General features: G+C 41.5%; 1 protein-coding gene across 2 annotated transcripts; it reads right to left on the reverse strand.

Moving 5' to 3' along the window:
* Positions 1–2,218: 2,218 nt before the first annotated feature.
* LOC148037101 (protein TOPLESS-RELATED PROTEIN 2-like) lies at positions 2,219–57,650 on the reverse strand. Of its 2 annotated transcripts, none has more exons than XM_087676039.1 (26): positions 57,044–57,650; positions 56,332–56,445; positions 56,062–56,241; positions 55,851–55,964; positions 55,602–55,760; positions 55,315–55,492; positions 55,049–55,181; positions 54,804–54,922; positions 40,024–40,162; positions 39,588–39,697; positions 39,317–39,386; positions 39,146–39,219; positions 38,973–39,068; positions 38,767–38,862; positions 38,335–38,462; positions 37,911–38,145; positions 37,634–37,801; positions 37,456–37,554; positions 37,182–37,331; positions 5,308–5,418; positions 5,018–5,197; positions 4,702–4,830; positions 4,435–4,530; positions 4,134–4,322; positions 3,836–4,008; positions 2,219–3,752 (listed from the first exon to the last, which is right to left on the reverse strand). In XM_087676039.1, exons 2-26 carry the CDS (start codon positions 56,409–56,411, stop codon positions 3,542–3,544), a joined length of 3,417 nt encoding a protein of 1,138 aa, XP_087532165.1. In that variant the 5' UTR covers positions 56,412–56,445; positions 57,044–57,650; the 3' UTR covers positions 2,219–3,541. The 2 variants fall into 2 exon arrangements, with proteins under 2 accessions (XP_087532165.1, XP_087532163.1); XM_087676037.1 differs by having other exon boundaries at positions 37,182–37,346; positions 57,044–57,647.
* Positions 57,651–72,089: the final 14,439 nt, after the last annotated feature.

Below are 72,089 nucleotides of genomic sequence, written 5' to 3' on the forward strand. Positions count from 1 at the left end.
ATCAGCAAATATATTGGATTTACCTAGACAAACAAACAAAAAGGAAGTGCAACAAGAAAGACAAAGGCTAGATAGGACATACATCTCAATAGGTCTTCTCTCAACTTTCTCCAATGTTGCTTGCAAATTGCATAAAGATTTGGTAATGTTTGATCATTTTCGAGTTATGACTATGTTGTCCAATAATACCTCTATTATAAGAGTAGGATGGTTTCACATTGATCCCTCTTTATTCAAGGCACTACTAAAGGTGAGAGGAAAGATCAAGAATTTGTGGGAAGTTGCCTTTAAGCACACTATGCATACTGCCCAAGCCGAGGCTGCCACAATTAGGACTACCCAAGTGTTTTTGAAATAAACAAAGAAAGAGAAAAATAAGAAAATGAATGAAAATATATAATAAAAGTATATCAATATGATAGATGATTAGAGGCAAGGAGTCAATGCAAGCAAGCTAGACCTCCATGATAAATTGTTTTATGTCAAGCAAGGCCTAAGAGGTCTAGAAGAGGAGAAACGTGAGAGTATCAAGCTCTATTTGAGGTCATGATGGGCTAGGAAAATAGATAGGCCTAGATTAAAGATGTTCGATACAATTTAAAAAAAGAAAGATAAGGAACTAGTACCAATGTTGATTAGGAAGGGTGGTTCTATAACCATCTCTAAGGTAGAGAATTTAGAGACTTCCAAGCTCTTTTTTAAAGAAATCTTCTCCCCTCTCAAATAACAATCCCAAGAAGTCATGCTTGCTAGAGCCAAAGTGGCTAGAGTCAAACCAAAAGTAGTTCATTTGTCCTTTGCCAAGATACTTGATTGTTTAACATTTTAGAAATTGAATTGGAGGACACAATAAAAACACTCTAGCAAATGGAAAGATCCTAGGCTTAGATCATCCTCCCCAATGAGTTTTATAAACAATTTCAAGAGTTTCTCATCAAACCTTTGCTATGAGTATGGAGGGAATAAGTCAAATATGGAGCCTTACCTAAAGTTATCAATCAAGGTCTCATCAAACTAATTCACAAAAGAGATGACAAAAATTGCCTCTGAAATTGAAGACCAACTACTTGTCTCTCTTCTACATACACACTATTTGCCAAGACACTAGCTAAGCGGCTCAGCCCCTACCTAGATGGCTAGCTCAAGAAAGAACAGAAAGGTTTCATCAATGGAAGATATATTCTCGATAGTATAAATAGTTTATGGGAACGTTTTGAATATGCTTTGAAGAAAAACCAAGACTTTCTCTTCTTTATAATAGACTTTGATCAAGCTCGTGACTAACTTGACTAGTGCTTTATTCTTCAATCACTACAAGATATAGGGGTAGGTAAAAGGTTTATCAAGTATTTGGAAATGCTAGTGCCAAAGTTGTTGTATATGGGGAGTTATCTGCTTCCTTACCTATAGATCCATTAGATAAGGATGCCCACTAGTCCCCTTACTATTTTCCATATCTAGTGATGCCGTTGGCTGGCTAGGAAAAGAAGAAATTAGCAGGAAAAATGGCTGCCAAATGGACTGTCAAAGCCTTCCAGGATGAATAAGATGACTGAGCCATTCTAATCCTCATATAGATGTGTGACAATTTTCTTTTAGAAGGATACCCAAGATGGAAAGGGCACAAAGCAATCACAGTAGCTTTCAGCACAACTAAATCTGTAGTCAAAGGATGCTCAGAACTCATGAAGAGTATCTGGAGTGCATGGAGAGAACAATCCTATCACTAGTAATAAATTTGAGAAGCTATGTTTCACCCAACTTTTTGAGCACCCACGAGAAGAAGGTGTTCAGCACTCTACGAGCAAGCCCTCAATGTTATCAGGAAATGGGCACTTTACGACTACTATTATCAAAGACCTACTACTACTATTAGAGAATCCAGCATGCTGATATTGTTCATGATGTACATGGTTCTTAACTACAGTAGATAAAGCAATAAGCCCAAGGATAGCCTACCTGAAAAATAGTCCTTTTTTGTAACTTTTCCCTCTCTTTTTTAATACAATTTCACATTTACCTCAAAAAGAAATTGCCAAAATGACACACACACACTCTCTCTCTCTCTCTCTCTCTCTCTCTCTCTCTCTCTCTCATATTTAAGTCTTGTTCAATATAAACACCATTTTTTTGTTCTTCCCCACTGGGTACAATTAAAGATCTATTGAGCTTACCCATAGATTAATAAGACAAAACAGTATTTAACATGAATTGACAGACCTTGGTATGATCTTTTATTATGTATAACGTGTAGATTTCCAAATGGGGTGGTGCCATATCCAAGCACATTATTGGACTTTTAGAAGCCTAGCAAGTAAGATACCCACATTTTTTGTGAGGAAGGAAAGCACAAGAGCATGCCTCACTATGATTACTTTACGTTCCAGGCTTCCAGACGGTCAATACAATGTTGGGGATCGCACCACCCTAACCTTTTTGGGCACAAAATAATCACTACTAATAATCCTTAATACACCTTTCTTAAGATTGCAAATCATTGTCCTGCAGCAGCAGCTGCCTGATACGGAATCCAATCATCGCTTCCTTTGACAAATTACAATTGTCGATGCCAAGAAGAAGCAACCGAGCAACTGGCTACACGCACTCCCAGAGCACTCCAAGAACCATTTGGTTGTGTTGGAAAATCCAAAGAGAACCTGTATCATCGATTCTTGAGCTTTCACTTCTTGTACATCTCAAAGATTTCCCGTCCCAAAATGCTCTATTACGTCAAACCACATTAGGCTATCGATTGTCTACATGCCATGGAGCAGCCTCTTCCCAGCTTAGCTTCCAAGGACCTCCATGCCGGTCTCACAGAACCTTATTCCCAGTTTAGAAGAGCACCACAAGGGCGAAAACCTGAATTCCAACAAGAGGATTGCAGGAAACCAAATATGAAGAGTTCCAAGAAAATATGTGGCAAAGACGGTATCAATGATCCATTTTCACAGCTGGTCCATGCTGTATTCCTAAATATAAATATGTGCACCCACAGAATATATAAGTCAGGAAACTTTGGCATCATCCAGGATATGTATCTGGAACTCTCTCCAATCTGAAATCCTTGCCTTGGAGATCAAACTTAATTGTATATTTTTGAAGTGGAACAATTTAAGAGTTCTAATTACTCTCCTCAAAAGCTAATCTTTACAGATCTTTGCTTTTAGTTCTACAATAAATGTTGTACATTGATCTACTACTGTAAAAGTTTATTGTGCAGTCTTTTAGACTTGTGTACAAAAGTCACTGACCCCCTACAGTGATTTGAATGGTAGCAGACCCCAAAGCATTCCCATGCTCATTCTGTCTCATTACCATCTCCTTAACAACTTGAAAGGTTGATGGAAGGAACCACCTGTACGACAGTATTGGTCTGCAACCTAGTACCATGACATTTCAATTGGCGAAACCATTCCTGATCATCATCATGTGATGATGCAATGAACTCATAAGGTAGGCACGCAGATAGAGGGGGCCATTGCCAAGCTTGTTTGAAAAAAATGGTGCTACCTATCTTTCAGCTGCCGTCTTGTTGCTGTTATCTAGAAGCTTGTTCAGAAGTTTGATTTGCAACTACAGGTGTGGAGTTGGTGCTGCTTACAGGTCCGTTCTCTGCAGGTGGCTCAACTCCCCACCTCCCTTCAGAATCCAAAGGCTCTAGCACCTCCACACAACCATCACTCAATCCTAGGGAAAATTGATTCGGTTCGGATGGATGTGCAGCAACCACTGAGGGATATACATTTGAGCTGTCAAGATGCAACACAATTTCACAAAGTCAGGGTGCCCTGGAAGAAGCCATAGATTAACTGGTAGCAGTCATAATTCTTACCTGTTAACCCCTGGCCCCAAATAAACAGATGATGCCAATCGACACCTTGGCCATAAGGTCTCAGCTTCAAAGACTCCCACTGATCCGTCAATGAAGCTAGCAAAAACAAGTTGGCTGTCACAGGAGTATGTTGCACTGGCAATTAGTGAAGGCATAGAATCATGTGGTGTCCACTGCAAATCAAGCATTGACAGGTAAAACTCAGCTTGTTGTACTACCTGGGCTAAACCGATAAAACAAAGTCCAGTAGTAGTCAAAGCATCAAAACTCCTACTGCATTTTAGAAGGACACACTGACCTGTCTGATCCCCTCCATCTTTGAAGCATCGTAAATAGCCAACTGGCTCTCATGGACAACCAAAAGCCGGATCTGATCCTGGTGGAATTGTAGACAGGTATCACCTGTAGCAGTTGGAGGATGGCCAGTAGGGAACTGAACAGATTTGCTTTTCCTCTTCTCCCATCCATCCGTGCTCCATACACACAACTGCATGTTTACCCAAAATAATAATAATAATAATGAACAAATCAATCAATGCCAAAGATTACCACTCCTAAGAAATCAAGACAGATGGTGAAAGTGACATAAAGGCCCTCACCTGTGCATCAGCTCCAGCTGACACTAGCACATTCAAATTATTGGAAAATGCTAAACCTGTAATCCTTGTCTGGTGCCCTTTTAATGTACTTTTCACCTACACGTTCCAGAATAACACATGGCATTTACAGACAGTAAGGTCAGCAAAACTGGAGAAATGACAAATGACTGATAACAAATTAACTTATTCTCCTCATCAGCTCACAAATTAACGAAGTAAATGGCATTTTAAAGAGACAGAATAAGATGAAGAGACTAAATGGTTCACCTCGTCAAATTGAACATTATAAATCTGAATAGAAGAGTCTTCCATACCAACAGCAATGATGTTATTATCCTCTGGATGAAATGCAAGAAATGTCGCCGCCGGAGGCGGCTGCATAAAAGTTGTCATCACCTGATAGTTATAATTACAAACATGGATATCATTATCAAGGATTTGCCCATACTAGAAAATGCAGTTCAGCTTCAGCACTAAAAAGAGAAAAGAAAATAGTCGTGCCACTCAAAAGTCACATGGCTGGTATTTTTGCCTTATTTCAAACCAGTAATTTTGTCTAGTAGCACATGAAATTTATAACCACCTTGAATGTCATCATGTTGAACAAAGATACTTTGCCACCTGATGCTGACATAACATATGAATCATTGTTTGATAGTGCTATGCAAGCAACTGCTTCCTCAGAATTTGCTTCAGTAACATCATTTTTCATGATGATTCCACTTGCAGGTTGCCAGAGCTGTGGTGCCACACTAGCAGTAGCCTAACACACAGCATTTTTAGTGTCAATTTAACTGACTTCCTGAATAAGTTTGTTGCAGAATCTGTAAAAATGAAAACCATAAGGCATTTCAAGAAATTCATTAGATGAACCTTGATTGTGACATTGCGTTCATTGCGTTGCCATTTCCATAATTTGTGTACTGCATTGGCACAAAGAGCCAGCACAGCTGCTCCTGAATTTGTATAAATGAGCCTAATGACCTGCCAACAAAACTTCAGTCACACACACACGCACACTCACACACACACACACACTCTCTCTCTCTCTCACACGATGGGTCATATTAATTATGAAGAATGTACGAGAGTCACAAGTATCGCGCACACACTGGCTGAAAAGATGGCAAAATGAAAGGAAGCTAGATCACCCCTGGTAAGAAATAAATCTCTCTCTCTCTCTCTCTCTCTCTCTCTCTCTCTCTCTCTCTCCCCGTAAAAGTTAATTGTATTAATTACGAAAAAAGGTACAAGTTTACATGATTACAAGATACACGACGGCTCTAAGCCAACGTGTGTAAACTGTCAATACAAAACCAGGAAAGAGTTACACAAGTCATGGAAAAGATGCAGAGGAAATTGGCACATGCCAGGGAAGTAAGTCTTCCCGAGGGAGCAAGTCAGAGTGCCGAATGAGATCTATCTGCCAAAGCAAGAGGCCTTTAAGCCTGGCAATGTATCCCGGAACATTAGAGGCCGAATCAAAAAGAAAGGCATTCCGAGTGGTCCAATTGTGCCAACATCCCCAGTATCTAAGAAAGTGGAACAAGATCTTCATATGCAACTAAGCTGGTGTGGGGTATTTTGGGCGCACAAAAACCCAATCGAAAGGGCTTAGTGAGAAACCAACCACAGCTCGCCAAACCGCTGACAAAAGCAACCAGATATTCTTTGCGAGAGGGCAAGAAATAAATCGATGACGGGCCGATTCCACAATAGTGGTGCAGAAGAAACAATTTCCGTTAGAGGACGCTTGGAAAGGGCCGAGGCAAGAGGAAGACCACCAATCATTACCCTCCAAAGAAAGAACTTGCATTTGAAAGGTGTCTTGTTCAACCAGCCCTCCATCATAGTTGCCTTCCACCATGACTAAGATTTCCGCAACCCCCATGCACTATTAGTTTTAGTAACCAGCCATTGATGATCTTTAATCAGAAGATGGTACACCTGGTTAGCTAAGGCCTTTTCCAACTTCAACCAACCTGCAAGGACCCAATCCTGCCAAGGACGATCCACAGCAAGGGCAGGAAAGGATTGCCTGCTCTGGAGCACTAAAAAAAGCTGTTCCCATAAATCACAGTATCCACGAAGGATTCTAAAAAGCCTCCTGGCAGTACGAAACGATATGAAGACATTAGGACTGGCAAGGGTGGCGTCTGCAAACTGAAGTCAAGCCCAAACGGACCATGCAGTTAAATTTTGGTCTGAGCTCATGTTTGCCTTCCCATGAAAGTAATCTCGAGGCTGCCAACAATTCCAGTTGAAAAGAGTTAGTATGTAAGCGGTCCTCCGCTGGATGCCAACGCGCCTTCTGGAGAACCAATTGCCAAGAGCTGACCAAATGAACAAGCAGGGATGAGGAAGGACTTGAAAACCGAGAGTCTGCATTAAGAACATGCCACCAGGAGCTTCGAATTTGTGTATTACCATGCAGAAGCCCGCAGTCCTCAAGAAAATAACGGGCTATAACGGCCCACGGGTGATGCTCCACACACATGGCACGAAAAAGAGACCAACGAAGTGCCAGCATTGGCATCCAAAATAGCCCCACCACCCAGGCGTTTGGGGGTACATGTATGCGACCACGAAATCCACGAAATACCTGCATGCAATGAATCCTTCTTCCATAACATGAAACGAATGGGCCGAGTGAGAGCATTCAAAGTAGTACGAGTCCAAGGCAGCAATGGCAAGTAGTATGTGAGCATTGGCAACATAATTGTCTAAGCCACTTTGAGGCGAACATGGAAGGGCCAAGCTTGCGACTTCCAATACAGAAACTTAGCTGCTAGTTTCTGTGAAATCCACTGTAGTAGTTGTTTTGGCCGAACATCGGGTACCCAAGATGCCTGACAATGGAACCACGGGGAACAACCTGTCCCTGCCAACCCAATGACTGTAAATTGGACTCCGTGCAACTGAGAATGGCTGATTTGAAAGCATTGATACGAAGACCAGAAGCATGACCAAAGAGCGTCCAAACATCTAATGCCTTGCGAATATTGTCCTTGTCCACATGCAAAATCATAAAGCTATTATTAGCCAAAGATTGACTAATGAAGTGCTGACCAAAAGGAAGAGACAATCCGGCCAACTGAGTAGAAGCTGCTATGGAAGATAACATCGAAAGAACCAGATGAGTCGCCAGGGCAAAGAAGAGAGGACTCAAAGGGCAACCCTGTCTCACAGAACGTGCAAGGACAAAGGGATCTGTAAGACCACCATTTAGCATAACTCGCGAAGAAGCCGCAACACTAATGGTGTAGATCAAGCGGAACATCCGAGTACCAAAGCCCATAGTAGACATAAGTTCTGCAATGAAAGATCAGTCTAAATAGTCAAAAGCCTTTTCCAAATCCAATTGAATCAATACCACTTCCTAACTAGAGTGCCTTGCATAGTCAATAGCCATTTGCACATTTAAGATATTATGCAGAATGTTGTGGCCCTTAATGAAACCATATTGAAGAGGATGCACAATGGCCGGAAGATGCTTGTGGAGCCGATTCGCCAGCACTTTGGAAAAGATTTTATACATGGAACCCATCAAAGAAATTGGTCTCCAATGTTGCAACATCGACGGCAAAGGAATCTTTGGAAGCAGTTTGATAAGACCTTCTTTCCATGAGAAAGGCATGAATCCTGTTTCCCAAACCTGCTGGAACATAGCCGTCAATGGCTTCACCAGTTCGGTAGCAAAACTCTCAAAGAATTCATTGGTGAGACCATCCCAACCAGGACTTTTATCCTTAGGCAGGCGTAACAAAACATCCATAACCTCCTCCTCACAAATATCTGTCTCCAAAGTAGTTTGCATATCAAGTGGAACCTGATGTTAAACCAGATCATAGAAGACTGAACGTGCATGCGTAACCTGGTCAGAAGGTGACTGAGAAGAACCAAGAAGATCTAGAAAATAATTCCTGCGCATATTGACAATAGTCTGAGGGTCAATGACAATTCGACCTTCTAAATTCTGGAGTCTAGCCATATTTTCTCGAGCAAGAGAGGCATGCACTATCTTGCAAATTCTCAGTCAAAGTTTGCAATTTGGCCTGCTGATAAGATTTCAACTGAAACTCTTTAATAAGATCAGCCAAACGCATCGCCAGTGACAGCAGAAAGTCATCATCTGAAGTGTCCACCAGCAGAGAACGAACCAAAGCCAGTAAGTCCTCTGCTACGTGTCGACGCCACAGACAAAGAGAGGCATGGCGGATCCCATACTGCCAAGCAACCCGCTGCACATTAGAGAGCAATCGTTCAAAGGAAGCAGTGCCCTCAGCGGCGGCGAAGTCCAATAAAAATCTATCAATCAATTACTGCATATAGCCTCGAAAGATTGAATGCTTCAAATAAGACAAGTTGAAACGTAAAGGGAGTCTATCCAGCAATTGCATAAAAGGTGCAATGGGTTGTGCAAGTATCTCAAGCTGGAGAGGGAAATGGTCCGACAAGGCATATTGCTGCAAGACTGTCATTTCCAGCATCTTAGGAAGAAAATCATCATCCTACATGATGTACATTCGGTCCAACTGCGACCATGTAGTTGCATACTGCGCCGAATGGAAAGTAAACCCTGTAGAAGAAGGGTGTAGCCAAGACCATAGATCTTGCTTAAGTACAGCAAAGCCCAAACGCATTCCACACCCGACTTTCCGGAGTGTCCATCACTGAATGCCCCGAAGTGGACTGTGAAGAATCAACACACATTAAAATCCCCCATCAAAAAACCCCGTCTGCCAAGTGACAAGGAGGTCTTCAAAGTATTCCAAAGATCCCGGCGGGATAAAGGGTCATTCGGAGCATAGAGGCACAGCAACCATAAGATCTCTCCTTCAAATAAAACTTCAACTACCACAAAGCGGCCATGTACATCATTTTTAATAAGAACAGGCTGATATTTCTCATGTACAATCATAAGAACACCAGAATAATGCCCGGCGTGTGTCCTTGCATAAAACAAGCGAAACCCATGGCAATCCACAACTTTTCCTCCTTCACCATGACTCTTGTGCTCAACCGCACACAAGACATCCCACTGATTCTCATGCAGTACAGTCCATATGGCATGTTGCTTATGGCGAGAACAAATGCCACGCACATTCCACGTGGCTATCTTCATGTGTATTCAAAAAGAAAATCAGGAACGAGGCACCGCTTGCCTCAATTTAACCTTTTCTACTAGAATGTCAAGGACACCCTCATCCAAAAAATCAGCTAACACGGCAAAAGAGTTCTGATGGCCAGCTTTAGAGGTAGACGGAATATCCACTGTCTTGGGGATGGAACCGGCATAACGACGATCCCATGGTGTAATCACATTCCCTCTAGTATCAAAAGCCAGCTTAGCGGGTGGGCCCTTTGGACCGTCTATATATACTTTCCTAGTAGACTGATTACGGGGAGCAGAAGGAACCATAGTACGCACAGTGTGCTCCGAAGACAACATTTCTTTCCTACGCATATACGTGCGCATGGAATCTTGTGAAACATTAGGCCCAGGCCAGCATCAAACTTTTTACCTTTTTTGGGACGTGCCTCTACCCAATCATTGCCACGGGAATCCAAACCCGAAACAGGTTGTTTACCTTTATCCAAAACTTTAGGTGGCTGGGTTGCATCCTGTGATGGAGCATCAAGCACCATGTCTTCCATAGGTAGCACAACATGCTCATTATCTGAAGACGGTTGCTTCTCTGGGCATTCGGCCATAAAATGCTCAAATTTTCCACACGAAAAGCAATGTCGTGCAAAGTTGCCCCATTTCAAACGAAAGTGCAAAGGATACATGCCAGAGCAATTAATACGAAGCCATGCAGGCCTTCTCCTAGTAATGTCCCATAACATACGCAAACGGTTACGATTCATGGCTCTTAGGCTCGGGGGGACCAGAACAGTTCCCACAACGGCCATGGCATCCTTTAACAAAGGCCAATAGACAGCTGGGCAATTTTCCACTTCAACCCACATCGGGCATTCACGTTGAAGCAGGGCGCTGAAAGTCTGCCATAGGGCGCCATGGCACAACATGGACCAAACGGCGATCAAAGAACAATGGCAATTTAGACAGGAGATCAGCGCGATGCTTCTCCGATGTCAACAGCACCTCATAGAAGCCGCGGGGCCCAACAAAAATCTCCTCAACACACTCCCCTTGTAGTAAATGGTGCAACCACTTGCGAATATGGGAAAGCACTGGGATCCTGCCAGTGAAGAAGAGTATAACAGTACGGTCATAAAACACCGAAAAAAAGCGCAAGACATTTTTCGAGTCCACCGTGGCTTCCAGAACATCTTCAGATCCAGAGTCAAAAAAAGCTTCATGATTATGTTGAACATAATCGCCAAGCAATGTTGGCAAACTCCAGCAAATGCTCCCAGTCAATATCCTAAGAATCCACTGAATCAAAGGCAACCTGAGCATAAGAACGTTCCTGATGACCCATTGTCTCTTCTGAAGTATACTTGGAATGTTTACCCGCAGGCTGAAAGTCAGGACCAGGAGGCATCTCCTCTGTGCAAGGAACCATATCCTCTGGTTCCTCTGTATCAGAATCCGGACCAAGGGCTGCCACCGTTTGGTCGATGAAAGCCATATCTAGACCAGCCATGCTTCCCTCCTCTGTGTGTGTGTGTGTGTGTGTGTGTGTGTGTACAGATCTGTGGGCACGCAAGTCAAGACACTACCTCTCTGACAACTGTCGGACTTAGGGTTTACAACAACTGTCTCTCTCTCTCTCTCTCTCTCTCTCTCTCTCTCTCTCTCTCTCTCTCTCTCTCTCTCTCTCTCTCTCTCTCTCTCTTTTTCGTAAAAGGTAATTGTATTAATTACGAAAAAAGTACAAGATTACTTGATTACAAGATACATGACGACAATCTAAGTCATCATGTGAAGAGATTCTAAGAACTACAAGTTACAACGTCATGGCAAAGATGCAGAGGAAATTGCCCTATGCCAGGGACGTAAGTCCTCCCTAGAGAGCAAATCAGAATGCCGGAGAAGATCCAATTGCCAATACAAGAGGCCCTTAAGCCTCGCAATATGCCGCTGAATATTATAGGCGGAGTCAAAAAGAAAAGCATTCCGAATGGTCCAGTTATGCCAGCAGCCCCAATATCGAAGAAAATGATACACAAGCTTCATATGTGGCTGTGCAGGAGCGGGGTATTTGGGCTGTCCGAAAACCCAATCAAAGGGGCGCAGGGTGAAACCAACCACTCCTTGCCAAACAACCGACAAAAATAACCAGACTTTCTTTGCGATGGGGCAAGAAATAAATCGGTGGCGGGCGGATTCCACAGCAGTGGTACAAAAGAAACAGTGGCCATTGGAGATTCGTCCCTTGGAGAGAGCCGAAGCAAGCGAAAGACCACCAATCATCATTCTCCAAAGAAAAACTTTACATTTGAAAGGTGTCTTGTTCAACCAGCCCGCCATCACAGTTTCCCTCCGCCATGACCGGGATTTACGTAATCCCCATAAAGCATTCACTTTGGTGACGAGCCATTGATGATCTTTAATCAGAATATGATACACTTGGTTAGCAGAAGCTTTGCTTAAAGTCAGCCGGCCTTGTAGGTCCCAATCCTGCCAGGGATGATCCGAAGCAAGGGCAGGAAAGGGTTGTCTGCTCTGGAGCACCCTCAAAAGCTATTCCCATAAAGGCCTGTATCCACGAGGGATCCTGAAAAGCCTCCTGGCTGTACGAAAAGATATAACCACATTGCGACTGGCAAGGGTGGCATCCGCCACTGAAGACAAACCCAAACGGGCCATCCGGTTGAATTGTAGTCTGAGGTCCTGTTTACCTTCCCAAGCAAGTAAGCGCGAGACTGCCAGCAACTCCAATTGAAAAGAGTTAGTAGCTAAGCGATCCTCCGCTGGGTGCCACTGAGCCTTCTGGAGGACGTGTTTCCAGGAGCACACCAAATGCGTAAGCAGCGACGAATAAGAACTGGAGAACCGCGAATCAGAATTAAGAACATGCCACCAAGAACTCCGGATCTGGGTATTGCCATGTTGAAGCCCCTGGCCCTCAAGGAAATAACGAGCTATATCGACCCATGGATGATGATCCGAGCACATGGCGCGGAAAAGCGACCAACGGAGTGCCTGCATGTGAGTTTGGGCATCTAAAATAGCTCCGCCACCCATGCATTTGGGGGTGCACGCATGCGACCACGAGATCCAGGAAATACCTGCATGCAATGAGTCTTTCTCTCTCTCTCTCTCTCTCTCTCTCTCTCTCTCTCTCTCTCTCTCTCTCTCTCTCTCTCTCTCTCTCTCTCTCTCACACACACACACACACACAGAGCAGGGCGATGCAGGAAGGAAGGTTGCACGCCAGTAAGCTTGGCAGGTCGGGAGGGTATTCACAGGTAAGAAAGGGCAGGGTTCGATGTTACGGGCAGGGCAGAGCGGACTCTGCGTAAATGACGTATAGGGCAGGGCGCAACCCTAACGAGGTAGGTTAGGTCTGGGTTCGAAGCAGAACGGCAGTCTCTCTCTCTCTCTCTCTCTCTCTCTCTCTCTCTCTCTCTCAGTGCGGAGGAAGAAGAGGGTATACTTGGCCAAGTTAGAGCATAGTTTTTACCAACTATACTTGGGGTAGGACAACAAGGTGGCATGGAAGGCATTTGCACTACATTAATTCCCACTCTCATTTCCATTTACAGCCCCAAAAATGCCTTATTTGAATTATTCCTTAGTACGTGGGCACTGCCCATGCCAAGACAAGCAGAGTGCCACCCTAGACTTCATTAGGAATAGTGCAGAAGATGGCACCCTTAGAAACAATGTGGGGGAGCTTCGACTACTTTGGGAGGTCCTGTCAAGGATGAAGGATGCTCTCTCGAGGATGAAAGAAAGCACCGAATATTCTAGCAAGGCTCTCTGAAGGATAAGGGAGAACCTCCGAAGGCTCTCGCAAGGAAAGTGCGAGGTTCAATGTAATTCATTTTATGAGAAATGCCAAGTTTCCTCCTGTGCAAGTAGGAAAGTCTACATAGGCATAGGTGAAGGGGTAAGGCAATGTTCCTTCATGGACTTCCACAAAGAATCGATAAAGTGCCACAAGCAACGCTCATGCACTAACTACAAGAGTTGGGGGTCCCTATAGAGGTGCAATCCTGGCATTGTTCAACAAGTGTGAACTCCAAGAGGGATGTGAAAGGAGATTGTCAACGGTGTTGGATGGAAGCAAGCTTTCCCCCTTTCACCCACTCTCTTTGGGCTATACATTGATGAGATATCAAACTATATTGACATATTGGGAGGAGATAGACTTAGCCTTGGGGGAGTATTGAGACCTCTACTACTATATGCAAATGATATTGTTCCTATTTCAAACACCCAAGAGGGGTCGTAGTTGCACCTAGATGCACTACATGTCTTGTGCCAACAGAGCAACCTCATAGTGAACCTTGGGAAAACCAAGGTTATGGTGTTTACCACCTCCACCCAGTGGATTAAGTGATCAATACTCCATTTACATATGGCGTGGAGATAGTGGATCAAATCGAGAGATACATCTATCTAGGGACTACTTTTGGGAATAGTGTCCATTAAAGAGTTCCTCTTTCAAGAAGTGTTAACTAACCATCTACTCGTGTAAAGCATGGAAGTGTCAACTAACCAACAACAAGTGTAAAGCATGGAGGCTCAACCATTGATGCTAGTAGAAACTATTGAATCATTTTGATTTGACAAGGAAAAAGGTAACAAACTTAAACCAAAAAGGACTATTGTAAGTATTGCTTTTGTATATAATTTGAGTTCCACTGACAAATTTGGGGTGGAGATTTCATGTTTCAACCCACCCTCATGCCTTGAAATTAGGACAGAGACCTAAAACATAACTGAATACCATCCGTGAAGCTTTCTTGGAATTTGTCCACCTAGACCACATGGTACACTAACGGAGTTTGCCATTTGCTCTCAGGGCAATGCTTGGTTTAGGTCCTCACTTGCAGGTGATTCATATATATCATACCAAGAAAATTGAAATAAACATGTAAATAGCCTATCTACAATATGGACTGAGTCAAGTTGCAACATCATGATTCTCAGTTCAAAACAAACCAACAAAATGTCAAAATTGAGAATGAATCATAATATATCAAATAACTCCTAAATGAGACTACAGTCGTATAATAATCAACTCTCACCTCACGAGTCATTACACATCATCATCATCATGTTTAACATTGCCCAATAATTTTTGTCAAAAAAACCATGTTTTGGATTCCAACTTTTTTTTTTTAAAACCACGTTTTTTACTCTCAAAAACGTTTCATACTTTAAGAAACGTTTCGTAAGTTTCAAATTGAAAGAAACACATTTCTTAGCTGCTATGAAAAAAACCATGCAACAACAATATCAACTTCCTCTTTTTTTTGTGCCTCCCAAACAACATCAAGAGCGCACTGTCACCTAGGAGGATCAACCGATGCTTGCCCACCTAATGTTCCTATCCTAGATGTACCTTGAATAGATTAAGTAACATTAGCACTAGATGGTGTACGAGATACCTAAGAGGTTGATGCCGTCGCAAATGTAGAAGGGTTGACGCCTAGTGCATGTGGTGCTCTTCTCGCAGAAGACGAGGCTTGTAGCCGGCATCCTTCTATGTGAGCTCTCTTCTCTTCTCAGGAGTCACGTTAGGGCAGTATTGCACCTCATATCCTTTAATGTGTAGGAAGTGAGCTCGAACTTTGCTTGTTCCACTCGTGCGCCGATATGGGCATAATTTACATGTCCATGCGCGAGATTCTCCCCACTTCTGAGATGCTCAGCATGTACTTCATCCCTCCAAGACCATGTGTCAGCTCTCCTACTTCTTCTGTCATGATGACCACCTCAACGAGAGTGGTTATCCTTTGCTCGGGATGTTGATGCCACGAGAATCTGAGATGATGAGAAATATAAAAGATTAAAACAGGTTACGAGAGAGAGAGAGAGAGAGAGAGAGAGAGAGAGAGAGAGAGAGAGAGAGATTGATACTTGGGATAGGTTACCACTACAGCCTGTGACACAGACACAGAGAGAGAGAGAGAGAGAGAGAGAGCGCAAAGGGAATCGACTGAACTTTGAATCCCTCATTTTTTAATCACACGTGTCATCTTGCATCATAAAGGTCCGTCATGTTTCTAAACTTTCGCAAGCCGGTTGCAATCCGTCCAGTGTGACATTTCACCTTCCACTCTGTCACATTGTGACAAACAAAAAGTGGTGCACATCTAAAAGTGACGTGTCCTGTCACGGATCCGTCTTAGAGACGATGTCACGGCATCCCAAGGGTCTGTCCCGCCCATTCCCTGTGACTACGGCCTTAAGTCCTCACGAGAAAACGGAGGCTCTAAGCCGTCACGAGGCAATAAGTCCTCTTGGAGACCATTGCACTACGCGGAGGTTTTCCCCACCCATTTTTGGGTCCAATGGTTACCACGGCCCCAATCTCCTCCACTGTCCACTCCATTGAGAACCCACAACTATTCCCCACCCTTGGCTCACCTTGAGCCTCCTTCTATCCCCCTCTTCTACTTGTTGGGGGTAAAGGGGCCTGTGCCTAGCCACCCGTGTATTACTACACTGACAATACTTGTACACTTGCACACTATAAGCAGTGGGCGCCCATCACTGTCACTTTATTCTTTATTCTTTATTCTTTCAATAACATTCGAATAAGGGAAGGCTAGTCATACATTGTGACTATTGGAGTTCCCACATCTTGTGTGTCTCTCTCTCTTGCTCTTGCTCCTTCCACCATAGCTCTGATGGACCTTCACATGAAGGAAGGGACTTCTACGTCTGCACATTTGTATGAGTTTCACTCCATCATCAGCCATCTAGCTTCGCAAGAGATTGACTTCAAGGATCCTTTGCATCTTTTATTTCTATTTGGCACTCTACCTAAGTCATGAGACACTTTCGGTACGTCTCGATGTGCTAACACCTCAAAGGATGGGCTGAAATTGCAGGATGTTGAGAGTGCCCTCTTGATCAAAGAGGTTAACAGAAAGAATGTAGATGCTTCCCATACCACATGCATTGACTGTAAGAGACCAGCAAGATGGAAACGGCCACGGTAGAGACTCTCGAAGGTCTCAATCTAGCACACATGGACAATCTCGCAATAAGTCTCATGGCCCTAAGTCCAGTCTTACTTGTCATTATTGTGGAAAAGCATGAGTAATCATCAATGAAGGTGGCAAAGTACTTCATACCACCTCGTGACTGTCAGGGCATGGGAGCACATACATCCGAATGGACAATGGGCAAGAGCCAAAGGTTCACCCATGTGCTTCATGCACCAGACTTTTTATCCATACTACAGGTGTGTGTACCATGTAAACAATGATCGCAAAACACAAAATACTCTTAGTCTAGGGATAGAAGATATTGCAAACTGGTAAGCATTTTTTAGCTAAGCAGGTTTACTGTAACACTTTTGGGCTAAGATAGTTACTACTACCATATACTTGATTAACAAGTCCCCTTGCACTACTATTGATTGCCAAGATGCAGAGGAGCTCTGAACTAGGAAACCTCCATCATATGCTCATTTGCGAGTCTTTGGTTATGAGGCATTCTACCATGTTCATAAGGACAAGCGCAATAAGATGGATCCTAAGTTTGTGAAATGCATCTTTGATTATAGGGATGCAAGTGAGATGAACTATTGCCTATTGGGTCCGCAAGCTCGTCGGGTTATCCACAACCATGATGTAGTTTTCCATGAGAAATAGATGCATAAGCAACCTAGGCAGTTGAGGCACACCAGGGGATCTTTTAGAAGAATCCTCTTGCTCCTATATAGCCAACTAGACAGCCTGTAACAATTGATGCTCTAATGCCCAAGATCCACCTATTGTGCAGAATCAGCCTATTTTGAGATGCTCTACTAGAGCTTGCTGTCAGCTTGACCGCTCTACGCCCTCAATGGATTATATTATGGTGACAGATACAAGTGAGCCTCCTCTCTTATGTTGAGGCCATGCACAGAGATAATAATCACTCATGGGATAGGGCTATGCAATTAGAGTTTAACTCCTTACAAACAAACCATACGTGGGATTTGGTTCCTTTGCCTAGTGGCAAGAAAGCATTGCTATGCGAGTGGGTATACAAGTTGAAAAATATCCTTGGATGCCCCATGCCAGCTTATAAGGCCAGATTGGTAGCTAAGGGTTTCAAGCAGAAACATGGTGTTGACTTCGATAAAGTATTTTCTCTTATGGTCAAAATGACGGCCCGACGCTTGGTACTAACATTGGTTACTCAACTAGATCTCGACAGTTTATCAAATGGATATAAAGACGGTTTTTCTACATGGGGACTTGCATGATGAGACTTGTATGTAGCAACCTAAGGACTTTGAGGAATAAGACAGGGAACACCTAGTGTGCAAGTTGAGAAAGAGCCTTTATGGCCTTAAGTAGACACCTAAGGAATGGCATCACAAATTTTATGCTTTTATGCATTCACAAGGATATAGCCATAGTGCTATGGATCTGTATATACGTGAAGAAGACTCGTGATAGTAGCCTTATGATTTTAGTACTCTATGTGGATGATATCCTTATTGCTGGGAGAGCTCATGATAAGATGGATGCCTTAAAAACTCAGCTCAAGAAGAGCTTTGAGATGAAGGACATGGGACAAGCCTCGCATATTCTTGGGATGTGCATCATGTGCAATCGCTCTAAGGGGCTCCTTTATCTATCACAGAAGTATATCCAAAAAGTCCTTGAAAGGTTTCGTAAGTAGGATGGTAAGCCCATTGGCTATCCTCTTTCTTCTCATGTGAAGGTTAGTCAAGCCGATTGTCCACATTTTGATGGGAACAGAAAGCCAAGATGGCCAAGATCCCTTATGCATCTACAATGGGCAGTTTGATGTATGCCATGATAGCCACTCATCCTAACATCGCATTTGTAGTGGGAGTTGTGGCACGCTATATGGCTACACCTAGTAGACGGCATTGAGATGTCGTAAAGGGTATCATGAGGTACTTGAAGGGTACAACAACTATGTGCATATGTTATGGTAGCCAGGATACAGAATTCATGGCATACACTGACTCTGATTATACAGGACATATAGATAGTCGGAAGTCCATCTCTGGCTATGTCTTCACCTTTGCTAGAGGTGTTGTTTCTTGGATGTCTAGGGTGCAATAATCCACGGCTCTCTCTACTACCAAGGCCAAGTATGTTGCAGCTACTAAGGCTTGTAAGGAGGCTCTCTAGTTAGGCCATCCAAACCTTGGTATTACTAATGTGGTTCTGACACTACATTCCAATTCTATAAGTGCTATTCAATTGGCTAAAAATCTAGTCTTCCATGCGAAGAGAAAGCACATTGACGTACATTACCACTTTATCCGAGAGGTTGTTGAGAAAAAGTCCATTGAGCTTGTCAAGATCTCAACTGACCAAAATCTTGCAAATCTACTCACCAAAAGTCTCTCAGCGGAGCATTTTGCCTTCCTTAGAAAGTTAATGGGCGTTGGATGAGATGACATCTTTCCTCATCCTGTTGTACTTATGTACATTTGTACTTTGTCACTTTTTCCTTGTTCTCTCCTCACTAGGGGCACATTTGCCTTTAAGTGGGAGGCTGTTGGGGGTAAAGCACCTATGCCTAGCCCCCCCTATATTACTACACTGACAGTACCCGTACATTTGCACATTGCACGCGGTAGGCGCCCATCATTGTCACTTTATTCTCTATTCTTTCAATGACATTTGAATAAGGGAAGGCCGGTTACACATTGTGATTATTAGAGTTTCCACTCTCTCTCTCTCTCTCTCTCTCTCTCTCTCTCTCTCTCTCCAACATAGCTCTTGCTTCCACTCAAGGCTCACTCCCTTCACTACTTAGTTTAAGAAGCCACCTCTGGGCACTCTTTGACTTTTGCTCCTTTGGAGTCCCAAATATCCTCTTCGGCATGACTGGTGATACTTCCTTCGTCATTGGATATTTCATAATCTCTGTGATCCACCCTATCTCTCCCAGAGGGGGTACAAAAGGGGATCCTTTTCCTTCCCCCTCAAAGGGGCATCTCTCTTTTCTTAATCTTTAGAGGGGGCTTCTTCATCTTAAGTTTTAGAGGGGAATCCTACTACTCTCGAAGTTCTTCACCCACCATCTTTTACTTCCAAGGTTTGGTTCTCTTTCGAGCAGTTTTACCTCCACTGAAACCCAACATCTAGAGGATCTATCTTGGATTGAGACCCTCGGATTTTCGGCAATAACTTTATGGCTAGGCGTTTGTATTTCTTACAACATGGTGTAGCAAAGCTAGTGGCCTCTCACTTGAGGTGGTGTTTCAGATTTTCCCACTCAACCGGTCTCCTAACTATCTTCACACGTCTCCTTTCAGGTGGCATTCTTGGATTAGAGGGCGGATCTTCTTCTCTTCACCTCACTCCTCTTTTTGCACTCCTTTTTGGGCCTAAAAGGGGTTGTTGAGAAACCACATCATTCAATACTATTTCCCTTCTTTATCCTCATTTTTGGTTTCCGATTCCAGCCCCAAAAAAGCTTTCTAATGTCTTCCGAGAGAGTCGGAGTGCCGCTCGAAAGACTTCAACGGTTGAGATACAAGACTATTCGTGCCTATATATTCAGCACCTCCCATTCATTCTTCAACACTTCTTCATCACACTCACTCACTTCATGAGATCACTCTCTCTCTGTTCTCTCCTTCCACCATCATCTCCTCTTGCTACCAAGCACCAGCCTCCACCACCATCTAGGCTGTGTTTTGGTAGTAGTCGCCCTTCTCTTTTGCTTGCACTCATCCTCCACAATAGGTGATAGCTTCCTTGAGCCCTACACCTTGCGTTTGGTGCTCACCCTCACCTAGCTTCCACTTTCACCAACCTGGTGACAACTCTTATCACTCAAGTGTCATCTCAGAGTCTGCATTTTGCACTACGGCACTTCCTCCAGCATCTAGCATAAGGCATTATCAATTGGCATCATCATTTCCAAGCCTTGGATCCTTGCATTTAAAATCTTGGTGCTTCCTCCATAGTTGGCAACCTTCTCCTCTAGTTGGCGTCAAACTCAGAAGCATTGTTGCTTGCCTTTGGGAAACCTAGCACCTTCCTCCCTCTCTTGGCGACTTCCCTTCATCAATCGTCATCTTCAAAGATTGCCTTGATTTGCATTTTGCAATCCCTGGCCTCCAAACTCCTCCTCCTCCATCGCGTCACTCCCCAAAAGCTTGCATCCGCTCTTCAAGGCTGTATCTGCACGTTCAGAGGCTCCTCACCTTTTGACAGCAACCTTCTTGCTCTAGACATCACCAGTCATCATTCTTGCATTGCAGATTTAGAGGCTCCTCTTCGACGAGAGTCTCCTTACTGTTGAGCTAAGAATGCATTAGCTTCACTTAAGCAGCCCCAAAACATGCTTAATTAAGGAAGAAATCTTGTTTATATAAAAAAGAAATGCATTCCTAGAGAGTCTTTCTATCCCATAAGCACAAATCCACTTGGGAGGGCCCAAACTTTCTATAAATAGGTATGCTGTCCTCCATTCAGTCCTAATCTCGTTTTTGCAGGTTTCAAGTGTTTTCAACTTGCTACGCATACCCCGTTCGCAGAGGACATCACAGTCCAAGCTGTCTATTGCAGTCTTCACTCATATGGCACCTATTTCCAGCCCTCCATCATCAATTTGCTGCCGTTTTCGCCCAGGCAACTGCTGCTGTCTACCCATCCAGCTCTCGTACAGCCTGCCACATCAGCATACTACTACATTTGCAAGCCCTAGCTGCTGCTCTGAATATTTTCTCTCTCCTCCAGCTGTTGCCATCATCTCCTCAACCTATCACTGTTATTTTCTCTCTCCTACAGCCTATGTTTGCTATTTTCCCTCCTATAGCCTACGTTGTTGTTTTCTCTCCTACCAGCTACGTTCACTGTTTTCTCTCTCCTCACCTACGTTTTTAGTCTTTCTCTCTCCTCACTTGGGTTTTTAGTATTTCTCTCTCCTCACCTGCGTTTTTAGTGTTTCTCTCTCCTGCACTACCGTCTACATCAAATCTAGCATTCCTTGCCGGTGTTCGACATGTGGAGGCTGCCTTGTTGCGATTTGAGATCGGTTTAGAGTACGACACTCTCCAACTCATTACCCCTGCCCTAATCCTTGAGATATAGGAGTCCGAGTTTGTGCTTTGTCGTACCATGTTATTTGTGTTTGTGTTAGGGTATTTTCTTCACGTGGTATCAAAGCCGAGTTCTCTGAGAGAAACCTAGGCCTTGATCTGAAAGCTCTACACAAGAAGCAAGAGCAACAAAAGGGAAAATGACTTTGAACACTACTTCCACACCACTTCTCACATCCAAGCTAAATCCATCGAGGAACAAGTCGTAGTGAGTGTCACAGCTTACTTCACAAGCTCCTGACATGGTTGTACAGACATTGGACTACCATGGAGTTCCACGACCTTACAAGATTACTACAACTGAGTACAATCTCATTTTGATGCATAGAGCCCAGCAACAGATAAAAGATAAGTCTAAATTTCACCCATTAGATTTGGTGCACCGAACTACTAACCATGCAAGAAGGGCGGAATCTCCACTTAGGACTAGCCATCCACAAGTGCAAACTGGCATAGAGTACACTCCATTGTCTTCATACTTATTCTCTCTAGTGCTAGGTATGTCTACCATTTCAGATTATATTGATGATGATTCCCCTTCTCCTATTGGTATGGATGATTTTCATGATAAAGAACGAATGCAAAACAACTTTTGGCTTGTGAGTAATCAAGAAAACAAATATTTCTTTATGAACTCAAGCCTAGGTAAGCAATTGAAACAAGAAACTGTGAGTACTTCTTTCACTTCTTTTCCTTCAAACAATTTTGTTTTCAAAGGTCAAAATGAAGTAGGTCCATCTTCGTCATCATCATTTCAATTTAATGCATTTAATGGACAAAAGAAACCCACATTGTTTTCACAAATCCATTTAATCTCCCTCCCATCCCACCCTCTTATTCCACTACCACATCCTTTCATTCTTCAAACTTAGACACAGCTGTTAGGACCTCATCTCTTCCTTAGCCAGGTGGTGTTTCCCCTTTTCCTCACACACTTTCAGGATCATTACAACCTGGGTTTGCCTCATGGCATTACCTAGTGGACTCTCTGGTCATTATGCTATGTCCTAGCCGCTATTTGGACAAGGCTTACATATCCCAATGCCTCCACCTCCACTAGCACCTGATGGAAACATTCATGTTTTAGTGCCTCCACATCAGTCGGTACTCATTGGACACTCACAACCTATTTCTACCTACCAACCTCTTCCCCCTCCTCGTTATTAGACACCTCCACTACCACCACCACCACCATCTTATCCTCCACATCCATGTTTAACTCTAGAAGGCTTGTCTAACTGGTCTGCAGAGGCCCACATCGTCTCCGTAGAGACGTCCGATGTGAGTCTTATCCACATCTGTGAGTTGCCTCCCAATGAGGTTACCACAAAGGCCCACTCGTTACACACGAGCACATCAACACCTATTTGGATTGTGGACAGTGGAGCTACACATTGCATGACTCCTATAGAGGACATCTTCCGTACCCGAGCCCTTGCAGCCAAGCAAGTCCATGTAGGAAACAACTCCCCGGTCATGATCGAGACTCAAGGTTGCATCAGTTTTCCCACTAAGGGTGCAGATCTGGCTTTGTTAGACAATGAATACTATGTCCCTCAACTTGGAGTGAACTTGTTATCTATTCAACAGCTTTGCTGATTGGGGCAAGGAGTTTTCTATACAACAACCACAGTCGAGGTCCTTGACTCTCTAACTAGTTTAGTGATTGCTTGCGTGAGGCACAACCTAATAGCCTATACCACATGACCTAATTCTTTTACCGAGCTGGCAACCGAGGGCTCTATGTTCCATAGCTTCCAGGCATTAGCCACATATCAGGAGCCTACGAACAATGAGCATCTTTGGCATTTCCGCCTAGGGCATCTTGCCTATAACTCTCTTTATGAGTTGTCTCGCCGTTAGAAGGTTAAGGGCCTTCCTCGCTTAAAGCTAGCTCAAGATGTCTGTAAAGCATGTTAGCTTAAGAAGCAATAGCGTACCCCATTTCCTCAGCAATCTACACATAGAGTTGAGACGTCTCTTAGATTGATTCACGTTGATCTTTGTGGGCCAACATCCACTGCCACCTTGAATGGTAGGTTGTAATTATTTTTTATAGTAGATGATCATTCGAGATACATGTGGGTTTACTTCCTCAAGCATAAGTCTGATGCTTTCACGTATTTCTTTGCTTGGGTGCTGTTGGTTCATAACCACATGGGTCGTCGTGTTGATTGCATGAGGAGTGATAGCAGTGGTGAGTTCATCTCTCACGAGTTTTCTGAGTTTCTACAGCAGCATGGCATATCTCGCCAGCTCACCTCTACCAATTCCCCCTCTCAAAATGGAGTCGTAGAGCATAGGAGTTGGATAGTCATGAGACTGGCACACTCTATGCTATTCGCAGCAGAGCTCCCTGAGTACCTTTGGATTGAGGCTACTAACACTGCAGTGGTGTACATCCTCAATCAATGCCCGATTGTGGCTCTTTCTCAGAAGACCCCGTACAAGGCATTCTTTGGCTCTCGGCCTATCAAATCCCACTTCAGAGTCTTCAGGTGTCGTGCATACAGACACACACCTGATGATAAAATAGGAAAGCTTTCTCTCCAAGTTGATCTCCTTATCTTTATCAAATATTTCTCTGAAGCGAAAACCTACCGTTTGTTTGATCCTTATGAACAATGTGATCGTTAGGAGGGACATTATCTTTGACGAGAGGGATATCGGATAGTCCTCTGTACCGGATTCCAATCCGATTCCTCCTTCCACATCATTGGACATCATGCCTACTGAGCATGGTCCACTACCCGCTTTCTAACCTACCTGCGGATTCTTCATCTCCCAAGGTCCCTTTGCGAGATTCATTACCTCGCAGGTACCAACAAACCATACGAGATTCACGGATCTTACCACCAGATTCCACTCTAGAGGGACCTAGAAGATCTACCCAGCTTGCACCTTAGGCATCATTTGCATCGTTGTTTATAGCTAATTACATAGCATATTCTGAGCCAAATACATGGGAGGAGGTTCTTCAGCACCCTCAATGGGGAGAGGCCATGGAGAAGGAGCTAGAGAGTATTGACTGAAATGAGACTTGGATATTGGTGGATCATCCAAGCCACAAGAAAGTCATCGGGACGAAGTGGATTTTTAGGACGAAGCTAAATATTGATGGGACTTTAGGCACGTACAAGGCTCGCCTTGTCATGCAAGGCTTTCAACAAAAGCATGGTATTGATTATGAGGAGACCTTCGCACCTATTGCGCAGTCGACATCTTTTCGGCTATTACTCGTGCTAGCCACTCACCACAGTTGGCCAATACATCAGATGGATGTCAAGAGTGCCTTCCTGAATGGTTATCTGGAGGAGAAAATCAGTGTGGAGCAACCACTCGGATTTCCTTCTGCAAACCTGATGAATAAGGGATTCCGATTGTTGAAAGCTCTTTATGGGCTTAAGCAAGCACCGCGGTCTTGGTTCCATAGGATGGACGAGTTCTTACAAATTCACGGATACCATTTTACCCCTATGACCTAAACTTATATGTTTGATCTACTACAGAGGGGAGCAACTACATCCTGCTACTATACATTGATAACTTACTCATCACAGAATTAGATTCTGCTATCATAGTAGAAATCAAGGCAAATCTTAGTGCTACATTTGAGATGAGAGACCTCAATTTTTTGTATTACTTCTTGGAAATGGAGATAGTTCAATCTGGGGGTTGTATTTTTGTCACAGCAGAAGTACGCACTTCAACTCATGGAACAATCCACTACAAATCAGACATGGCCAGTGGCCATACCTCTCGATCCTACTATCCACTTGTCGAAGGATACCCTAGGTCAGCCCTTCAATGCGCATACCTATAGGTCTGTTATAGGGAAACTTCTTTGGTTGATTCATACTAGGCTAGGCTTAGCTTACTCAGTCAATATTTCACAACACCGTTGTGTTGTTATTTACGGTGTACTTATTCTTATGGTCTCACTTATGGTTCTAGTTTATGTTTACAAGGGTACACTGATTCTGATTAGGTAGGAGATCCTGACACTCGGCATTCCCATGGTGGTTACCTCTTCACCTTGGACACAGCTCCCATTTCTTGGTCCAGTCGTAAGAAAGAGACAGTGGCGTCTTTCACAGTCGAGACTGAGAACAGGGATCCTTTCGATGGAACCACCAAGGCCATCTACCTGAGGAGCTTACAGGCGGCGCTTCACTTCCCTTGTGACTCTTCCACTGTTGTTTACCACGACAACCAAAGTGTCATTGCCGTTGCGGGCAATCCGATCATCACACCACGGACGCGGCATGTGGAAGTCCACTTCCACTTTTCTAGAGAGTAGATTGAGCTAGGCATTATCTACCTATAGTTTGTGCCTTCATCAAACAATTTTGCAACCATTTTGACCAAAGCAGTCAACCAGCCTATTCTTAAGTACCTTCTACCCAGGATCGGCTTGGGTACACCCTCCCCTACTTCTTCAGATTGACGATGAGAGGGGTGCTTCCCTCTTGCTTTTCCTTCTAGTTTAAGAGGGGCCAGCTACTTCTCTTGATAGTGACAATGATGATGCTTACAGTTTTTAGACATTCATTCATTCATTTATTCTTTTGTATTGTACTTATGGACATTTGTCACTTCATCCGCACTTGTCAATATAACATGATTGTAAAAGGATACTTGGGCAAGTTAACAATTCTCTTGCATGGACACTATCCAAGTGGCACCGTTGCATCGCATTTTGCGTGAGCATGACATCTTGCATCTCCCTTTGCATTACCCCATGCATTGGCATTCTATTCATGTAAACATGCATCTGTGCGCATTTATCCCTTTTCGGTCTTTTGAAGTAGTCGACTCTGGATCCACCATATTCGTGGCATTGCACATGGCAGTTCTCCCTAGCTTGTCTTTCTTGCTTCACATCTTTGCTATATTTGTGTCATCCACACCTTAGCGATTTTCATTCTTCACCGACACCCAGTAATGGTAGGGATAGTATGCTTGTTTTGTGAAGGTCTTGGATCTATGACCATCCCTTATTACTCTCCCGCTTGAGGCATGGATACTCAATAGGACGAAAACTAACTTGAAACCCTCAATGTTAAATCTATCAAAACTAAAAAGCCCTTTAAAAAAAAGTCCACAATTGGTTCCATCCGCCTCTGCAAGACTTGGTAGGCCACTAGGCAGCCGCCGTGCACCCTTTGTCCGATGCCCAAGCCTATCTGGGGTGACCACTTGGGCTCCCTTGGTAAGCTAACCATTGCCTCTGTAGTCTTAGTAGGCCACTAGGCAGTCGAGCGCACCCTAGCTGCTTTGGAGTGGGACGCGTTGGAATAAAAGATAAAGAAAAAAATAGGGGCTTGACTGGCCTCCTCGTGGCACCGTTGTTGGACTTGAGAGGGAGTGTTGAGCTAAAAATGCATTAGCTTCACTTAAACACCCAAAACATGCTTAATTAAGGAAGAAACCTTGTTTATTTAAAAAAGAAATACGTTCCTAGAGAGTGTCTATATCCCATAAGCACAAACCCACTTGGGAGGACCCAAACTTTCTATAAATAGATATGATGCCATCCATTTAGCCCTAATCTCATTTTTGTAGGTTTCAAGTGTTTTCAGCTTGCTGGCCACACCCCGTTCGCAAAGGACATCACGATCCAAGCTATCCCTTGCAATCTTCACTCATCTAATGCCTGTTTTCAGCCCTCCATCTGTCACTAAATTGATTGCTTATTACGCATTCTCTATTTAATAAATTCATGTCAATAAATTAATGACTCGCTTTTCTTTAAAGTGTTGATGATGATCTAGCATGGCCATCAAACCATTTAGAGACCAAAATTCCTAGCGCATCACTTAATGGGGTGATCAGAGCACTGTGACGGGGATATCAGGTACAGGCAGTACAAGTTATGAAGGGAAAAAGAAGTGTCTGCCAAGTGTAAGAGTGTACACAAGAACCAAGGAGTTACACATAAATGAAGATGGATTAAGTTCTAAGAAGAGGAAGTGCATTAGCATTGTGTATATGTATTTATGTGTGCATCCGAGGACGCCTGGGAACGTTTACTTATGTGTAATGAGCATTGCATTCATTTGGGATCATCCTCTCCCTTACAAATCAAGGTTTAAGATCTTTTCTTTCATTAAGAAAGACAAAAGAGATAATTCTCTCACTAAGAAAGACAAGAGACGTGATCCTTTGAAAGTGAGGAAAGAAGTGATTTTCTCTTTCTAAGGTCTAAAAAAAACACAAGCTTTTGTATGGAATTCAATCTTAAGGTTGAGGCCCAAGGTAATTTAATGAACTCTCCTTAAGGTGGTTGCATGGACCACAAGTTAAGAGTACAGTTTGAAAAGCCGTTCTTTTTAAAAAAAGATATGATGAATCCATTTTTAAAATATCTCGCGATAGAAATACGATCTCTAAAAATGAGCTACGAGAGTTATTGGAAACAGTGAGATCTACAACTTTCGTACTAGATATTTTTTTCATCCGAACAATGATGTAACGTAGCCGCCCCTCAATTTGCGGGACACGTCTTAGCAGCCCATCGAGAGATCAATCTAGAAGACGTTGCCCGACACTCCCAAGGAATGATACGGGGTTTGCTAACTAGGGTCTCTCGAGTCTACCCCGCAATGGAACTTATCCGGCCGTTCCCACTAGGATCGACCTGAAGTCTGAATTCCTAGCAGTTGAGTCTTCCTAACAGCTTTCTAGTGTGTCTACAGCTGGTCCACTTTGCGTAGATACAATTGGACCCAAGCAGACTCATACCGAACTTGGTTCAAAGAGAATGGGAAATGAGAGGGATGCATCGCTCGACCTCTCTGCCCGTAGGGTATAGTCCCATTCCGGTCCCCTAAAACGGTATGAATCAGGATTCTAACCAACATTATCTAAGGTCATCGTCCGTCCTTCCCTAACATTCCTCGTTAACATTTCCTTTTGAGGAAAGCTCTCAGCTAACCGAGACAACCCTTCCGTAGGATAGACCCATTGGTCACATCCACTACACTTCCCTCGGGGGTTGTTTTAGTTATCTAATTACCTACTACGTTATGTTTAACACATAAAAGCAGCTTCCTTAATTAACCCGTTAGCCTCAGGTTCCTTTACGTAATTTAGAGCACTGACACAAAGAAAAGATAAAACAAGATCAAACACTTCCTTAACTTATCTTAAGATTAATGTTTGCCTCCTGCCTATACAGGAGAATTAAGTGTTCCTTTCTGCCTCCGCAGAAAAATCCTTCCGTCTCCCGGCAATAAAACCCGAAGGTTTATCCTCCCAAGATTCCGCCTTGTAACTAGTATCAAGGCCTCGAGATCCCATCTCGAGTCACGTAGAACACTTGTGTAGGGCCCGGAGGCATTGGGATTTACAGCCAGAGCCCCCACTGGCACCCAAGCGTCCTCCTACTCCAAGTAATTTCCACGGAGAGACCTCTCGCGGCGGGTTTGGTCCACATTCCCGGTGCGGATTCATAACCCCCTTGGTTAGGGTTTGGCAACTCGCGGGGGGGTTAGCTAGCGCCATCCCTCCTTAATTGTTCCTTTAGGAAATCAATCACAGTTGAAACACCCAGCTTACAAACAATAACTAAGGAAAACATCCCTTTCATTTCCAATCAAGATAATATCATTTTCTACATCAAGCAATCATTTTGCTTATAAACCACTTGTCCTTGGTAGGGATCTCCTCTTACCAAGGCAACCAATCAATTCACTTAGAACTATCCTTTTCAAAACAACCAAGCATAAACCTTGATCAACATTCCATTTAGTGTCACCTTACTAGCTTAGCTTAAGCCTGGAGGATATCCACTTCCAATAATCTAAGACAAGATTCTTAAAAAACAACTCACAAGCACGTGTGTTTAATCACTCAACTTCTTTTGAATCCCTCTTTTCCTTGGGTTTTTCTCTAGGGTTCCAAGTTGTGAATCCTCGATTTTCTTGCAAGTCTTTTAACATACTTGGTAATGTTTAAAGCACATTAAATATATTGCATGACTTGTCATACATTCTTTCTATCCTCTCTTAGTGCGATGCTATGCAGAATTTTCTAATCAAACTTATCTCGCATGCACATGGTGCGTTTAATATATTAGCACGGCCTAAACAATCTTTAACTCTCTTCATATCTGGCAATGAGTACTTGTTCCTAAAGTGCAGGGTCTCATGTGACTTGAGTACATAAAAGTTTAAACTCAATTCACTTATCACCTCTATGCTCTAACGTAGGTAAAATCATATAATGCATAAAAGTCTTTCCTTGTAAGCGATCCATGAAAGTCTAAGAACCTATTAGTATTCTAAATGCAATTTTACCGTAATATTTCATGCGGTCTCCAAACATAAACATTGGCTATCATAGGATAAGTCAACCTATTTGTGATATGCAAGATCAAGACCTATCTTCCGCGTGGAATGCAAGATAGATGACAAGTCCTCTATGCTTCTGTGCAATTGCATCCTATGAATGGAAACTAACATTTCATGTATTTATTTTAATCGCGGAAGTAAACCATGAATTTCAGTTAACAAATCATGCACTAAACTAAGTGAAAGTCTATCATTCTATGTGACATATTATGAAAACCTTATCATTTCATGTGGCGAAATGAATCAATAGTTCTTCCCTAGGCCAAGGAGAACCTGGTTCCGCGAGACGGGGTCTAGAGTTGTGCTAATTCCCGCGTTGGCTATACTCGGTGCTCCATTAATGGCCACAATTCCAACGGCTCCAACTGTACCATGAATTCCATCCGTACTTGTCCCTTGAGCAACTATGGTGGCTCCCGCGGTCTTCACTCCTTCTTTGCGCTTGGGGGCCATGGTAAGTACCTAGCCAAAAACTCTCACCTTCTCCCTTTATTTTTGCCTATTTGTTTTTCTTAACGTTTCTCTCTCAGTCTATATTCACCCTATTTATCTCCCCTAGACTCTCATTCTCTTCCTTCTCTTCTCCTCCTCTTCTCTCTCTTCTCTCACCCTTCTTCTTCTCCTTCTTCTTCTTCCTCTTATTCTCCTTCTCTTTCTTCTTCTCTCCTCTCTCTTCTCACTTCTCTCTCTTCTCACTTCTTCTCTCTCTCCCTTCCTCTTCCCTTCTCTTCCTTCTCTTCTCCTCCTCTTCTCTCTCACCCTTCTTTTCTACCCTTCTCTCTCCCTCTTCTTTCCCTTATTTCTCTCCCTTCTCCTTCACACGGATCACCGAATGGTGGGGGTGGGGGGGAAGCCTATTGCCGACGAGAGTCTACTGCTGTCGTAGGCGCAGAGGGAGGGGGTTATAGGTGGAGGGGGAGAGGTGGCACGGCGGTGCCACCCGCCACCTGGGGGGCTGCATGCCCCCCTGTCTTTACCACTTGACTCTCTCTCTCTCTCTCCCCGCCATGCAATCGGCAGGGGAGAGGAAGGAGGTAAAAAATATTTTGAAATTTTCCAAGAGGGGATTCCTATGGGGATGTTACAAACGCACAGAGAGATATCTCAAAATTAGTGCTCCAAAGTAGGTCCTGGAACAACCACATCTTGCATGAAGCTCAACTCAAGTCTCTCTTCAAGAAGAGAAGCTCTTAAAAGCCTATAAAAGAGGAACCTCTCCTTGGGTGTGGGAGAGGTAAAGGAAGCACCACTTTGCATGCATCCAAGAGGAGAAGAGAAGGTGCAAGTGCTATAGAAGCTCTGCTGAAATCAAGTTCCAAGAGGAGAAGAGAAGGTGCAAGTGCTGCGGAAGCTCTGCTGAAATCAAGCGCCAAGAGGAGAGCCCTACACATATTGTGTACGAGAGAAGGAGACTCAAGAAGGATCAAAAAGTGCCAACTTCCAAGTTGTGCAAGTGTTAGCCGGTTATATACCGTGCAGGGAACCGTGATCCTGTTTCCAAGATCTACAAGTAAGAACTGGCTTTTGTGTAACGGAGGAGCTTGCTCCTTGTCAATAATATAACTCCACAAGGGGGGGACTGGCCCATCTTTTAGTCCCTAGTGTGTTGCCAATTTATCCACCTCTCTCTTTCTCTCTCTACATCTTTCTTTTCTCTCATCTATTTTCCCTCTGTGCCATCATAATATTCGCCACATATATTTTAAGTATATAAGAAAGTCGAGCATGTATCTCCGATCTTATAACACCATCATCAATTTGTTGATGTTTCCAGCCAAGCGACTGCTGCTGTCCACCCATCCAATTGTCATACAGCCTGCCACTTCAACATACAACTACATTTGCAGGCCCTAGCTGCCGCCATGTAATTTTTTTCTCTCCTCCACCTCTCTCCATCATCTCCTCATCCTATCGCTGTTGTTTTCTTTCTCTTGCAACCTGCGTTTGCTATTTTCTCTCTCCTCCCAACTGCGTTCACTGTTTTCTTTCTCCTCACCTATGTTTTTAGTCTTTCTCTCTCCTACACTACCATCTACATCAAATCCAACCTTCCTTGGCTGTGTTTGTTTGTGTTCGACACCCGGAGGCTACCTTGCTAGGATTCGGGATCTGTTCGGAGTACGACACACTCTCCAACTCATTACCCCTGCCCTGATCCTTAAGATGCAAGAGTTCAAGTCTGTGCTTTGTCGTACAGTGTTATTTGTGTTTCTGTGTTAGGGTATTTTCTTCAGACTTACTCTAAACGACACCTCATCATCCTTGCATTTGCAGACTTAGAATCTTCTTCAACAATCTCCCTGCTCCACAACATCCTTTGTGCTACGACACCCTTGTATAAACTTCTTGTTACATTTGTGGCAAGACAGGTCATCATAAGAAGGATTTCCCTGATAAGAACAAGGACATTAAGAAGGAGAAAATCATGTAGGACTCCGGAGTGGTGGTTGCTCCTTAATCAGCCATCTTTTTTTATTTGGAGGTCATTAAGGATCCTCCTCTGGTGGCCTTTGATGCAGCAATGATGGCCCCCTAGCCTCATGAAAGGATTGTGAATAGTGGCGCTTCTTGCCACATGACTCCTACTACAAATGGTATTGCCCATATGCGTCCAATGCATGAGCAAATTCTCATAGGTCTCTTTTGTCCCCATAAAAGGTAAAGGTGATATACAACTCATTCCGAATGGGCAAGGCAATGCCCACACATCAAAATTTCTCTATGTGCTCGGTTTAGGTCATTATCTTCTTTCAATGAGCAAGATATATGCTCTTGGCCTTATGGTCGAGTTTGATAAGGACTCTTTCCGAGTTCTTGATGGAGATTTTCAACAAGTTATTTGTGCAAATCATGAGGAGAATGGAATCTATAAGATGTGGAATCCATAAGCCTTTACTTCTTTTCTTCTCTCTTCACAAACTCCAGCCAAGCTATGGCATGCTCGGTTTGTGGCCACCTCAACTACGAGTATCTTAGGAAGGTTGCTCATGGTCAGCTTGTGCATGGATTGCCAGAGATTGGAGTAAGCCACTCGCCAAGCATGTCTTGCATTCATGGCAAGTAGCATAGAGATGCCATCCCCGACAAGGCTTCACGTAGGACTAAGGAGCCCTTGGAGCTTGCTTTGACGAACTTATGTGGACCAATGAGGATGGAGTCCCTTAAGGGGAGTTCATACTTATGCTAGTTGTTGATGATTTTAGTAGGATAACATAGGCATACTTCTCGGAGTTGAAGACTGAAGCATTCTCACACTTTGTATATGGGATATGAGCCTCTCTATGACCTAATCCCTCATCCATGGTGTTGAGTTGTGATGGAAGGGTGTTGATACCTCCTCCCTCACCTACAACCGAGCCCTCAAGAGCCCTAGCTTACTTGTACGCTCTCTTGCCCCCTTGCAATACAATATTCAGCCGCTAAGAAGGCCCATATCCCTCCTACATATGAGGGATATGAGCTTGTATCAAAAGATGACATACCAGCGAGACAGTAGGGTTTGCGGGGAGGAACACGAAGTGAAGTCACCAAACATGGAGAAGAGAAGAGAAGAGAGAAGAAACTCTGATGAATTGGAATGATGAAGTTTTGAATCATGGAGTCAATGTGATACAAGGGAACAAGGGTGTTGTAGCACAAGGAAGATGATGAAGACAGCCACAAACCACGAACCGCAACGTCCTCCTAAAGGGGTGTGAGGGCAACGAAGAGGCTGGAGAGAAGAGGTGACAAACTTAATGAATCAGCCGTGAAGAATGAATGAGAGAGTGGCCTATAAATAGGCATAGTCAATCTAGGATGGCCCCCCTTTTTGGGGCTGCAAACCCTAAACGCAAACGCAAAAATGTGAAAATGCAAACTGCGGGTGAAGGGTGAAGGGTGAAGGGTGAAGGGTGAAGGCTTTCTCAACAGCCAATTCCTCACCCGTAGTGTTGAGTTGTACCTCCTCCCTTACCTACAACCAAGTCCCTCAAGCACCCTAGCTTACTTGTACACTCTCTTGCCCCCATGCAATACAATTTTCTACCCCCAAGAAGGGCCTAAGGACTGCTTGATCTTCGAGGAGAAAAAGTCTAGTAGGAAACTCAAGACCTTGAGTTCCAACAAAGGAGGGGAGTCTATCTCCAACGAACTAGCCAAGATTTGCACAACTTGTAGCATTCACCACCAAGAGTTTGCTAACACAAACACACCTCAAGAGAATGGCGTATTGGAGTGGAAGAATCACCATGTGATCAAGATGGCACAAACTACGATGGAGCATTAGTAGACACCACAATGCCTATGGGCCGAAGCAATGGCCACGGCTATCCACATCTTTAATCGATCCCTTACATCGGCCATGGTTGGTATGACACCTTTTGAGGCACACTTTAGTCAAAAGTTGGATGTCTCATATTTCACAGTGTTTAAGTGTGATGCTTATGTTAACATCCGGAAGAAATAGAGTGATGAGTTTGAGCCAACTTCGAAATGATAGGTGTCCATGGGTTATAGCTCATAGTCCCAGGGATCCAAGCTTTATGATCCCATCTCATAGAAGGTATATATGAATCGAGATGTTCAGTTCATAGAGTTTCAACTACAGAGGGGGGTGTTGACCATCCCATCCTTGGAGATCCAGGTGACAGTTGGGCAGCTGAGCCAATGCTTTTGGAGCCTATGCCTCTTGAGGCTCTACCATCAATGGAGGAGATTGCTTCACCACCGGATTCACCCATTGAGTCGGCACTAGTGGACATACCAGAGACTTCATCAAAGGCAGAGTGGCGAGGAAGTAAAAGCACTTGGCCATTGACAATTCTTCTCATGATCACCAATTGAGTTGCTTCTCCTCCAAATCTTGTCCCCATTATGATCAATTTGGAGAAGCATAACAAACACTACACCATCATAAGCCAGCAGCCTTGGGACAGCTAACTGGTCTTGATTAATCCTCATTCAACAAAAAACAAGACTGGACAGGGTTTACCCGCTCTTTAAATTAGTCTCGTGTTAGGTTTCCACGGCTGGACGGGAGGGTATTGATGAGGTTGTTGGATCTGAGGGGTCAAAAGGGACTTTCCTCCTACACGTAAACAAGTTTTAACTACAAAGTAAACTTTCCAAACCTGCAAATAGCAACACCAAATCTCAACTTTCTAAGTTGCACAAAAAACTTTTTGAGTTACAGAAAGCAGATTTCCAATGTCCGAAAGAGGTACCTTAACATTTTTCATTTCATTCTCACATAGCCCTCAAAACAACCAACCAGTACTTTGTTGAGGTTTCCAGTCTAGTTTCACTTTCATTTTAATAGATAAAATGGCAGCCCCTTCCTTTCCATAAAGTTGTCCTAGACTAACAAGTTGTATATTAGTTCCTCATCACAACATCAGCAAAAGATATGCCAAGCCCTTCAAATTCATTAATTCAAATGAGCTAAAATAAATTTTCTATAAATATGGGAAATGTTCTTTCAAACTTTTGAAACATTCTTCCAAATTTTCATTCTGGTTTTCTCTAGGAAACAAAAAATCTACTACAATATAGTGCACCTTGTGCATGGCAGTGTTTTCCTTGACTGAACAGACAGTTTGAAGTGGCAAAATGGGCCACAACCCTGTCGGAAATGTTCCCAAAACAATGGTATTGAATTGGCCGAAGTCCGATATAGATTTAGCCAAGTCCTTGACACAAAAAATGGGCCTATGTTGCCTTTTTATATCGAAAATTGGATTTTTACAATTTGGCAGACTCTGTATTTATTCTAAGAAGTTTGGAATACTTTGTAACTTACTTGGGAGTTTTTGGCTATCTAAAGTCACACTTAGTCCATCAGTCAGATCAGTCCACAATCCCAGTCTCCAGTTCAGCCTCCCATTTTGTAGTTGGTCCAGATTCAGTTCAGAAGGCCCGCATCACCACTTTGCCATCTCTGTTCCTCTTTTCCTCATGTGTTTGTGTTCAATGTGGTTCTATCCGCTTAAAAATGTTCATGCTCGCATTAGTTAGCAGATACACAGTCCCTGCCATGCTAAGGCAGTGGGAAGAAGTGAGGTTGTGTACCATTTTATACAGGGACGTCTAGTCCAGTGCACTACATTGGACCAAGCTATGCAGTAGCCTCATTACACATGCCTCTCAGGAGTCCTCTTGGGAGGACATTTAGCAGCAGAAGCAACAGCAGTAGCAGAGTCAGTAAAAGAAGGTCAAGCAAGATGGTGTTGCCTTACAAGACTCATAAACAACAAAGATATGGTTGCTAGAGGAGCTTGAGGCTCATGAGAAGGTACACTAGTGTTTTTTTAAATGTGACCAAACAGGTCATATGAAAGGGGCTTGTCCAAAAGCCTTGAAGCCAAAGGCAAGGAGAGAAGAGGAGGCAACAGTCCAGCCCATAGGTGGTGCACATCCCACTCCATCTACTCCAACTGTTTCAGAGGTTCCTCCACCAGCTGTGGCCTATCTTGGTTTATAGCTCAGCATGGTGTTCATCAGTACCTTGGCCAACATGATTATCATCACTACAAGGATGACGAATGGTGATTTCTGGTACATTTCAGGGTCTATCAGTTCACATCTTCAAGAAGGTATTTTCCCTATTAAATTCCATGTGTAGCATAGATCAGCTTTCTGAGAGCTGCAGAAGCTTCTTTCTCACTCTCAATTTATATAAAAAGAAAGCACAGAGCAAAAATTCCATCCTAGTCACAAGGTAAGATGAAACTGCCCTTCAGCCCTGCTATCACTTTCTTTAATAACTGCAAAGAATGAGCATAGATCACATAGACATAAGAATAGAGGATGTGAGTTGTATGTCTGCCACAGCCTTTTTCTTTTCTTTCAACTAATGTAGCCTCATTCACAATAAGAACGCTGTGTGTGTATTTGACAGAAACAGAAGAGGAAATAAATAGTATGAGCTTCGTGTTCCTCGAGCCAGCTGAGCTTCATTAATCTTTGACCAAGAGGTAAAACGCTGGAGTTATCCCATATTGGATGATGTACAAGAGGGCCTTTAAATAGGTCCATCTCGGAGTGTGCCACCGATGGACAACCGGCATCATATGAGCTAGTATTGTTGTTAGGTAGCGTTTATGTACTGTTCCAGTAGAAAAGATTGCTAGACAAGTTAGATCACAGCAATATGTGAAACTAACACATCATCAAAGAAAGAACACAGTAACGTGCACTCTCAGCTCCCTCCTCCCTCTTTTGCAACATTTACCTTTGCTGCTGGCAATGAATCATGGAGTCGTATGTGTCTACACTGTCCTGGCTCTGTTATCTCAGTCAGCTTCCAAGGCCTAATTTTATCACCAGTCTCATCCAAAATTCTGGGCTTGATGTCAGTGTTGCGGTTGGAATCTGGTCCATTCTGGACATTAGGAACCTGACAACTTTTGTTAGTTTTTCATCATGTAAAATACTAACAATTTTACAAAGGGAGAAGGCATGACATAAAACAGCAAGAATATAGTAATGCCATACATATGCCTTACCAGACCAGCAACTGTAACTGCAGGAGATACCCTATCTAGGGCACCAACTCCAGATGGAACTGAAATGCCAGTAGGCATTATTGTGTTCAACATAGAAGTCTGAAGGAACACTTCACTCATCTCAGCATTAAAGCTGGAATTAACTGACCCAGATCATTGAAAAAAAAAACCCAACTACCTTCGCAACCAGTGCATCAGGTTGTCCTCTTGAAGTGTCATGCGCACGGTTCTCCAACATTCTCAAAAGACGTAAACCCTCTGTGTTAGCAAGTATCTTGATCCCACCATCAGTTGTGGTAACAGCAAGAAGATATCCTTCTTTGTTGAAACGTAATCGTGGACTTCCCTGCATGATTAATAACACAAAATAACAATATCTTCAGCCATATACAACCAACTTTATAAGCAAGACAGACAGCCTTCGCATTCATTAGAAAGGACCAAATACAACTCACTAGCAATCCCCCATCTGCATCAGTCGTGGTTAGAATGTTTGTATTGTCCATATCCCAAAATTTGATCTGAAAATCATCGCCGGCAGCTAAAAAATGGTTTCTTGTGGTGTCAAACTGAACAACTCCTAAGGATCGTTTGCGAAATCCAGTGTATGTTCTCTTGATTGCTCCTTCACTTTCATTCCATTCAACTAAAGATGATTCTCCATCTTTACTTGTTCCACATGAAAATAACCTTTTCCCCACAATAAAAAGATAAACTCATGTGAAGTCACATGTAAGGGATTGGTGGCACTACTATGGAATTCATGATATGTAATCAGAGTGAACCACTCTAATGTTTATTTTCGTAAAATACTGAAGTAATATGAACAACAAGCCCCTTAATCATAGTTAACAGCTAGCAAACACACTAGAAAAGCACCTTGATCCATCGGCACTATAAGCCATGGTGGTACACCAATGACCTGGTGCATCATAGTCTACTCGAGAACCCATGTGATCATATAGCCAGGCTTTGATTTTTCCATCAATTGCAGTGGAAAAGATAAACTGCAAAAGCACAAATTGGAGTTTAATCAGAGCCAAAAGCAACTGCATTCAATGGTATACCAAGACGTGTGCTTTTAGTGCCTGCCCAGCCAACAAACCAGTCAGTGCACCTCTTTCTCTATGTTGACTTACATATAGAAATCTTATGCAGATTAAAGAATAATTAAATCTGTTGTATAAACAACACCTATTTCTTCATGTCAACTTACATATAGAAATCTTATGCAGATTAACGATTAATTAAATCTGATGTATAAACAACATGCAATGATGGAAGGATTAGTATCAAAAGTACAATGGCAACCTGAATGTTTTCTTTCTGATGAGGGCAAACAGAATAAACAGGAGCTTCATGTCCTTCAAATGTATATAGTCTACGTCCAGAAGCCGCATCCCAGACCTACAAGCAAAATATCTCTAGATGAATTACAGGGATGCACACATTTCAAACAATTTATGCAGCCATGAAGCTCTTGAGTTACAGTCACTGTCGTATCAACTTGATCCAACCTTGATTGTCTTGTCATCCCCACATGTAATGATAAACAATTGCTTGTTTGGATGCGAAAAGGCAAGGTCATTGACTCCTCCAACATGCGCATCAATCTGTTAGTTTTCATGTCAGCATAAAAATACTGAACATATTGATGACTTTTACATCCGAATTTCAAGCCAATACATACCTCCGCATGTTGCTTTAGATCACTTCCCCCTGTATAATGGTAGATCTGAATGATGTGCTTTGAAAATGCTACCCCTGAATAGGTAAGAGGACATTGATATTAGTATTGCAAAAGCATACACTGGTAGAAGGAATTAATCAATAGACAAGTCAAAGTTCAGCAAATACCTACCCAAAAATGATCCATCTGGGCTCCACATTGTCCTGTTTACTGATACAGTGGGTTCTTTCACTAGCGCAGCCTAGTAACAGAGGACATAAGTTGAGTTCCTTAACGAAGGGGTAACAAGGGCAATTAAGAATCTACTTTGGAGCCCCACTAATGGATAAGTTAGCCATGTAGATATTGAACTCCCTGTGGACTAAGTTCGTATTTATTTTAAAAAAAGGGATAGGGGAAATAGATCAAATGGTAAGGGTAAAATACAGTGGAAACTGCTTACCTGCAAACCCGGGGTGCATGCTGTTAAATCCCACACTTTAAAAGACCTTAAAGCTAGCCTCTCACGTGATGGAACATCCCAGATTGCAATATCACCAAGAATTGTACCAACTGCAATCAAAACCTTAACTTTAACAAAATCCATCTGGACGAATCTGGGGATCATGAACTCAGTCAGAAAGAAATTCATAGTCCCCGGTTACAAGCCACTGCAAAAATCACATGACGTAGCAACACGAGATTACAAACCGTGCATATTATACGATGTAGCAACAAGAAAAGTTGCTAGTAAGTTGAAACATGTAAATCATAAGGCTATCATTCAGCTGAGGTTCCAAAATGTGCACAAGATGGCAACATACAACAAGAAAGCCCACAACCTTCTACACAAATGAAAAACACATTGGAGCAACATTCAAGGAAGTTACACCACTAACCAAGCAGTAATGTCTGCTGCAAGGGATGAAAATCCATGCTCACAACGTTAGAGCCCTGATTCAAGGTTCTAGCAACTGTTTTTGGAAGATCTTCCACCAAACACCCAGCTTGTGGAAGACTTGTAACAGGATATGTTATCTACACACAACACATAAAGAGCAAATAAAAAACTTGGAAGAGTATGCTCATAGAACAAATTCAACATTTAAAATGTTGTTCAGACATGCTAAAAACTTGGAGGAAAAATAGAAAGCTTCAAATATACACTTCTCCACATGAAAATACTCATGATCATTTAATGTTTGACTGTAAATTACCTAATATCCTTCGTAATAAACTTAGAAACAATATCTATATGTGAATTGCAACATTGCTATATATGGTGAGTGTGTGGTTAAGTGTGGCATCATTAAAGCAAACACGCCCACAATAACCAACAGTCAGATGAAGGTAAACAGCAGACAACTAGCAGGCATAGGTGGCTAGCTGCTCATTATATTCTTGGGATAACTGTAGACTTGAATTTGCAATGCTTTACTTCGTCCATACTCTCTAAAATGAGGTACTTACAATCACATCCTGAATCTTTTGAAAGAGGGTTGAAATTGTATCTCTTTCAACCAATAGTGGTGTTGGAGCCTCTGAGTTTCATCCATATGCAGGTTTGGTGGACCCAGATTGCTACTTTGCACAGCATTGATTCAGTCTAGTTGTGTTAAATCCTGGAGCTAGTGGGACTACCAGTCTTTGCTCGTAATGTGATCTCACATAAGGGAACTCTTCGACAATATGGCCAACCGGCCTGAGGGGGCGGGGGGGGCTGATTTTACAAACCTTTACATGACTTCAAGTCATAACATGTCATGATGCACAAAAATGGCATAGCGGTGTCGGAGGGGTTTTTGTTGAAAGGTCGAATCCACCGGGAATCAGAAGTAGAAGCAAGTAGAGATAGGAGATGGAAGAGAAGATAGAGAATACCCAGGTGGTAAACACTACAAAGACAAATCACAATGAATTGAATCAATATGTATTGAAAGAACGTGGAATCTTCGCACTACTCAGAAGCAATCTCCAGGCATTAGATCTCCTAGAGCTTCTTCATAGAACAAAACGTACATAAAAATTACAGCTCCTTCTCTATTGCTCGGAACCCAAATTTGGTGGCTCCGTTGGCTCCGAAAGGAGGGTAAAACCTTAGGACACCTGCTCACGTATCTCCCAGATCACTCCTTCTTCTTCTTTCAGTTCAATCTGCAGTTTTCAGCCTGTTTACAGCGATCGCGACGTGCGCGATTTCATCAATCTGTCCCTCTTGTGAAAATCCCCTAATTGGCTGAAAAAACAACTAGCTTTTTGCATGCCATCCTAATCTAGAAGCTTTTTTCTAACTTTTTCGGATTTTTACAATAAATAATATAAAAAATAGGCTAAAATTATCCAAAAATCTAGTATTTTCGGATAATCCATGCAACTCACACTAGTACTAATGGTTCAGATCACATTGACTCTCTAGATCAATAAAGAAGTCGGATGATAATGCATTCCATACTTTTTCACATTGTGTCCTCATAACATCACAACAGTGGAAAGGCACACAAGATATATCAATAAGGAATCCTTTGTATTCATGATATCAAAAGATATAACATTGAGGCACATCTCAGGACTACACCCTTGTGACACCGCACATGTGTACATGAGGGTTCAGCACTGAGTATAGGGAATCACATGTAGAGTGGAAACCAAGCAAAGCTCAAAGTCACTACTACTCCCTATATAGTTGTTTCTGGTTACAACGCCATGGTATAGCTACAAAGCCCCTACCCTTACACTCAACCCCCGCTTAATGGATTACTGTACTCAACAATCTAAGGGTGGTTCTCTTGACTCATTCCAGGGTCTTAACATAGCTCATGCTATCAAGCTGGTCAGTGTCTGCTGGTTGACTCATTAGCCGGATCTTAACATAGCCTTTTCTATCAAGCTGGTCAATAGTCTTGTGCAGCGGTCGGTTTGGAGGCTCTGCCAATCCGCCAGGTACTGGAGCCCACAGCAGACTGCTTTGAGGTATGGGAGATCGTAGGAAGTCTTACTGGATGGCACATCTGGAAGGCGCAGTGTCAGGAGGTTTTTTGCAGGGAGAGACTTTCAATACATGCAACTTTGGCAGAGCTCTAGACCTTCATCATCCACTCCCTCCGCGGCTGAAGGGACCAGGTGTAGGGCGAGTCTCAAGCTCGTTAGGAGCTCCGTTTTCATTTCATGTGCACTTGGGGCGGCCAGGACCTGTTCGTGATGCAGGCAAGCAGTCCCAAATGGCAATACACCCCCCCCCCCAAGGACTTTAGGAGCTCAGACCTATTTGTCAGCTGTTTTGACGAAGGAGGTAGCTCATTCTAGAGCACTCAGTTTATTGCCTTTGAATGCATTTTCTTCTCTATTCGGAATTTTGTATGTATTTCCCAGACAGTTTCTACATACATCAATTTGCCCCATCCGTCTCATATTGTCCACCCTTTTCAGGATTTTTTTGAGTATCTATGGCATTTTTACAAGCATTAAATACTGGTCATCCATATTGTTGGCCCCAAATTGCAATCAACCAGCTTTTATGGTTTGTGCCTATTTATTTGGCACTCCTCCCACTTGGCAAACACATTCTCCCACATCTTCCTCCTCCCTTGGCAAGTGCAGATTTCTTTCTTTTTTTCTTGCGATCTCTCTCTCTTCCTTTGTCTCTATGTTCGTGTTCCTTCTTTCGATGCGCACTCACATGGTATCATCACCTAAGACAGAGACAAAGTTGATTTCTCGCGGAGGAGACCATCCTAGACTACTATAAGGTGTCGTACCGCTATGCGCACACCGTGTAAAAAAAATCTAGAGTGTGGCTTTCTTATTGATTTAGAGAGCCAATGCCATTTTAGACATTAGTGTTAGTGTCCATGGTTCAAAAATATTAGATTTTTGGACAAGTTTTAGCAGAATTTTTGATATTCTAGATATTATTTCTTGTAAAAATCCATAAAACTATAGACAACTTCTAAATTAGGATAACATATAAAAGAAAGCATGTAGCTTTCAGCCAATTTGAGAGGATTTTTTGTAAAAAGAGAGATTGGCGAAATCGCCGACGCGCGATCGTTGTTTTCAAGCAATGAGCAACACCTCAAAGTGGGAGATGAATGAGTGATCTGGCTGAATTCTAGCCAAGTGTCCTTATATTTTACCCCCCTGTCGGAGCCAATGGAGACATTAGATTGGCAATCTGCGCAGCATAGAGGAATGTAATATTTTATACACGTTTTTGTTTATTAGAGTTTTATCTTTTCATAATGCTAAAATAAACTGACAAGCTTCATCTCTATTAGTATTCTTCTTCATTTCTATTTCTTTCTGGGAGTATTCTTCTACATCTTCTATTTCTTCAAACCCCTTCTCTTCCGTCTACTCCTCTTCTTGAATCTACCTTCCCCCTGCTGTCCCTTACCCCCGTGGTGGACACTCGACACCAAACGCATCGACACCGTGTTAGGGGAAGTTTATGCTATCATCAGAGGTAAATTCTGGAAGATATTTGGGCTGATTTGGGGCTGATATCTTCAATCATATTCAAAGAATTAGCTACAACGTTGTTCTTTTAATTCATTTCCCTAACATTCTACATTGAATGTAATCATGCAAAGTTGATTCATGCTATGGCATCATGTATGAATGATGGGATGCAGAGTTGTTTATGATACATGACAGCATATTGTACTTGTTTTTTTTATTGCTCTTACAGGCAAGAAAACAAGCTTGATTTGAGTTAGAACTTATGAGATAATACTCTTGTGATCTTTGCTAAGAACATGCAGTTGGAAGCTCTATCAACATCTTCAAGAACTTGGCTTGAACCTTCTCTTATCTCTACCATCTCCGGAGTCTAAGCTCTTGAAACCCCATACATTCTTTTCTCTCAAACCCCTGTGATTGACCGTGAAATACCTCTTGAACCTTTAAAAATTCATTGTAATCTACTTATCTCTTGAAGACACATCTCCATCTATCTTGTCCAGTTTTCTTGCCAAACCCCTGTGGTAACCCTCAACTCTACGCACTGCAACAACGACCTTGCCACATTAGTGTTTTGCTGAAAACACAGCTTTCTTCTTGGAGAAGAGAGCTTTTTTGTACAGGCGACAGTATTTCTTTCCCAAACAGACCCTCTACATTTATTTCCTTGTGATCTTGTAGCCCTTTTCTCCTATTTCAAGGTTGTCTATCACCAAAACGCAAATTTCTAGGGGGTGTCTTGCAAGGTATTGAAGATATCTTACTACCAATTTCACGGCTTTGATAATACAGATGGGGAGCCTTCTCAACACTCCTCTGAATGGCAAAAGATTATCGAGAAGACTATCGTATGGAGCAGGAACCCTCTCCTCCCCATTCTCTCCATGTTTCACTAAGGCCCATTCTGCTAGCCTCCATATGCCATCCATGGTACCCTCTATCCAGGTGCCCATACTCCCTTCTTTACCCAAAGAAGACCAGCTTGATGGTTTCAACTACTCGATTTAGTCATACAAGGTGGACTATATCCTTGATACCTTCAATCTTTGGGAGTTTATTACCCACCCTATTCACCATCCAATGGAGGAACCTACCGTTAGATCATTGATGGATTGTGCAGCCTTATGGGATCGGCTCAACTCTAGATTCTGATCTTTCCTCTTTATGAGCTTATAGGATTCTGTCCTAGTGCATGTGCGTAGTTTCTAGAAAGTAGCGGAGGTATGGACAAAGCTTGCTTCTTTGTACCATCAAAAGACATTTGCCCACCGGATTACTCTCAAGAAGAAATTACAGATACTTGTTGTTGATGATTTTCCTTCCATGAAGGATCATATCAACAGGTTGGAGGATATGAGGGATGAGCTTGCATCCCTTGGCAGGATGATCTCTTCAAAGGACATGGCCATGATTCTTTTGACTCAGCTACCATCTCCGCGGTTTGATGTCTTCTACACTAGCCTTCTTACACGGAGGACCCATGAGAAGCTTCTATGGGAGGAGCTTGCCTCGCTTGTTATGGAGCATGATGAGTGCGCCAAAGAGGTTGTTAGTGGTGTGAGGGAGGAAGGTAGGATCGAAGCTCAGCACAGAGTACAGTAGACAGTGTGAGAGTGATGCACGACACCCAATGCAATAGACTAAAAAAGTGTGAGCTGAAAGTACAAGGTACAACCCTTAAATCTTAGGGTTGTAGGGGGTGTTCACACCTGAGCACGGTTACGGTAAGTGCCCGTAAGTGTGTATCATAAGCACATACGAAATAATACCATAAGTCTAGGGGAAAAAACCTCTCCTACCAAGAGTAAAATGTGTCCCAGTGTCCTATTGATCATCAACACTCCTATGTAAGCGTAGACGTAAGTGAGACGTGAGTGAAATACCCAACGAATCCCCCTGGAGTGAAAAGTGATCAAGAGTACAAGGATCATCCGCCACCAAAGGAGATCAAATTTAAAGCGTGGCCAAATGCTTCAAATTTTTCACGAGGAAGAGCTTTGGTGAAGATGTCAGCCACGTTACTGGTGGTAGAACAATAGACAAGGTTGATATCATCTACATGTAGCCTCTCTTTGACAAAGTGACAATGTGTCTCAATGTGTTTCATGTGTGCATGAAACACTGGGTTCCGTGCCACTATAATGGCACTCTGACTGTCAGTGAAAAAAGGAGTAGACTCCGTAACAGATACATCTAGATCAACTAGCAAGCGTCTAATCCAAATGCATTCAACTGTGGTAGTGAAAGCTGCCTTGTATTCAGCTTCACATGACGATGTGGCAACAGTGGACCGTTTCTTACTAAGCCAAGATATGCAAGACGAGCCAAGAAAGAAAAAATTGCCACTAGTGGTGTGACGTGAATCATAATCACAAGCCCAATCAGAATCACTGTAAGCATGTAACTGCAGTGGTCCCCCCTTGACATAAAGCAATCCAAGAGATCTAGTACCCTGCAAGTAACGGAAGACACGCTTAACAGCTTGCCAATGTGACATACATGGCTGATGCATATATCTGTTCAGGGCTGAAACTGCAAACTGTATGTCTTGCCTAGTGTTGCATAAGTAAATAAGACATCCAACTGCTCGAGCATATGTGTGTATATCAAACAAATCACTGTCATCATGTAATGACAGCTTAAGTCCAGGTTCCATTGGTGTGCAGACTGGCTTGCAATCCTGTAAGCCAAACTTCTCAAGAAGTTTACCGATGTATCTTGACTGTGATAACCCAATACCTCTAGCATCATGTATGAACTGAATGCCCAAGTTATAATGCAAAATTCCCAAGTATAATAATATGTCAAAAGTTTACTGTAAATTTTTTTTAAATGCTGAAATCTGATCAGCATGTGTCCCTATAAGCAATAGATCATCAACATAAAGACAAATGATCAGCATGGATCCCCCCTCTTTACATACGTAAAGGGTAGACTCAGATGAGCTGTTTATAAACCCTTGGTTAAGCAAAAATACATCTATCTTTGCATACCAAGCTCTAGGAGCTTGTTTCAAACCATACAAAGCTTTTTTCAGCTTACAAACCAAGTGTTCCAAGCCCTCAACTGCAAAACCAATGGGCTGTTGTACATATACTTCCTCATGAAGTTTCCCATGTAAAAATGCAGTTTTAATATCCAACTAATGCACCGTCCATCCATAATGAGCAGCCAAAGCAACCATAGACCTGATGGTCATGATGCGGGAAGTAGGAGCAAATGTCTCCTCATAGTCAATGCCTTTCTTTTGTGCATAGCCTTGGCTACAAGCCTTGCCTTGTATTTGTCAATGGATCCATCTGCATTCCGTTTCAGCTTGTAGACCCATTTCGTTCCGATGGCTTTCCTCCCAAATGGCAAAGACACTAAATCTCATATTTGATTCTTAGTGATAGACTGCTAGAGCTCTTGGTCATCATGTCGAGTGGTACCAACGGTGTGGTCCTACTCTTTGGAAGTTGAGATGGTGTGGCTCCCATCCAATGCACACTCTATTGTGCATCCTCAAAACATTCAGGCTCCTCATCATCAAGGGTGCTTGCTGCCATAATGAACTCCATAGTATGTGCAGTATCATGCAAACGAGCTTGCCTTCTAGTACGACCAGCCATGGGTGCATCCAAATGACTATCTTTCATAGTCTGTAAATACCATCTAGGCATTTGTCTTGCCTCTTGACTGTGCATAAGGTCTTGATTAATTTCAGTTTCAGCAGTTTGCTAAATATTCAGATCAGCCAATGGCTGATTTTCTGCATTTTCCAAAGGAGCAACTGGCTGAACATTGAGTTCACTTGCTGAAACTCCAGTTGAATCACCAAATATAATGGGCAGCAACCCTTCAAATACATCACGGGCAGCCTGATATGTGTCTAAACCAGCCAAGGACAATTCTGATTTTTCATCAAATAGTGCATCCCTACTGACAAAAACCATTTTAGAAACAAGATCATAGAGTCTATAGCCTTTGCTTTCACTTCTATAATCCACAAAAATGCATTTAACAGTCTTGTCATCCAACTTTTTTCTAAGTACCTTTGGAATATATGCATATGCAAGGCACCCAAAAGTACGAAAGTGTCCAAGAGAAGGTTTCCAGCTGTTCCAAGGCTCAAAATGTGTAATTTTCTTCAAAGCTTTGGTGGGACATACGTTCAAAACATGGCAAGGACACATGACGGCTTCCATCCAAAAACTGTGAGGCAAGCTCTTTGCCTTCAGCATGCATCTGGCCATCTCCATGAGTGACCGATTCTTCCTCTCTACAACCCCATTCTGCTTGGAGTATAAGCAGTAGTGTACTGATGGACAATGCCCTTCTACTTCAAAAAAGAATTCATCATAGAGGACATGTATTCCCCCCCTCGGTTCAACGGAGAGTCTTAATTTTACAACCACACTGGTTTTCAACAAGTGCAATAAAAGCCAAGAATGCATCATACACTTCTGACTTTTTGACCAAAGAGTAGACCCAAAAAAATCGAGTAAAGTCATCAATAAAAGTCACAAAATAGTAACATCCTCGCAATGACTTTATCTACATAGGCCCACATACATCTGAATGCACTAACTGCAACTTGGCTGTTGCTCTAATAGCAATATCGTGGGGAAACAAAAAACGATGCATTTTTTCCAAAATACATCCTTCGCACAAGTGCTCAGGAGGTCTCTCGAGTAGAGGTAATCCATCTAGCATCTGCGTACGCTGTAAGAGCATCAAGCTGTCAAAGTTCACATGCCCCATCCTAGCATGCCATAACTCTACACGTATCATAGCAAGAGTAAGAGTGGATGCCAAGTACGCTGACTGATCAATTGAAAGAGCATCCAACTCGTATAACCCATGACATAAAGTGCCTGTCAAGACCAAAGTCATGTGTTCTTTGTCTCTCACCATGTATCTATCATCATCAAATGTGACCTGCAATCCACAATGTGTCAAAGAAGAAATAGAGAGCAAATTATTCTTTATGCTTGGCACGAACAAAGTATCCTGTAGGCGGAGAATAGAGCCATCAATGGTTGTCAGCACAATCTCCCCAATACCTCGAACAAGGTATGATGCATTGTTGGCACACTGTACAGACTTGCCAACTAGAGCAGCACTAACAGAAGCAAATAAATCTCTGCAAGATGTAATTGTCAGAAGTGGTGCAGCAATGGAAGCATAAACATGTGCTGAAATAAACTACTGAACACAAGACAAAAGAAAAGAAATAACGCAATACAGATGAGAACTCATATGTATGCTCGGGAAATGGAATCCATATACCAAGACACGAGACACTACAGATACAATGTGAGTCACCGGCTGTGGAGGCATTGGCACCTACTCTCTTTCTCCAGGAACTGTCCAATGATGAATGAATGAATGAATGGAGAAGAGAACCAGACAATATATAGGCCAAAATAAATGCCTACAATATGACAGGTCGGCCAGCATTAAATACTAGCCGATTGGCTACAAATAATGTCAAATCTCCATAAATAGTGACAAATAATATGCCTAAATAATCTCTGTGCCTAGCCTGCTAAACCACAAGTCCAGACTCAACCATGAGCTGACTAATCTACTAACACCCTCTCTCATATCATGGGTGAGCTGATACAATACAATATACAATGATAATGTCGCATCATAGTATACACAACAATGTCCACCAGAGTAGAACCATGGATACCCAAGTAGTGGGTGCGCAAGCCACCACCAAGGTGCCTCGGAGAGAACCTAATGTCAATGTCGATCATACCAGCTCCTGAAGATAGAGAAGATCATAGCAGCTCTCAATGTCTGTCAACAATGCCCCTAATGTAGCATAAGTGACCATCCTGTCACCAATGTCGCAGTGCATAAATGACCATGAATTCCCCTTCTTTGGCCAGACCGCCAAAGTGTCCCCTCATGTGAGCTCCAGACGAAAGCCACCCGCTCTCTGTCAAATAACCAGCCCATCATGAACCTAGATGTCAATCCTAGCTCCAGGATTTGTACCTGCCAAACTTCGGTCGATGCATCAGGGATGTCCCTCTCTGGATCATGTGCATCTGTATAGACATATAGATGAGGCACGGCTGCCCCATCTCACCACCCTCTTACACTCCCTCTCTAGCACTGGAGAGTCATGAGGGATGTCCGCATCACCACCACTAGAAACCAGCTGAGGAAGGGGCTAGTAAGCCCTTCCCATGATCCGAAGAAGAGGATCCCTTCCGCGTCTTGGACTTTGCCTTGGCTAGAGGATCGGAATCGAAATCTAAGGCAGATGATGACTCGTCGGAGGAGTCCACATCCCGCTTCATCTTCTGCTCCTTTTTCTTCCTCCCGGAAGCCGCTAACTCTGTGCAGTCCTTCCTTAAAATGACCTTTCTTGCCACAGTGATAACACTGGGCCTTGGACTTCTTCGTCTCCGAACCCCTTTCTGAAGCTGCAAGAGCCTCACCTAAACCTCCATATAGCGTATCATCAGTGGATGAGCATGGAGTAGCCATCTGTAGAGGATTGAGAAAAGAAGTAGAGAAAAGAAGGGATTGGGAGAGGAAACACAGCCAAACCACGAGCACAGACTGCAAAAAACAAGAGTTCACATACAATATAACCCAAAATCTGATCAAAATAAGACAAACGCTACTGTTAGAAGTCAAAAAATTGGTTCAAAACTACAAGAAACAGCAAAAACGGCATGTTTTGCCAGCTGCCCAACCCAAAATAGTGCTGAAAACAACAAAATGCAGGCTGCACACTGCATAAACATGTGTAGGGAACTGTCACCAGCAGCCTGACGATGAAAACACAAGCAGCAAGACGTGTTGGACAGTAGACGATGGCAAATCTGCAGAAAACGCAGGCCAAACAGGTCGCCTATATGGAGCAACAGCAGCCTGATCAGCAAGAGGGAAAACAGTCCTGAAATCAACAATAAGACACAGCAGAAACACAAATCCTGAAATTTGATACCATGTCAGAAGTGGTGCAGCAATGAAAGCATAAACATGTACTGAAATAAACTGTTGAACACAAGACAAAAGAAAAGAAATAACACAATACAGATGAGAACTCAAATGTATGCTCGGGAAATGGAATCCATATACCAAGTCATGAGACAGTACAGATACAATGTGAGTCACCGGATGTGGAGGCACTGGCACCTGCTCCCTCTCTCCAAGAACTATCCAGTGATGAATGAATGAATGAATGAATGGAGGAGGGAACTAGACAATATATAGGCCAAAATAAATGCCTACAATATGACAGGTCGACCAGTATTAAATGCTGGCCGACTGGCTGCAAATAATGCCAAATCTCCATAAATAGTGACAAATAAAATGCCTAAATAATCTCTGTGCCCAGCTTGCTGAACCACAAGTCCAGACTCAACCATGAACTAACTAATCTGCTAACAATAATATGCCTAGAAGCACCACTGTCAAAAAACCAAGTGTCTACATCCTCAGTAGAGCTAAATGCTCGATCTACCCAAGAGGTGTCATAACTGCATGTGTAAAAACAATAGTCCCTGTCTACAACAAAGGACGCGAACTCAGTAGCAGTGGAAGGAGCATCAGAGACAGACATTCCTTACTCCTCCTTCGCAATGGACTTTCTGCACTCAGTGATGTAGTGGCCTAGCTTTTCGCAATAATGGCATTTGCCCTTTTTGACTTGCGTGCCCCCTCGTTTTTTACTTGCCTGTGATGTGCAAGAAGTTCCAGAACTCTACGGAGCATTCTTCACTTGGCTGCCTTTGCCCTTCTATCTAGCCATAAAAGCCTGCTCAGAGGCTATAGCATCCACATCACTATTTCTCCTTGTTTGCTCCTCCTCTAGGAGCAAACTAACTAACTGAAGAAAAGTGATTGGCTGCGCAGCAATCCTCATGGTGAGATTTAATGCCGTATGAAAAGCCAAGTACGAAGGAGGTAATGAGTTTAAAGTGGTAGATATCATCTGTGCATCTAAATAGTACTCATCAACATTCATGAGTTGCCCTCACAAGTCTTGGATTTTATTCAAGTGATCCTGAATAGAATCACCTTCTCTAGCTCTTTCTTTAAGAAAGAGATGCGAGTCTCATTCTTGCCTATAAACATCTGCTCCAAAGTTAGCCAACTTCTCGTGAAGAAGCTGCTGAACGAATGTGGGGAATGATTGACCGATGAACTGCCAATGCAATCAGCGACAAAGCCTATGCATCCCGTGTATCCCATGCTTTTTAAGCTGCTAATCTTTGTGGAAGTGGTTGAGGTGGAGCAGGCTGAGGTGCCCTTTGTGCATGTCCTCCTGGAGGAGGAGTAGCTGGAGCCACAACTCCAGGTCTAGCTTCTTCTCCACTCACATAATCCCAAAGATTTTTGGCCACAAGTACATTCTTAATCATGAAGGACCAGAGTGAAGCACGACACCCGATACAATAGACTGAAAGAGTGTGAGCTGAAAGTACAAGGTACAACCCTTAAACCTTAGGGTTGTAGGGAATGTTCACACCCGAACACGGTAAGTGCCCATAAGTGTATGTCATAAGCACATACGAAATAATACCATAAGTCTGGGGGAAAAAACCTCTCCTACCGAGAGTGAAAAGTACCCCAGTGTCCTACTGATCACCGACACTCCTATGTGAGCGTAGGCATAAGTGAGACGTGAGTGAAATACCCAACAAGTGGATCCATCTCCACCAAAGCTTTTGTTGCAAGTTTGAAGGGGGGAAGAAGAAGAAGAAAGAAGTCAAAGCCTACATGACACGAGTTTTCTTCAGGCTCTCACTCCAACTCGGATTCATTTAAGAGTGAAGGATAGAGCTAAAACATCCGAGCCTTCTACCTCTACTCCAACAATTACCCATGAGTCCGCATTCCTTCATATTGTTGAGTTGGAGCAGCCTTCTTCAATGGTTGCCTCGTCTTCTAAGAGGCCTTGCCTAGTTGATAGTGGAGCTTCTAGTCATATGACTACACAAGGTGATTTGTTGTAGGATCTATGCCCTTCTAAGGGTTTCGTCTAATGGTGACATTGTATCAGTGCTTATTAGTGGTGCTGCCATTGTGCATTTGTTTTTCAACCATGTGTCAAGCTCCCTTTCATAGGCCCATTATGTTTTAGACTTGGGCTTTCCACTCCTCTTTGTTTATGGTCTTACTAGGCTTGGTACCCGAGTTGTCTTCACCGAGCAGGCCATTTGTATTGAGGATTCTTTTATAGGTGTTGTTATCGCAACTAGTTGGCAAGAGAGCGTACAGTCTATGTTTCTTCCCACAAACCCTACTGTCTCTCTGGTTTGCTTTCACAACAGTCATATTTTGACAATAACCTCCATGTTACTTGAGCACGAGTCTGCACTCACATTACGGGGGAGGTTCCCATATCTGTCTAGCAACTTTTCTAATCAAGCATTCACTACTTCAAGCAGGGGTGTGAAGAAGAAGAAGAAGAAGGGGTGATGCTACTTTTGTGGAAAGAAGGGGGTCAGGGCATCTCCGAAAGGAGTGCAATAAGCTAACGGTAGTGCAAAAGTAGGAGACATAGGACAAAGCTTCTACCAACTCTTCTTCATCCTCAAGTTTTGATTCACATTCTAGTCACCCAACCTATGCCACAGTGACCACAAAATCAGTCTTCTAGCCCTAGTGTGCCATCATCCCTCATGACTCTCTAGTGCCAAAGGAGTGCAACCAAGTGGGCCATTCTCTTCTAATCCATATTTAGGTGCAGTAGACCTTGAGCATGGCTTTCTATATGCACCAGTACAGTCTAGCGGTGCAAATCATGGAGCTAGTTTGTCTTTCAAGTTCATGACACAAGGTTAGAGAGCGGTGTTTGCTCCAAGTCTGTTCCCACATGAGGGAACCCCTTAGATCCCCTTTGGCAATGTGGCCAAAGGCAAGGAATCCATGGTCACAATGAGCTTTCTATGGAGCTAGTTTGTGACAAGCATCAAAATTTGGTTATTTGTACTGCCTGTTTTCAGGGTTCGGTACGATTGACATCAATATCAATGTCTTAACGAGCGGCAAGGCACGTAGGTGGTGGCTTGATCACCCACTACTTGGGTATCCATGTTCCTCTCTACTTGTCATTGTTGTATGTACTATGGTGGTACACATTTCTAGTAGATATTGTTGTGGTATGGGTCATGGTGATGGTTCCTAGGGGCTTGTTGTTCCTCCACATTGTACATGTCATTGTACTTATCATCTGTGATATAAGAGACAGTGTTAGCATTAGCACATTTCATGGGTTTTATTGGTTGTATCTGGGCATTGGACAGGCGCTAAGTGGGCATTTTGACAGCCATTTATGCCCAGCTCAATTGTCTCAGGCCTTGCCCTGTGGCCTTATTTATAAGTGCCTCTTCTCCACTCTCCTCGCTCTCCTCATTCATTGCACATCTACATCTACTGGAGAAAGGGGGGCTGGAGGCACTCGGGTGTCACCATAGCCCATGTGACTTGTATGCATCTTCTCATGCTCTACTATATAGATTCCATGGCCCATTTCATCATTCACTGAATTCTTGTGTCCTTGCTTTCTTGTTATCTCTTTTCAATGTTCAGCAGTTGTTTCTTTGCTTCCAGCATTGTATCTCTTCCTCACAAACAAGCAAGCAAAGCGCTTCAATTGATGAACAATCTACTTCAGATGGTTATCCATGAGTAAACTTTCTTTTTCTTTGATATTGGAGAAGAGGGTTGGAACTTGGGGACCCTTTGTGTTTCGGAGGAAGGGGGAGCACAATTTTCTACCATGGCTGTGCTATTTATCAAGCCTATACTCATTGGCTCTGTTGTGCTTTATCATTTTAATGACTGTCATGCATTTCAAAATTATGGTAGCGCTTATGTGTGCAGAATCAAATGCAATCAAAATTGTCAGATATGTTAATGAAAGCACAAGGTACATACTCTTTGACAATTTGTAGATACATATAAAACAGACAATATGTACAATTAAGAAGCATTCTTGGTCTACAGGACTTTTCTTGGGCTTTGCTCTATTTTCCCACTATAAGAGTTTCAAGACAGGTCATCTCATCATGCAGTCATCTGGACTGACTCATGCTACCTTACTCGCGCTAATACAATACAGCCTACCATTTTGAAATGGATGAAACAAGATCCTTGCTGCTTAAATATGCACAATACAACTTCATGTTAATAGTAAATAGACAAGAACCCAGATGTCTGGATTGATATCTTAAACACTGTAAAAGACGAGGATAAGCACTACCTCATCTATCACTTGACTGGACATCCTTGGACGTTTCAAAATATGCTCAGAATCTGCAGATTGATAGTCAACACCAGATGCAATACCTGGAGGCGTTCTTGGGTGCTTGAGCAGAACACCTGCAGTACAGAACTTTATAAAACCAACAACCTTCTCACTAATTCTCCATGCAATAGAGCTACTTTAAATTGCCTCCAGTCCCCCTACTCACCAGTCTCATGCTGCTCACTAAACTAATTACGTACCTTGATTAGGTGAAGGTGTAACACCAACTGTCCCAGCAGCAACAGCTGCATGAGATGGCACTGGTGGAGGATTTGGACTGACCATCCACCCTGCTAATGAAATGGAAGATGAAGCACTTGAAGTTGTGAATGGCTGGCAGCAGGACAAAAACATTACAAGACTTCAACCCACATAATTGAGCTGACATCAAGCTCTGATGCAAAGGAACTAACTGTCTATTTTGGCAAATGAACATTGTTTTGAGTTACAGACTCATGAAGAGTACCCCATGAGCTCCAAGTGGAGGAAATGGTCCCGTCTTTGGAAGGCCCCCTACAAGAGGATTGTTTGGAGCAGGTGGTCCACGAGCACCATTAAGAGGAGCACAGGAATGATCTGTGAACAGAGTTTTTATGTCTGGATTTGGCCGAGGATTCTTGCATAGCTGATGTTGCCAATTCAAACTGCATGCAGTTGGACAAGTCACATAGCCTTTATCATGATAAGACTAATATAGACACAACCAAAATGATAAATGCTGAATTTTGTGATATGCACTTTTGAAATGCAGACCTTTGATTGATCAATGTTCTTAATCTTGAAGCTTTCAAAACTGGGAATGTCAGCTTATCTCTAAACAAGGGATTGGCTTCTATCAACTTCTTGAGTTCCATCACCATTATATTTCTGGCTGACTTTGTATCACCATACTTGGAAAGCTGATCATTCTCTCTAAATTTGATTGATGTTTAGAGTAAGTTAGCCAGCACAGAATTGTTTAAACGCATAATCAAAACCTTTTAAATCCATAAAAGTGCATGCCTGAAATTGTCCAACGTCAGTAGCTGAGTTATTTCTTTATAGAGGTCCTCATTGAAAGCAGAAAACGCTTTCAAATCCTTCACTAGAATTTCTACTGCTTTGGCCCGATCTTGTCTGTTTCCACAACCAAATTTTAGTCAAGTTCAGAAAAGCTAAGAACTCTGACAAAAAATACTACACAAAATTTTGTAGAGGTATTAATCCCACAAACTTGTCCAAAGCTTCAAGGTACTTCTGCTTCCGTATTTCAAAGAAAATTTTCATGGAATAACGATTATCATCCACTTTTGTGAAGCCAGATAGGTAGCGTTCCACTTCATCCCATTCTCCAGCCTGTGCCCGATCTTCAAAATACTTCATGTTGAAAAAGAACCCAGACTCTTGCTCGAGCCTGAAAAGATGTAAAGGGGTAACTGCAGAGTCTATAATGTTGCAGGTAGTAGATTAATCAGAAAATACAAAAAAAACAAAGCATCCTTACTTGTGTACTGTGTCCTTGAACTTTTCCTCGTCAAGGAACTGCAGAATGAGAAAGACAAGCTCCCGACTGAGGGAAGTCATCAATAAAAGGAATTTGACCACTTTAATGAACAACCTGGCAGCATCAAATAAAGAAATTCTGGTGACACTTGTATACACAGATCTCATTCTGAAAAAGAACTAAAGGGGCAGGAATGACACAAGTACAGAGGCCCAGTGTTTCGGAATCCTCACAAGCCTAATGAAGAGGAAAACTTAACATAAACTTCTCGATGGATACAGCAACAAGTATTTTGCATGTACAAGATACAATCCATAAAAAACCAAGCGCGCAAGATTTTGAATGTTGACTAAGGTCAAAAAGGCAAGGAAAACAGTTGACTTACATTTCAAGAAATATAGTTTGGAACTGTCTTGGGATGAAGAGAGACGATCAAAGTCTCTAGACTGGAAACTCGAGTATGAAACCAGGAAATGGCAATACCTATTAGTTCCACAAATGGGGTATTGGGGTATGTGCAGGGGCAAATCAGGGGAACCAGAAGGCGGAATGGATCTAATGCAGAGAGAGAGACAGCATAGATGACAGGAGAAACTAGTCCCAAAATTCTGAATTTCGCAAGGCAAAGAAGCCAAATTGATGCAAAAAATGGAAAATTGGGAGGCAAGCAGAAGACCGACGACGAAAGACCAGAATGAAAGAATCAACATACCTGCGGGGCAGGGGAGCCTGAAAGGCAGTCTCCCAGATAAGGGAAGCTCAACAGAAGCAGAGCCCAAGCGACAAAATGGGGAATTGAGGAGAGGGTCGAGGCACGCCTCCGTTGACTGCGGATACCTTGGGCATCATCATGCTCCCCCACCTCCTCTTCTCATTTTGCCCCAAAGGCAGCAGGAAGGGAGTCGCCCAGGTAAGGGAAGCTCAGCAGATGCAGAGCCCAAGTAACAAAACGGGAAATTGGGGAGTGGGTCGAGGCGCGCGTCCGTTTCAATTGACTGCGAGGACCTTGGGCATCAACAAGCTCTCACCTCCTCTGCTCGTCTTCTTGTCCGAGGATGAAAGCATCCACCAGAGCAAACAAAAATTGCCACAAAATGGGTTTGCGTTTGGAAGCTGGCTGTTCGCCCCACGAGGGGGAGAAAGAGAGAGGGGTTGTATCTTGTATGTATCTGTTCGAGACCGACCTGCCGCTGAATCGCAGGCCGCGAGACGTAGGATGGCGTATCAAGCATGGTGGTTGATAAGGGCTTGCACTTATCTTCTCGCGATCCCAGTTGGCAGCTTTATTAAAGTGAGCGTTGTGTAGCTTCGATAGGCGCACAGCCTCACAGGGCGATCAGAGGTCTCGAGACTGGTCGGGACTCGGATTGAGTTTGGTCAGTCAACACTTTCAATCAAATTATTAAAAAGGGATTAAAGAACAGAGGCATTTGTTTTCTTTGAGATGAAAGGACAGGCTCAGGGACAAGGGGCCTGATGAGCCCTCTCAGACAGCGGAAACGGCCTCCTATCTATTTTGTCATCACTCCCTTGTCATGTACCTACTTCCCTCTTTACTCCATTTGTTTGAGGGGTGTCACACACGTGACGTAGCTTGCATGCAGCTTCGCCAACGCCAATGCCTTCCATTTTGACAGCTGGGTCACACCAATAGATTTGTGAAGCTGGACTTGCATACCAATCGCACCCAATGTACATTTAGGAAAAGCATAATCAAAACACTAGGCATTCCGCACCTATATTCTCTCGGCGCTTCGTGTCGATTTCTCTCTCGGTGCTTTGTATTAAGTTTTTGAAAATGTGTTTTATGTGGCAAGAGGGTTCATAGGAGGTTGATATAAGAAACATAACCCGAACTCTGAAAGCTCTAGAAACTTACACTAATACAGTATTGAATGCATGAAAATACAAAATATGGGGATGTGTATATATGGAGTGGCAAACCAACATCAACAAGATCAAGCTCAAAATATATCTCCAAAGAATGCTAATTACCATTTCTCAAAGTTTCTCAAAGACAAACATATTTAATGGTAAATCTATTCACATTGACCCTATTATGGCAAGTATATTATCCTTACATAGCAAGCCTACAACATTACATAATTTTGACAACCTATAAACTATATTGAGAATCTCTCTCTCTCTCTCTCTCTCTCTCTCTCTCTCTCTCTCTCTCTCTCTCTCTCTCTCTCTCTCTCTCTCTCATATATGCTTACATGTGTATTAGCATGTATGCATGTGTGTGTGTGTGTGTGTGTGTGTGTGTTTCTATAGTCTATGTATTTGTGTGTGGTTTTAGAGTATGTATGCATTGCATGAATATGCTCAACCATTACAAATAGTATCCTATCCCATATGTTCAATCAAAAAAGAAATCCAACTCTTGTTTTATCGTGTATGTGCATTTGTGGATACTTTTAGAGTATATACACATTGTATACACATATTCAACTATTAAAATATCATATCATTTTATATGTCTAATTTAATCAAAATTAGTAGAGAGAGAGAGAGAGAGAGAAAGAGGGAGAGAGACATACAATTTTTCAAAGACTCACCTATTCCCTTTCCATAATCATATCATGTGTTCAATTAAAAGAGAGAGAGAGAGAGAGAGAGAGAGAGAGAGTGTGTGTGTGTGTGTGTGTGTGTGTTCAATTAAAAGAGGGAGTGTATGTACGTGTGTTCAATCTTGAGAGAGAGAGAGAGAGAGAGAGAGAGAGAGAGGATAGTAGAAAATAGATACAACTCCCATTCACCCTTCAAGAAAAATCCATTTTATTTCTTAAATACCAAACTCCTCCTCCTTGTGCCACATACGCTTGGGAGCGGTGTGGTTGATTTGGGATCCCCAAGGTAGATCTCTAAATAGTATATAGAATAGATTAAAAGGGTGCTAGTCAACATGTTAGAGGCTTGTGCTTGATTGGGTCATCACAGCCTTGCTTGTTAACGACAGATAGAGGATCTTCATGCATTACTAATTAGAGAACTCAACCCTACAAAACCAACCTTAGCGCACCCTTTTAAAGGGGATGCTTACAGGGGTTCAAGGGTTGTATAGTAAGCCTACTCGCCCCACCCCTCATTGCACAATAAACATATTTGGGTGTTGAGAAAGGTCACCCTTCTCCCATTGTAGTTATTCGTGGCCCGCGAACCCTTAGAGATCGATCTAGTACAAGCTCAAGTACCTCAACAAAAGGAGGAGCCCAAGTTACAAAGCAAAAGCTAGGGGATACATAGAGCACTTCCACATGGGCATTCTAAGCTACTAGTACTAAAAACATTCAAGCAGACAATAAACACATTGTCATTAGCAGGCATACATCCACATATCACATGCTCCACCAACCCACAAACTAGTCCTCACCTTCAAAAAGTGTTTTAGTATATCCAATGCTAAAGAATATGCTTAACACACCATCTCATCACCAAGTGGTGAAACACAATATGGCTATGATATAGTTTCACAATTTCCCAACGACCAAAAGATCCCCATGATCTTAGGAGCCCCATCCAAATGGCTCAAATTCATATTATTTCACCTTTTGACATTTGGAACACACCACTTGAAACTTCTCTTACAACCCAAAGTTCTCCTAAGGAAATTTCCAAAGAGCTAATCTTTTGGACCATTTTGGAAAAAAAAAAAGACACCCTTGTTTATGGAGCAAAGCTAGAGGAGACATGTATTAAATTTGCATCATTTGTCTAATACTCAAGATATTTGCTTCGATACTCAATAAATCTCTTGACATAAATTAAGACTATATATTTTACCCTAAGCTACCAAACTCATTAACCCATGGCAATATGGGTTGCCACCATAATGTGTCAAAATATAAAAGTAATCATTAGTTGTCTATGTAAACATTGAGCCACACCAATGTTTTTACTCTACATTTAGGGTGATCTAAAACTTAAATGTTGTGTAAATAATGAAATCATCAAAAGGTATCTCTTTGTCAGACTATGATCTCCAACTAGCTTCACCATTCTTAACAACCAAAAGTAACATCTAACATTCAGTAGGGCTCTTGAATTTCAGGTAGAATCATGTCTTTCAAGGTGCATACATTATCAATTAACAAGTGAAGATAATCCCCACTCACCTTAGCACTAAGCCATGCCGTCATAAGTTGGGGTAACTCATGCACGTACACACACCCAATCACAACCTGTGCAATGTGGCAATAACCACACATGAAGTTTATCTTTATGTTATTTGTACCATGCAATTCAATTCTTCCTTCCTACAAACTTCATGTTATTTGTACCATACAGTTCAAGCCTTCCTTCCTAGAATGTCCTACCACATTGCACCACTTAGCTTGCATAAGAGCTTTGCATGGTGTCTTTTTGTCACAAATGTACAACAAAGTTGAGCTCCTTACTCCACACTGATAAAGTGAGATATTCTATTTTCCATCAATATGTCATGTCCTACATATTGTCTTTGCAATAAATTTACAACTCTGCATTGTTAAAGTGAAATATTCCACTTGTTTTGGATTTCATAACAAGACTTTAGCAACATTTTAGCTCTTGACACACCTCAAGATCTTGTCACCCACTTGCAACATGCTTATGAAGGTTGCTTGAAATGTAATAGAAAAATAGTGCATTTGATTGATGTGGCCATACAAGCAAAAGCCATTTTAAGGTTTGTTTAATGTACATGGTACATGTGGCCATTCGATCAATTTAACATGCATAAAAATGAGGTTGAATACGTTCTCCTTCATGTGGCCATTCGATCAATTTAACATGCATAAAAATGAGGTTGAATACGTTCTCCTTCAACTACATCATTCATCAAGTATGCATTAGAATAAGCTTTAATACATCCTTCTACTCTTAAAAGAGCCAACATTTGTTTTCCTTGAAGCTCTAAAAAAGGAATGGGTCCACCAATCCCATGTCCAAAATATAATGATCCCATGCATTATAGCTCTCTCTCTCTCTCTCTCTCTCTCTCTCTCTCTCTCTCTCTCTCTCTCTCTCTCTCTCTCAAAATCCAAAGGTTGTTGATATAAAACACATGAAAGTGATGGCATGTTTATCGCACTACTTCTACCATTTCTACTCTACATTGAATTTCTCACCCCATTGTAGCTAAGGGTGCCCAATTTTCTTGACATTTATATGGTCTTATAGAGGGAAAAGATCCCTTTGCCATTTTCCATCAAATGCTAATAACGTGCCAACATTCATAAGTACGTTTATTCAAAGCTCACAAATAAGCAAATTGCCTAGTTAAACAAAATCTATAAATGGAAACTTTGACCTGCTAATTAAAGTTTTCAAGTACACTAGCTCATACTAGCTACTTTTAGTTAGATAGGCTATGAGGAGTTCAACTAACTATTTGCCTATACTTGTAATACAAAATCTTGAAAACACTGTAGTCCAACTCCACTCATTTATATTTTAAACTGTGTGAATGTCGAGATATTGGGACTTTAAGGTTCATTCTCATCCCAATACCACATGACACATGCCGTAGTATGCATGTGAGCAACTCTAAAATTCAAAAGTTGTAGAATATTTTGAAATCTAGTTCGCTCTTCCCTAAAGCAGCTTTATATGCAGACATTTCAAATTTTGAAAAGCATGGTAAAGCCTAAGTTTACCATCACAACCAAGTCATTTGACTATAGTTGTGAAACTATATACTAAATAATCGAGAGTATAAAACATTTGAGGAAGGAGTAACTCATCTTGTTTAAACACCAAAGTGATGGCATGCCACCTTTTTGTCCAGAAATCCTTTCAAATAGGAGAGAGGAAGGGTACATATGACTACTCAATATTTGTGCTTTTGAGTTGTTCAATGCAATGAATAATGAAGACTAACTTGGATTTTAGTCGCTTTTAACCACAAGATTTGGACACATGAAGTCTACATGAAAGTACAAGGAATCGATGTTTCCATTAGTAAGACATCTTTTAAGTTGTCTCACACAAACAACCTTAAAGGCGAAGTATGCCAATGCTTATGACTTTTAAGTATGTCTAACATTAGAAATTGTGGACCTTCAACATACAATCACATGGAGTTGGGAAGATTTTGTATGCATGATAACACCATAGAAAGATTAATAGTACTCAATTGCATTTGTGGTTCCTTGTTTGGTTAGATCTTAGCATTTTTATGGAGTATATGTCAAATGGCCTATGAATAAATTATAGATCATTAAAGCCCTTGAGAAATGCGCATTTATATTACCATGAGAAAGGAGAATGCAAGTATTCATCCTCAAAACTCTGACTTTTGTTTCACCTAATCTTTTACAAGTTTGATCACACTAGCTTTACCACCAATGCAATGAGATCCCATCACTTTTCATAGTCACATGGACACTTTTGATTTTTATTTTTGGCGACTTTTTAGAAAAAAGAATACAAAGATGGATGTGTGAAAAAGAAGTATATGTTTTCATCATTTGATAGTATGTGTTAACAAGGAGGAGAGAGAATTTCAAGATGGGCTTTCAATAGATGGCTCTAAATCCACACTTGGAGGCAAAACCCCACTTGTCACACCACTTCACATGATCGAAATGGTGCCCCTACCACATTAAATAGGGTGATCTCACCACTTGTTTGTGTGAACAAACCCTACAAGGTGCATTTTGAGCTTTTTGTTTACAAATTATAAGTTCTCTTTAGACTCTACTAAGGCATTCTTTCAATGCATGTTTTGTTGTATCTATATGCCGACACATTGCATCATAGACCAAGATTTTACACCTATTTGTAAAGTGGCACAAATTAGCAAAGTCCTCATCTATGAGTTCACACTACCAAAAAACAAGAACTAATTCTAGAAAAGAAAGAAGATTTTGGATCCTAGCAACTAAATAGATCAAAGTTAATCCTAGTTCATTATACTAAATTTTGCACTCATTTCTTTCTTAGATTTTCTAGTTGAGTTTATATGCACAACTTGTTTGGCCTTTTATTCATGCATTTTCTTGTTGCAATACATGATAAATAGTCATTACTGTTCAAAACCAACTATAAACATGCAACCTAAAATCACAGATTCTAAGTTTGTTCAAAGCCACAATGGTTCTCTAAATAACATGTATTCTCTCATTTAGCTTGAATCATTTATTCTCGTGAATTTATATTAAGTTTATGCTTGTTACACATGTAAGCTAAATATTGTTTTTATTTTATTTTGGTGACACTAGCACTGTTCCGACCCACTACTATGCATTGCACAATTTGTTTCCTAGAAAAGCTTACAAGGATTCACCTCGGCCATGTTGTCACATGGATGCATCCCTTTGCTCACAAAAGCATGAAAAGTAACAAGCTTTACGCACAACATAATAAGCACTCCGTGCCAAATCTATAAAATTCCACGAGTTAGAAAATGCCATTTTTTGAAATCACTAAAAAAGTGTGCAATAAATATTATATACTTGCTTTTTATAAGGAACAATCAACATATGTTTGTTTACATGCTATAATCCATTCATTTGTGAGAAGATGATTTTGTGAATTTCTTCTCTCTCTCTCTCTCTCTCTCTCTCTCTCTCTCTACGCGCACTTTATTATAGTACTATTACACTAAGATCTACCTTTGTTAATACATGTAGTTGTATATATCATATAAGTAGAGTTAGTTCCTCTCTATTTAACAAATACATGAGACTATATTTTTGCATTCATTTTTGAGTAAGGACTTACAAAGAATTTGTGAGAAGTTGATTTTGTGAACTTCCTTTGTGTGTGTGTGTGTGCGTGTGTGCGTGCGTGCATGCTTCATCGTAGTATTATTACAACTCCATCTACCTTTGTTAATACATGTAGCTGTGTATATCAAAGAAGTAGAGTTAGTTTCTATCTATTTAATAAATACATGTGGGTAATATGGCTACTCATCCTAATTGCCCCTCCAAATTTGAAGGTAGCTACTAAATGTCTATTTCCAACTCTCCTCTGTTGACTTCTATGCTATAGCCTCCAAAGTTAGAGGCAACTACTAAATGTTCATTATGACTCTTGAAATGCTTTGACTCTAGCAAATGACCACCGCATCTGCCCCTCCGAAATTAGAGGCAGATTCGTAAGTACCATATTTATATTCTCCCATGGGAAAATAAATAGATTGGCATTTCATATGCACTTGTTCAAAAAAGGTTTTTTTATAATTTTCTAATTCAGGCACTTCTAATTTTTATTCTTTTTGTGGTATGGAGAAAAGCGGCTTACACTCTATTTGTGGCACAAGGAAAAAATGTTTTGTCTACCTTTTTATATCTAGGCTACATTTTGAAAAGGGTGTCATCATTGGTTTGGTTTGGGAGTGCACAGTTTCTTGCCACATAGGGTTGGAGTGAGGCTTGGAAGATATTTCCATTCTGAAGTGGTTAGATTCTTAAAACACCCAAAAATGTGGGGTCTTTTATTAATAAAACACGTACAAATTGCAAATCAATAAAACAAAAAATGTGTGGGTGTTTTATAAATAAAAGAGGCTCACATTGATGAGGGGAGACATGAGTGCCTCTATTGTTCTTGCATAGTGTGGTGGCATCCATAGCATAAAAATCATTCTTATGTCCACACACAATCCCATTGGGAATATTGCACATCATCCTAGACAATGTAATATCAGGTAGGTATATGTTCAGTAGCCTCAAGTTTACTTCAATGATGTTTTATGGAAAAACAAAGGAATCTAGAAGCAAGTTGGTAGTCTCTTGATCAAAGCTAGCCACCACTCCATGATTGAATGCTAATCAAATGTCATCAATACCTCCGATTGGAGGCGACTGCATATTTATTTGTATTTTTTGTTGGTTCCAAACGCATGTAGCAAGTTTAATACCATATTTATAAATATTTTTTGTATTTGAGATACGTTGATGGCGCGCGACTATTTATTGACTAGGCATTCGAGATGATGCAGTCATCGCTGATTGGCGCTGACATCGTTAGTTCGTTGGGTTGGGTTGCATTGGTTAATGCGAATATGGCGTGCGTTGATGCATTGGGTTGACGCATTGGTTAATGCGATGGCGTGCGTTGATGCATTGGGTTGACGCATGGATGCATTGGTTAATGCGATGGCGTGCGTTGATGCATTGGGTTGACGCATGGATGCATTGGTTAATGCGATGGCGTGCGTTGATGCATTGGGTTGACGCATTGGTTAATGCGATGGCGTGCGTTGATGCATTGGTTTATAATCCGTTGGCGCTCCTGCATTGATTGCGCTGGGCGCTCCTGCATTGATGCTGCAGTGCGTTGATAGCATGATTTCGATGTGGCATTTATATGTGTTAGCGCTCAGAGATCTCCACTTCATTTCCCCGAGCTGCCTCCGGGGGTCTAAAGACGCGCCATTTCATGCTTGTGCTCGGGTGGTGTTGGATGTGGGCTTTCAACCTTGCTTGGTGCAAATGCAAACCACATGAGACCATCCGGTTGCATAATATGCGCAGCAGGCAGAGCGAGAAATGTGTCAGCCTCACAACACTGATCATGCGGATGATGATGAGAGCATAAGTGGGGCATTGACCGTGTGTTAAGAGTTGAGATTAGTTTGATGCGTGTGTTAGTTGCACTTAGTGTTAGTTGACATGCTCCATGCATGTGTTAGCATTAATTTTTAGAGGTTACTTAGTTAGAGATTAGTGTTAGTTTTGAGATTAACGTTATCATTAGTTAGAGATTAGTGTTAGAGCTAGTTGATCAGTTGATTAGTATAATTGAAGTTGGATTAGTATAATTGAAGTTGGACTCGGGTAGTCTCTTAATTAAATTAATTAAGGGTCTTAAAGCTTAGGTGTAAAACCTTGAACTTAGGTAGTTAGCTAACTAAAGTAATTATTTACTAGCCGGTATTTCATTAATTGCATGTTAGTTTTAAAACCTAGGTACTTAGTTAATTAAACTAATTAAATTATTGCATTAGTTAGTTAACAACTAGTTAGGCTAGTTAGTCAATGGCTACTTACTTTATTAATTATTACTAAATGAGTTTTAAACAAATTAGTTTTAGAACTTGTGTAGTTAGTTTATTAAACTAATTATCATTTAAGCAACTAGTTAATTCATTAGATTAGTTAGTTACCAACTAGTATGATTAGTTTTATACGTGTGTAGCTGTGTTGATGTTTAGAGATTAGTTAGTTAGAACTTAGTGTTAGAGTTGAGATTTTGATGCATGTGTTAGTGTTGACTTTTAGAGATTACTTGATGCGGTGTTGATCTTGATGCATATGTTAGCATTGAGATTAGTTCGATGCATGAGTTAGCATTGGTTTTTTTTTACATTAGTTAGTTAGAGAATAGTATTAGTTGAGATTAGCATTAGCATTAGTTAGAGATAAGCTAGAGATTAGTGTTAGTTTAGTGTCAAAACTTAGGTAGTAGTTAGTTAAGACCTTTTAAACTTAGGTATAAATCTTTGAATTTAGGTGGTTAGTTAATTAAACTAATTAGTTCATTAGATTAGCTAGTTAGCAACTAGTTAAATTAATTAGGTAGTGGCTACTTACTTCATTGATTAGTAAACAAGTTTTAGAACTCAGGTAGTTAGTTGATTGAGCTAATTAATTCATTAGATTAGTCAGTTTTATTAGCAGCTAGTTTGATTAATTTTTAAGTGGTTAATTCATTAACATTAATTAGTTTTAGAACTTATCTATTAATTGAAACTAAAAATGGGCTTTTAAAATAAGGGCATCAGGCTTAAGGGATTAGCTTAAGAGGGATAGTTTTAAAACTTAGTTAGAGCCAAATAACTTATTAATTTTAAAAGTTAAGTAATTAGTTTAGTAAACTAATTAATTCATTAAACTACTGAGTTAGCATCTAGTTTGATTTTTTTTTAGTGGTCGACTCATTAATTATTAATTAGTTTTTAAATAGTTATTAATTTAAACTAAAAACCAACTTTATATAAGGGTGTTGAAGGGGTTCGGTTCAAAGGGTTAGTTAGGGGTTCATGTGATTTGTTTCAATTAAAGTAATTGATTAATTAATTGATAATTAGGTTTAAAATTAGTTAAAGCATTAGTTTTGTTTTAATTAATTAGAGTGTTAGTTTTGTTTTAATTAATTAATAACCAGGCTTAAAACTTAAATAGAGCATTATTTTAGTTTAACTAAACTAGTTAATTATTTAAGTAATAATTAATTTTAGAACCCATTTATTAATTAAAAGTAAAAGTAACCCAAGTATGGATTAGGTGTATGAGGCTTGGTTTAGATGTGTAGGGTCATGGTTTAGTAATTAGTTTTAATTAAACAAGCTAACTAATTATAGTTTAGGTGAAACTTAGTTATTAATTTAAATTAAAAATGGCCTAGGGATGGTTTCATGGTTATGTTGTAATTAATTAACTAATCTATTAAAGAGAATTTGCATAGTTAACGTATAATCTAGTTATCTAATTACTTAATTAACTAATCTAATAATTAGTTAATTAGTTACTCTATAGTGTTGCAAACAAGATACACACACACAAATAGTATACCTATCATTAAATAGTTCTTTATTGGTCATTAGTTTTTAATGTAAAATTAATACTTGAACATGTACTTAGAATTAATGTACTTTGCTCATTCTATCTCATCATTACACAGTTCACTTTATGAAATGTAAATTTTGGTATGTAAAATTACATTTCTCATAATCAACTATCCATGAAAATAAAGAAAAGCAAAGAAAAATGCATATCTTCTTCAAAGACTGGGGAAGGGCACCTTCTCCCATGATTATGAAACAATGAAGAGACTTATGATAGCTCTTTGACATGCTGTTCATATAGCCGGTATATGCTTCTATGAAGTAACAAGTTCATTTTTAACCAAATAGATTTTTTGAAGTGTGAAACCCACCACATCTAAGACTTTGACCAAGCAACTTTCTTATTTTTGCTTATATGTTTTGCAAGGTATTCTTCATGAATACAATGTCTTAGACTATACAATAAGTTTCCAACCAAAGTTGATTAACTTCAAAAACTTGTGAGTGTTGTTTATCTAATGCATGGTTTAAAAGAAATATTTCCATTGCTTAGATATGGTTAAAAACAAATACAATTCAATAGCATTAACATGATACATTAAAAAAACCTTCATTTAGGTCTCACAGATAGTTCAAAAGATGCACATTCATGTTGTTTAGATATCCAGTTGATCTACTACATAGTTTAAGGTAAACATTTCACTTTGTTTAGATATTGTTAAAAACAAATTAAATATAACAAGTTTAGTACCATATATTTAAAAACACACATTTAATTCTCATACATACTTCAAAAAATGCACGTTCATGCTACTTGGATATAATAAAAGTAGTTTCAATTCTACAATAGCAGAACATCCACATCCAAAGATAGGTCTCTATGTCCTCAGTAAAGCAACCAATTAAAAGGATTCTAGAAGTCCACCATGAAAGCTCCTCAATCGATACAATGTTAGAGGTAGAAAATGAGGTTAGGTTATAGTCAAACTCCAACAACAAGCATTCCAAAGAGCTTATCAACAATATAGTTATGTTAGAGGAAGAAAATGAAGTTAGGTTACAGTGTTCTCAACAATATAGTCAAGCCCAATGACAGACATTCCAAAGAGTTGATCAATGTGAGTTTGCATCTATCATCTTATAGAATAGTAACTAGCTTCTAGAAAGAACAACATGAGTTTACATCTATCATCCTGTGGATTAGTAACTAGGTTCTAGAAAGAATAGCAACATTCACAACAAATAGTTTACCTACAATAGTCTCATCTTACCTAGATATCACCTTGGAGATCACACTATTCCTATTCCTCTTCCCACTTGCTTGTGGCACATATGATGGCAACATTTATCTCAGTGAATACATCAAGATGCACACGTCAACCATGTTCTCCATCTACATTATGCACAAGCCTTACATCCCAAATCTATATAAACTAAAACATGTTATTTTGAAGACAAACAACATGGGCACAACTTGCTCACAAAGAGACATTGATAACTACATGTGATCGAATAAGAATGACTCCGATGAGGAGATGGTCATACACATACTGCGCTACACCATACACGGATCATCCTCTTGGCATTGATGTAACTTAAAGGACCTTATCACAATGGTTGACATGTTAGACATGCCTTACTTCTTCCTTACATTCACTATAAATGAGGTGGCTAGTACAAGGTGGGTCGAGATAAACATATTGGAAGCCATTGTAAAGCAATTCAACCTACATTTCTCATAGAAAGATTGCCCCTGCCGAGTGTGCCATCCTCTTTTACACAAGGTTCCACCTCTTCTTCAAGGATTTTTAAATTCAACTTTGATTTTCAACCAACAAAAATTGAAGCACACTCTTTCAAACCATTCAAAAACAAGGACTTGGATTAAAAATAGACACAATAACACCACCACCTATGCCTAGATGTACATGCCAACCATTCAAAAACAAGGACGTGGATAAAAAATAGACACAATAACACCACCACCTATACCTAGTTGTACATGTCAACCTAGTTTTACTTGATATGAAAATACATAATCGTAATGTTAGATCTCCTTACCCCCTCATGCTTCTTTCATCTTTGATGATGGGATCAACTCTCCATTAGGGTGGAAGATTAGAATTGAGAAACATACATGGTTTGACTAATCATGAACAAAGTTCACATAAGTCATGAAGGTTGCAACACAAAGTAGGTGTTCAAGGTGAGAATAACTTGCTAGATTCAATTCAATTTAGTTTCTAGATATATGATCATACCAATGTTTTTAAAGTTACCTTTTATTGCCAAGGATATAAATATTAAGCATTCTACCTCCTTTTCCATCATAGTTGTTTAGATGCTTTTGTTTTTTGATAAAAAGGTCTTTTAACTTATATGTGACCTCTTTGTAATCCAAGGGTATAACACCATATTAGAGAATTTGGGAATTTTACAAGTCCCAATTTAAGTGAGTGATAAATATTTGACCATGTGGCTAAATCTTAATCCATATTTGACCATGTGGCTAAATCTTAATCCATATTTAAATATTTGACCATGTGGCTAAATGAGTGATAAATATTTGACCGTGTGGCTAAATCTTAATCCATATTTAAAAGTGGAATTTGGGAAGGGAGCTTATATAGCATTTAGGGTAGACTCCATGTCTAAGTAAGACAACAAGATTTGACCATGTGGTCAAATAATAAAGGTATTGAGGGTTCCCAAAGTGCATGGAAATTCTCAAATTCCCTAACATAGTGTTGTATTAAGTATTGGTTTTGTTGCATGATTTTAAGCCTTCAATAAAGAATTAAGTTTTTTAAACATAACGAAATGTTACATTTGTGGCATACTTGCTTAGGGACATCCTCAATGGTATGATTTAGTAGTCCATTAACATGATTTTCTAGGCAACATCACTCGGTACTCTTTCGAATAACACGAGGTTTGCCACTTGGACTCTCTCGAGTCTACTTTGCAATGGAAGGTCTTGGACACTCCCACGAGAATCAACCCAAATTTCAGGTTTTAAGTAAACTAAGGCCACCTATTCAAATTAATTAGCATCAGTCTCTAAGAAATTGCTTGTGCTAGATTGCTTGAACAGAAGCTGACTTATATTGCACTTAGTTCAAGGAGAGTGGGAAATGAGAGGGAGTATGGATACTTCATCCCCTTTTCTTGTAGGGAAAAGTCTCACTTTGTTCCCCTAAAATGATATGGAGTCAAGGTTTTAATTGATCCTATGCAGTCAATGTTCATTATGTTGTTGATGCCAGGAGGCATATTACACGGTGGATTCCGTGAGGTTTTACGGTGGATTCCGTAAACTTTGTTGACCGAGGCTCATACACAAAGTGGATTCTTTGTGCGAGAAGTTGATGGGGACGCCTATCCTTTTTGGGCATTTCATTAATTTAGTGTGTACATGGGTGATTCCATAATGGGTGATTTCACAAAATATATATTAAATTAATAAACGTTTATGAGTTTAGAGTGCGCACTCGTGATAAATTAAGGTTAGGATTGATTTCTAACCAGTTGATTTATTTATGTAGCCGAAGTCTGCTAGGTATTCACTTTTGTCGGTTTAATTGTATTATTTTACTAATGATTGTGAATGCTTCAATTGATGTGTAGAGATAGCAGTAGTGGCGAAGGAAAGCATTGGAGGATAGCGTGTATTTGAGTTATCACTTATAATTTGATGGGCACATACCTTAGGCATGGCGCCTATATTTTGTCGCGCCTATTTATTAAGGCGTTGGATATTTATTTATTATTTTGTATGCGCATGGGCGCACGATTATGATATTTGTATTTGGACATTGTATTGGGTATGCCTGACTCTTTGGGCGCCTGTCCATTAGCTTTGTTTCTATTTTGTACTAAAGCAAACTCAAAAGCCAAAAGTGTGCTATTTTGTAATTTGGGCTATTATTTGAGCTTGAAGATTATTAATACATAAAATAAATGCTTTGTGGAGTGCGCACACAAGGCATGGGGGGAGATTGCACCCAATTGGTCTCTTGTTCATGTCGTGCATGCTTTCTACCTTGAGTTTTGTGCAAAAAGTAGAGTTCTTTTGTTCTTGGGGACCTTTCGACGCTCACTACGCGAGCATACAATATCTGATCTGTGTACCAGTGGTATCAAAGCGAAGCTAAGATCGAGAGCTTCCAATCGCTACCCATCTTGTGCGAAGGCAGAGCTCCTGGAACGATCGAGCTCTACAGTCAGTTTCATCGCGAACGGTCGATACGGGTGGATT

Source organism: Lygodium microphyllum, chromosome 4, assembly GCF_053477565.2.
Source record: "Lygodium microphyllum isolate KBCC chromosome 4, Lygodium_microphyllum_v1.1.10, whole genome shotgun sequence".
Lineage (NCBI taxonomy): Eukaryota > Viridiplantae > Streptophyta > Polypodiopsida > Schizaeales > Lygodiaceae > Lygodium > Lygodium microphyllum.

Coding starts and splice junctions, on each gene's coding strand:
- LOC148037101 (XM_087676037.1), bottom strand. CDS start 56,411: ATGACTTCCCTCAGTCGGGAGCTTGTCTTTCTCATTCTGCAGTTCCTT. Junction 37,347..37,455: donor CAGTTACAGTTGCTGGTCTG/GTAAGGCATATG, acceptor AAAAGTTGTCAG/GTTCCTAATGTCCAGAATGG. Junction 4,531..4,701: donor ATAATGTTCAATTTGACGAG/GTGAACCATTTA, acceptor TGGAACGTGTAG/GTGAAAAGTACATTAAAAGG.